This window comes from Schistocerca serialis, chromosome 1, assembly GCF_023864345.2.
Source record: "Schistocerca serialis cubense isolate TAMUIC-IGC-003099 chromosome 1, iqSchSeri2.2, whole genome shotgun sequence".
NCBI lineage: Eukaryota > Metazoa > Arthropoda > Insecta > Orthoptera > Acrididae > Schistocerca > Schistocerca serialis.
In genome coordinates, this window is record NC_064638.1 from 458,629,245 (window position 1) to 458,701,333 (window position 72,089).

Here is a 72,089-nt window from a genome sequence, read left to right on the forward strand (position 1 = left end):
CGTGAATCTTTGTAGATAACCTTTCTTAGATACCGCAATTGCAATTTTTCCCTTTCTTCTTAAACCTCAGTGAGTGGGAGACGTATATGTAAATCTGATATCCTTGGATAAAGAAAAATCTCAACAAATGAGAGGAATCACATCTAAAACTTTATAAGTCAGAAATCACTCTAAAGAAGATAAATTTCCTGTTTTCTGGAACTATCAATTATCCACATTTGACTCTAGTTAACAAAGGTACAGAACATCAATTTTTATCCACGTCGTCGAGAGGAAGGAACTAAATAAGTCTAAATCTTATTACGTTTGGCACATGTATAGAAATAATGAGTGGCACCAGAAAGAATCAATGTCTTTTTCTTTTCTACGCTAAATATTAATCTACAATTAATATCGTGTATAGGAAGCTTATTTTCACTTTTATGATCATATTTCTACAAAATGTTTTCTTCCAATAATCTGTTTTCAATTTATATTTAGAAGAAGAAAATTTTTACAATTTTATGTCTCAGTTAAGTGCATGCATTACATAATAACACCTGTAATGATTACTCTAGGGAACAAAAACAAATGTTTGGTTGGTAAGAGCTCCTAATTTGCACTGAGGTTCTCATTCAAAATTTATTATCCATTTATTTATTCCAATTTTGAAGACCTTTCACTCGATATTGTAAAGAGGTCTTTTATATTACAGTTTTCGTTCATCATCTTCTTTGGAGATTTTGTTTTGCTTTTATCTGCAATATTTGACACTAAATAATAACTTATTTAGAATAACAATAATTTGAGGTTGAAATATAAATACACTTTTTTGTTTTAAGAATAATGTAAAAAGATGGTACAACAGAGGGCAGAGTGTTAGTGTCATCACCGATTGTGACTGCTGGTGAATAGCTCGGAATGGTTTCCTCGAGCTATTACCGACAGACACGTACGTACTGATTCCAAATGCAATAATTGCTTGGATTTCTTTGTTAAAAAAAGATACTTGCAGCTATACAGGAAAAAATCGCAGTTCACTTGTACCTAGATCGAGAGTACACTGAATGAGATGACCGTAAAAGACTTTTTCGGAGAATTTCAAATCAATATCGAGAGGGATGTCTCTTTTTAGACGTAGTGTAAAGTAGCCACACTCGAATACGAGGGCTATTCAGTAAGTAAGATGTCATCGATCGCGAAACGAAAACCATATTGAGAATCAAAAATGTTTTATTTGTAACATTTAGCTAGTTCTCTGCATAGTCGCCGCTCTGACAGAGACATTTATCATTACATTGTACCAGCACTTGCCAGGAATGCCCTCTAATTCTGTGTTAGTTTGTTTTTTATGTCTTCCTTCCTTCGTCCGCCAAGGTAACCGAATTCATTCAGTTCGCCTGCTTCGGGGCCCTCAATTTTGATGTAATGTTTATGGCTAATCTCATTTCTGCTAGTCCTAATTACTTTTATCTTTCTTCCGTTTATCCTCAGTACAAATTCTTTACTCATTAAACGATTTTTTCTATTTAAGAGATCCTGTATTACTTCTTAATTTTTACTGAGGAATGTCATCAGTGAATCTGACATATGATATCACTTAAGCTTAATTTTAATTCCACTAATGAATGTTAGTTTTATTTCCGCAACTGCTTCTCCGATGTATAGATTGTACAGTAGGGCGGAAAACAGTGTCCCTGTCTTTGACTCCCTTCTTAATCCAAGCATTTCGTTCTTAGTCTTCCATTCTTATTTTTCTGTCTCTGTTCTTGTACATATTGTATATTACCGTCATTTCCCTATAGTTTCTGCCTATTATCCTGAGAATTTAGAGCTGGCGCCATTTTCCGTTGTGGAAAGCTATTAGTGGGTTGAGATATCCTATAACGTGTCTTGATTTCTCTTAATCCTTGCTTTCATTATCACGCACTATGATAGAACTGCGTCTCTCATACCTTTATCTTTCATAAAGCTAAATATTTTCATGTAACTGATCACTAGGAAACGAATTTTTATGGACGCCATTTCCGGAAAAAGCATAATTCAATGGTGGCTCTGAGCACTATGGGACTCAACTGCTGTGGTCATCAGTCCCCTAGAACTTAGAACTACTTAAACCTAACTAACCTAAGGACATCACACACATCCATGCCCGAGGCAGGATTCGAACCTGCGACCGTCGCAGTCGCACGGTTCCGGACTGCGCGCCTAGAACCGCGAGACCACCGCGGCCGGCTAATTCAATGGTGTACGGAAGTCTATTTCATATAAAAATACATATATTTGTAATATTTTATGGAAATAAATATTTTAAATACGTCTGTTAAAAACCTAGAATTTGTCATTTTTCTTTGTTATAAATATTTAACTTAGTAAAAAATCTCGTGCATTGTCATATCATGAGAACGCAATTTTAATGAACTTCATTCGTAAACGTATTGCGTAGCATGTGAGCTCCACTACACATGCTTCCTCGCAATCTGAAAGGGGAATACCTTATTTATAATGTGAATGGCTGACGCAATGTACACAACAGTCTTCAGTCGTTGCCCTCGTCTTATTTAAATCACAGCCTTTATCCAGTACGGTATCTTAAATGAAGTGATTGACGATATAATGCTGAAAGTAAAGTCAAGTGTTCACTCTCGTTTGCAACAACATGTTACTGAAAATAAAAGATAAAATGGGCAAACATTGAAGAACCACCAGCGGTAGTAAGGTGAGAAATGTTTTGGTAGATATGATAGAGAATGATAGTTTCCAAGCGGGGTTTTCTATTAGCATGTAAGGCAATATCAGCATCAATTCATATAACAATGGTTCGCATATCCAATGAATCTCTGCAGTTGTTATACCAAATCGCGGTGAAATTTGATAGCGCTTTACTCTTACGGCCGGGTGCTGTTCCATACACGAAGAAGGCAGTTTTTCAAACGATATAGGCGACTTGTATGGTACATGATTTACACAAAGTATCCTAAAGTGGACAAATTGATCTCAAATGGCAAAAAGGTGTTTATGAAAGCACCAGCAACAACTGATTTGTTCAGAGCAAAAATTTTGATCTGACACTTCCGCCTAGACCGTACTTACTCGTTGGGGGATGGTTGGAAGAAAGGGTGTATTATGCCAACAATTTGAAAAATTCTAATTCTGTGATTGATGAACCAAGGATAACGCTTCTTTAATTGAAATTTTTCATAACTTAATAAATTACCGTACCTTAAAAAATGACTTTTCTTACACATCTGCAAACCTGAAGGTTTTGTTTCATTCTAGGAACAACCAGCTTGTTAACGGAGACAGTTAATGAACTGCACGACACTGTCAATTAGGTTCGAAAGGAGAAGCTATTAAACAGAATTTTAAAAATGTATTCTAAGAAAATGCAACGGCCTTGCCGCAGTGGCTACATCGGTTCCCGTGAGATCACCGAAGTTAAGCGCTGTCGGGCGTGGTCGGCACTTGGATGGGTGACCATTTTTCGGGGTGCACTCAGCCTCGACTTGCCAACTGTGGAGCTACTCGACCGATTAGTAGCGGCTTCGGTCAAGAATACCATCATAACGACCGGGGGAGCGGTGTGCTGACCCCATGTCCCTCCTATCCATATCCTCCTCGGAGGATGACACGGCGGTCGGATGGTCCCGATGGGCCACTTGTGGCCTGTAGACGGAGTGGTTCTAAGAAAATGGTGACGTTCGTGGTATGTGTAAAATTGTTAAGCTTTTGCAATTGGCAGCATACGTTGGCGAAGTTGAAAATGTGTGAAAAGCTACATTCTTTCGATGAAATGTACAAGACTATCATCAAGTGACGTTGAAAAACTCTTCTCCCGGTATTATGTACTGTTTCGAGACAATTGGTATTGGCACGTGATAGTTTGGTGCAACACCTGAGGATATGCAGCAGGGGGTTACACGAGCAAAGTTACGATACAGAGAGCTATTATCCATACTATCGGCGGTGTGAAACACAATTATATTAACTGGGTTGTCATGATGCTCTCTGATCTGATGTGTTATTGAAACAGGCATATGTGAGAAACATAGATCTTGTGGAGAGCATTTCACCTGTAGATAAACAGCAAAAGTAGACAACAGCCGTTGGTATTGCTACTGCATTCCTCAGGAAAGTGATGCAAAGACCGGGTTACAATCCCGCTTAACGCGTGCGATTTTGCAGCACACCCCACCATTTCCCGCTCTCCCTCGCCGAGAGAAATGCAATTTCATCCGCGGGGCGTGGTGCCGCTGTATTTCAAGTGGGACACGCCCGCCCGTGTCGCCCTTCCCTCCCTCCTGCTCACTCTTCCCCACTCTCCTCATGCGGAAATAAAAGCACCCGTCAAGTGGTGGGTCGCCGCTGATTTATCACCGCATCGCGGGGGGAGCGACTGGCGGCGCACTCGAGTTTAGGAACTGTTGGAGGCCCCTCTGGAAGAATTCCAAGGCCACGGCGGCGCGGCGCCCCGGCATTCGCGCCTGCCGTGCCGGCAACCTGCAGCTCACGGCGCCAGCCGCGGCGGCGCGCCGACAATCTTCTTACGCAGCGCCCTGCCCTTACACTCGACGGCGCACAAATTTCGGCAAGTAGGCGAGCGAGTTTTAGCCGCCGCTCCGGTCGGAACCCCCGGCCGAAATATTCCCGGGCGGGGGCTCCTTCTGCGCGCCGGCGCCCCCTCTGCGCCGTCCAGATAGACGCACTAATTGTGTAGGGGAGACAAGAAGTAATGCACGCCGGCACTGCTTCTGGCAGAAGCCGTGAAATGTGTGAGAGAGACGCCTGCAGCACCGGCGGCAGGGGGCGGCGGCCAGCAATAATTTCAACTCTTCGCGCTACAATGAAGTCACTTAATTTTTCCTCGTCAGTTAATTTCCAGCTCTGGCGCCTTCATTTCCACGCTGCCCCGCCCTCCCCAAACTCTTCCTCCCCTCTCTTTTCTCTCCTGCTCCTGTCAGAACGCCTTCTCTCACCACCCACCCCCCTTTGCCCGGACCGGAATAAAAATGCAATAATGAGGGAGTGATGGAGTGTGAAAGAAGAGTTGTCGAAGCATCGGAGATAATGAATGGCCGCCCCGAGCTGTGTTGCTCGGCCCCTGGGCTTGCAGATGGCTGCCAATTGCGATGATGAATGGCGACGCCGTGAAGGACGGCGGCTGCAGACGAAGTCAGATCCAGAAGGAGCTACTGTTTGTCTGCTCACAAAGCTTCTGAATGACTACGTCGTGTACTTGTACGGCGCTAAGTATTTGCCTTTACTTTGGGAAATACACACATGCTAAGGAGTACCTCTTAATTAAAGAGAATTTCTTTAATGCTGCATTTCCTCTCCGGTTCCCAGAGAGGTATGCAGCCATTGTGACCTTAGTTACTTTCAAATATTTCTGGAAAAGTTTTTTTCTCGACAGACTTCAATTCCGCTTTAGGGAGAGGACTTTGCAATATGATCGTTGTTTGTAGCTGTTTTACATTTTAAGATATTTAAACAAATTCTGTTTGTATTCTTTTTCTTAGAGAAGTACGAATTACATTCGAGAACCGCTTAAAAGTATAAGTGTAACTAATCATCGTGTTGCTTTGAAGCTCTATCAGAAACTTTGTTTGTATAGTAATTCAGGTCCATCTATCGTGCAACTAATATTATAAATGCGACAGTAACGCTTTCACGACTAAACCGCTGAACCGATTTTGCTAAAATTTAGTATGGAGATAGACTGAATGTTGAGGGACAATATAAGATACTTTAGAAAATGTGTATTACAAGATATTTATTGATTTGAGGAATGCAACTAAAAGTGTGGAACATTAATTACCCTTCGACAAAACTATTTACTTTTTGAATTTTGAACTTTCTCATATTTCTGAAAATTCTTTTGTTGTTCGATATGTTCTTCAGAATACGATTCAACGTAATGAATGCTTCTCCAATCTTCTACGTGTTTAATCCATACTTCCATACTAATATCAATCACAAACGTGTCACATTTTAAGCGCTGAGGGTCACGGGCGTTTTGTAACTTCTAAGACGCACCTGGATTTGCAGTAAGAGGTCGTGCTTATGTGGTTAGAGTTTTAGACTGCCGACCGAAATATCCCGCGTTCGATTCCCAGTTGAATCGGATTTTTCCCCGCTCACGACTGTATGTAAGTGTTTTTCTATGTCCATCCTTTTGAGTGGAGGTCTTGGGGACCACGGCCTTTCACTACTGTAAGAAAATGAAGTTCCTACAGCCGTCCTTATGAAATTATTTGTTGCGTAGCTACCAGTTTCGGCGCTTCAGTGCTCCATCTTCAGGTCTTAGCTGATGCTTGAAGATGGCGCATTGAAGCGCCGAAACTGGTAGCTACACAATAAATAAGATCATGAGGACGGCTCTAGGGGTTTCATTTTCTTACAGCATGTATGTGTTGTCCTCGTGATCATTTTATCATCATCGACGTCAAATAAAAAGACGTGTACGAAACTTCTGAACAAGGCGGCCTGGATCTCCAAGCCAATGAGGCCTTATCATCATTTCATTTTACTGCTATGCGAGCGCAGCCGCGAGTAACAGCTACAATACAATGCTTATATAATCGTCAACGTGCTTAATGCGTACCAACCCATACTTCCACACTAATATTATAAATGCGAAAGTAGCTCTGTGTGTTACGGTTTCACAACTAAATCATTGAACAGATATGATATAGCTTGAACCCTGAGGAAGAAAACAGAGACTTTACGAAGTGTGTAGTACGAGATATTTATTGATTTGAAGAATATTACGCTAATTAACAAAAAAATATTTACTCTTAGAGAAAGCTATTTACTCTTTCACTTTTCAACTTTATCACACTCGTGAAAAGGCTTTTATTGGTTGACATGTTGTACGTAATGCACTTCAACGTAATCAACAGAATGTTTACTCAGTTCACTACATGTTAAATGCATACCGCCATTCCAGTACCAGTATTGTTAAATGCGAAGATAATTGTGTCTGTTACGTTTTCACGACTCCGCCGATGAACAGATTCCAATGAAATTTGATATGGAGGTAGCTTGAACCCTGAGGATGGTCATGGGCTACTTTTTAAAGTTGTATATTTTTAACATTACTAACATTTTGAAACGTGGTACGTGTGACAAGGATTCAGACAACGCTGGCGCGATGATCTGCGACTCTCAGTGTTTGTAAATTATTCCGTGACAGTGCACATCCAATGGTACTGTGCGCAGTTTACGAAATTGAGTTTCTACACCACGTGGCATATCTGGAAAGTTTTTGTCGAGATACAACAATAAAATCTGACGGTAAGCCCGAGAACCATCTTTAAAACCATTACGATAAACCTCGAAAACGTAAGTCTGATTCAGCGCATCCAGGGTTGTAATAGTGCTCGAGCTGCGAACGTCATTCGAATCCAAGAACCCTCGGAGCTATCTCAGATCCACCGGAACTTGGATGCAGAACATCATGCGGCCTTAAGAGCTACAGAGCCAGGAGAACAGTCACGCGTCTCTTACAGCTTCCAAGAACGTCTGAAGATTCACAACGAAGGCGTTATTTAGGGCTGTACGACAAACACGGAGAAGTCACACCTTCACATGGGGAACGTGGGCGGTTGTTGGTGAAGCTGCATTTGCTTATGCTCTATTAGTTGACTATTTTAATCATAAATCAGTCACCTTAAGGTTATGAATCAAACGTTTAGGGACTGCAATGCACTGAGATCGAAAGGAGAAATGACTGGTATACGTTGCACTGGTGGCAAAATTTCACATTCAGCACTAGGCGAGCCAGAGAAACCTCTAAAAACTCTATTTCTATACGAATGGAATGAATCGAGGCACCTTTTAAATGTAATAAGAAAATTTAATGCATGCTTTCAGATTCAGTATGTAACTACATACCGCCTCTGCATACATTTTAATAGACCTCTACACATACAGAGAGACATTTATAAATTGATAGCTTCGTACTCTTCATCAGTCATCATAACAAAGCTACTGCTATGTGAGCACAGTCGCGGGTAAGAGCAAGTTCTTTATAAGTGCCCGAACATTTATCAGCACCTTTCTGCGATCATCAGTGCGTAATTATGCTCAGTTCTGTCAAATGTAGAAAGGAATAATCAGGTATTAATTATGCTAAAGATATTAGACCTGAAAACAATTTGTATGTTATGGTTGTTATTTTCTTTATAAATAGCTTCTGCAGGATCTTGTGCAGGTTATTCTGTACCGGCAGCTCATCATCTGTAACTACGTAGCATTACTGTGAGTTTGGTTGGCGAGCTAACAAATCACTTTACATATGAATATAATTTCGGTTATGTGAAAATATTTCACAGATTAGGACGAATTCCTTCGACTGTTACAGAAAGTAACCGTAAAACACTTTTACGGAAGCAAAAAGGTGCCAAACTTGTTCAGGCATTTATAAACAGAAGCAGGCACGATGTTCTCACCTCTTTGTCACAAGGACTAACTGAATGGTTCTTGGATCGACATAAAAAATATTGTGTTTTTAAGTAGAAATGCCCTTACTTTGTGAAGTCCTCATTTATGTCAGTAAATGTTGTCCAACATTTTGCAGCGAGGCGATTCTTTCTTTCAGGAGCGATTCTGAAGGGTCTGCAAAGTTCGCAAATAAGGCTATCATATCCTCATCTCTAGATTTTATACGTTTCCTAGGCGCAAGATTTGGGCATATTTTGAAGCCAGTTTGGGCATATTTGGAAACCAGTTTGTATTCCAATCCTTCGGTGCTCATTCTTACAAGAATATACGTTTGCAAGCACATTGTTTATTATAAAAGATGCATTTTTAGTTTGCTGTCACGGCCTATTCTGAAGTATTTTTCGTCATGTGATACAGACCTCTTGCGTATTGTTCATCAGTTTTTAGTCTAGCCTTTTAAGATAATCAATTAGAAAATTCCCTTTTCATCCCAACACATTTGAGGCAGATGAATTTCTCCTTCATATTTCTTGGTTTTGGGGTACTGAAAGCATCTAACGACCTGGAGTAATGTTGTGGATCAATTTCTCTTCCGCAACAGCGTATCGACACACGAACTCAGCTAGATTCATTTTAAGATGAACCGCACAGTGATAAGAAACTAGTTTTCACACTTTTTTATCAGTAGGCAATAAAGAGAGCTTTCTGACTGTTAATTCTTTGCCAAATACATGACGTATTTCACTCTTTCTTGTGATATACCTGTGGCATCAAATATTTCACTAGTGTCAGTACCGATCGCAATCGATTTAGGAGTCCATTCCTAGCACGTACCAGAAGTAGATTGCTCCCAAGAGAAGAACGGCAACGTTTGAGTACAGCCACAAATCTTTTAACTTTTGAGAAGGAAACCAGTAACAACTTCGGTGAATTTCCCTTCTCAATAAACCACCCACAGCAAATTATTTTTGTTTGCAGCTACTCATTCCTGTTTATTCATTTGAAAGAAAATCTGATATACATTTCAAGTAGACAAATGACCTACTTTACCGCACAATGTAAAAATACTAAAATGTTATTTATGGGGTAGGCGAACAATTTGTAACGTTTCCGACACGTTGCTGTTGCTATGAAAATTACAGAAATGTGTATTCTCAGTTTGCTTGACAGTCCACGATGAAATTAGAGGATGTAGCCGTTTTATTCACCATCAGGACCATGGAAAATATTAAACACCGACCTTCTCATGTTCATTAATTGGAAATAAGGTAATAGTTCATGAGTAGAGTTATGTCAATGTGAAAGGTTATCAATAATAAGATTCGCTGATTACATTGAAATCCTCACTGAGAGTGAGGAAGAATTAGAGAGATCGTTGTAGGAAATTACTGAGCACAGCATATGAACTGAGAGTAAAGAAAAGAAAGATGAAAGTAATGAACAGTAGGAGAAATGGGACTGATGATAAACTTAACGTCAAAATTGGCGATCACGTAGGATAGGAAATGAAGGAATTCTGCCACAATGCAGGCAAACTACCGGTGGACGGGCGAGACAAGGAGGATACGAAAAGCAGACTACCACTGTAAAAATGGTCATTTCTCTCTAAAAGAAGTCTACTAAGAGGGGTAGTCACATGAAAACTGAACACCCGATATAAAGGGACCGCGGAATGGTTCCATTGAAAAGCAGTCACTACACGCGCTAAGACAGTGAAAGATCCGGGTTGTAGGGAGGATACTGCAGTTTTTCGCAACCAAATTGCTGAAACTTACAATTCGTAACGATGGCAGTATGGGGGGCGGGTGATGTTACACAACAGGATGATTCAGTCCAACAATATTCCTTAGCATTTTGACTTTATGGCCAGTCGCAATTTATGCAGAGCGTCATAACGCTGCGCAGTGATTCTGATTCCATGCTCGACGAACTCAACGAGCAAGGGCCCTAGCAGCCGAAGCAGAACGTCATCATAACCTTACATGGTGACACAGAGCAAACGTCGAAGCCAACAGCGGAGACATCCCACATTTCCCACGCCGAAGAAATCCAAAGCTGTTCATATAAGTTCTGGTAAGATGCACGATCACGCCCGCTCCCACACTGCCAATCGCAAGAAGGTTACGCTGTAGCGATCGAGTTGGGAAACAGTGCAACATCCTCCGCTAGACCCCTATTTCTCGCTGTGCGATTTCCACACCTCTGGCGGCTCGAAGAAAGACATGCATGGGCGTCAGTTTCAGTCAGACAAGTAAGTGCAAGAATAGATGCGGTTGTGGATCCCTCAGCGGCTGACTGCGTTCTACGAGACGGGGACAGAACGTCTCTTTTCCCAGTGGGGTAAACGTTTTAACGCGTGTAGTCATTACTTTTGAATGAAACATTCCATTGTCCCGTTGTGGCGGGCGTTCAGTTTTTCTTTGATTCCCCCCTTATTATACATATAGGCATTAATTTGAGGAAGAAATCTCCGAGAACGCGTATGTGGAGCGGAGCATTGTTACCATGTGAAACATGGACCGTAGGAAAAATAGAAAAGAAGAGAGTCAACTTATTTGATTTGTGGCTTTACAGAAGGATGCTAAAATTGAATGGGCTGAAACGATGAGAAAGAGGTTCTCTTTATAAACGACAGGGAAAGGATAACGTGGAAACACTGACTAGAGATAAAACAGGACATGTGTTGAGACGTCAAGAAATAACTGGATGGCGATTGAAATATGCATCCGACAAATAATCTAGGACGTTAGCTGTAAACGCTGCTCTGAGGAGGCGGCGTTGGCGCACGAAGCGAAATCGTGATTGATCACAATGAATTAGTCACTGCACTGATTTAAAGAAAAAAAGAAACGATGCATCAAGATACAAAGTTTCGTCAGAGGAGGAGGTAACATGAGCTGTAAACATGTTCTGCGTTTGTTGAGTACAAATTCAAATTGAATGGAGACCCACACGATAACAGCATTAAACACAATGCAGATTGATAAAAATATGTAGTGTTGTAAAAAGATGTTATTTGCAAAACTTGTCAATTCACTCAGATACGGTGTCTATCGACAGCAATAACGTTGCCCTAGTGTAAGTAGATGTAGACAGATATAGCCTCAGATAACAATTTAGTAGTGATGATGAGAAGGCTGATGTTTAAGAGACTAATCGGGAAAACTCATTACGCAAAGAAGTTGGTTACGCAAGTACTAAGAAAGGAGGAGATTGAAGTACTCTGAGGCTTTAAATGCTGGGATAAGGAATAGCCTAATAGGTAACTGAGTGAAGAGGAATGAACATCTCTAAAATGAGCGATCACAGAAGGTGGGAAGAAAGATGTTAACTGAGGAGAAAGCATGGGTAACAAAAGAAATACTTCAGTTGATTGCCTGAAGAAGGAAGTACAAAAGCGTTCAGGGAAATTCAGGAATACAGTAATACAAGTCACTTAGAAATGAAATAAATCGAAAGTGCAGGGAAGCTAAGGTGAAATGGGTGCATGAAAATGTAAAGAAATCGAAAAAGCAATGATTGCCTGAAGGACACAAAACAGTAAAAACAACCTTCGGTGATTGAAAGCAAGGGTGGTAACATTAAGAGCGCACCGGACATTCCACTGTTAAATGCAGAGGAGAGAGCAGATAGGTGGAAACAGTACACTGAAGACCTCTATGAGAGGGAAAACTTGTCTGATGCCGTGATGCAAGAAACAGGTGTCGATATATGTCGATATAGAAGAGATATGGGATCCAGTATTATCATTTATAAGAGCATTGCAAGACTTAAAATCGTATTAGGCAGTTGTTGTTGTGGTCTTCAGTCCTGAGACTGGTTTGATGCAGCTCTCCATGCTACTCTATCCTGTGCAAGCTTCTTCATCTCCCAATACGTACTGCAGCCTTCATCCTTCTGAATGTGTTTAGTGTATTCATCTCTTGGTCTCCCTCTTCGATTTTTACCCTCCACGCTACCCTCCAATACTAAATTGGTGATCCCTTCATGCCTCAAAACATGTCCTACCAACCGATCCCTTCTTCTTGTCAAGTTGGGCCACAAACTCCTCTTCTCCCCAATCCTACTCAATACTTCCTCATTAGTTACGTGTTCTACCCATCTAATCTTCAGCATTCTTCTGTAGCACCACGTGTCATAGGCTTATATTCTCTTCTTGTCCAAACTATTTATCGTCCATGTTTCACTTCCATACATGGCTACACTCCATACAAATACTTTCAGAAACGACTTCCTGACATTTAAATCTGTACTCCATGTTAACAAATATCGCTTCTTCAGAAACGCTTTCCTTACCATTGCCAGTCTACATTTTATATCCTCTCTACTTCGACCACCATCAGTTACTTTTCTCCCCAAATAGCAAAGCTCCTTTACTACTTTAAGTGTCTCATTTCCTAATCTAATTCCCTCAGCATCACCCCACTTAATTCGACTACATTCCATTATCCTCGTTTTGCTTTTGTTGATGTTCATCTTATATCCTCCCTTCAAGACACTGCTCTTCCAAGTCCTTTGCTGTCTCTAACAGAATTACAATGTCATCGGCGAACCTTAAAGTTTTTATTTCTTCTCCATAGATTTTAATACCTACTCCGAATTTTTCTTTTGTTTCCTTCACTGCTTGCTCAATATACAGATTGAATAACATCGGGGAGAGATTACAACCCTGTCTCACTCCCTTCCCAACCACTGCTACCCTTTCATGTCCCTCGACTCTTATAACTGCCATCTGGTTTCTGTACAAATTGTAAGTAGCCTTTCGCTCCCTGTATTTTACCCCTGCCACCTTCAGAATTTGAAAGAGATTATTCCAGTCAACATTGTCAAAAGCTTTCTCCAAGTCTACAAATGCTAGAAACGTAGGTTTGCCTTTTCTTAATCTAGCTTCTAAGATAAGTCGTAGGATCAGTATTGCCTCACGTGTTCCCATATTTCTACGGAATCCAAAATGATCTTCCCCGAGGTCGGCTTATACCAGTTTTTCCATGCGTCTGTACAGAATTCGTGTTAGTATTTTGCAGCCGTGACTTATTAAACTGACAGTTCGGTAATTTTCACATCAGTCAACGCCTGCTTTCTTTGGGATTGGAATTATTATATTCTTCTTGAAGTCTGCGGGTATTTCGCCTGTCTCATAAATTTTGCTCACCAGATGGTAGAGTTTTGTCAGGACTGGCTCTCCCAAGGCTGTCAGTAGTTCTAACGGTATGTTGTCGACTCACGGGGCGTTGTTTCGACTTAGGTCTTTCAGTGCTCTATCAAATTCTTCCCGCAGTATCATATCTCCCATTTCATCTTCATCTACATCCTCTTCCATTTCCATAATATTGTCCTCAAAAACATCGCCCTTGTATAGTCCCTCTATATACTCCCTCCACCTTTCTGCTTTCCCTTCTTTGCTTAGAACTGGGTTTCCATCTGAGCCCTTGATATTCGTACAAGTGGTTCTCTTTTCTCCAAAGGTCTCTTTAATTTTCTTGTAGGCAGTATCTATCTTACCCCTAGTGAGATAGGCCTCTACATCCTTACATTTGTCCTCTAGCCATGCCTGCTTAGCCATTTTGCACTTCCTGTCGATCTCATTTTTGAGACGTTTGTATTCCTTTTTGCCTGCTTCATTTATTGCATTTTTATATTTTCCCCTTTCATCAATTAATTTCAGTATTTCTTCTGTCACCCAAGGATTTCTACTAGCCCTCGTCTTTTTACCTACTTGATCCTCTGCTGCCTTCACCACTTCATCCCTCAAAGCTATCCATTCTTCTTCTACTGTATTTATTTCCCCCATTCTTGTCAATTGTTCCTTTATGCTCTTCCTGAAACTCTGTGCAACCTCTGGTTCTTTCAGTTTATCCAGGTCCCATCTCCTCAAATTCCCAACTGTTTGCAGTTTCTTCAGTTTTAATCTACAGTTCATAAGCAATAGATTGTGGTCAGAGTCCACATCTGCCCCTGGAAATATCTTACAATTTAAAACCTTGTTCCTAAATCTCTGTCTTAGGCAGTAGGGATAGATAATATTCCATCAGAATTTCTAAAGTCGTTGGGAAAAGTGGCCACAAAACGACCATTCTCTTTGGTGTGTAGAATGTTTGAGACTAGCAATATTGCATCTAACTCAAGAGCCTTCAACTGCGAGAATTATTGCGCAATCATCTGACAAAAATAATATACACAAGAATGGAAAAGAAAATTAAGAATGTGTTAGGTCAGTTTTACTTTACGAAAGTTAAAGGCACTAGGGAGGGAGTTCTGACATTGCGGCTGATAATGGAAGCAAGACTAAAGAAGAATCAAGACACGTCCATAGGACTTTTTTATGTGGACAAAGCTTTCGACAGTGTCAAATGGTGCAAAATGTTCGAAATTATGAGGAAAATCGGGGTGATGTTTAGAGAAAAACCGGTAATATACAATACCTACAAGTGCCAAGAGGGAACAGTAAGAGTGGAAGACCAAGAACGAAGTGCTACGGTTGTAGTCTCTCGTCCCTACTGCTTAATCTATAAATCGAAGAAGCAATGGCAGAAATAAAAGAAAGGTGCAGGAGTGCGATTAAAATTTAAGGTGACAGGATATCACCGATAATATTAGCTGATGACATTGCTGTACTCAGTGAAAGTGAAGAAGAATTACAGGATCTGCTTAATGGAATGAACAATTTAATGAGTACAGAATATGGATTGAGAGTAAATTGAAGAAAGACGAAAGTAATGAGAAGTAGCAAAAGTGATGGTAATGAAACATGGACTGCGGGAAAACCGGAAAAGGATAAATTATCGAAATATTTGAGATGTGGTGCTAAGGAAGACTGTTGAAAATTATGTGGACTGATGTGGTAAGGAATGAGGAGTGGTAAGGAAAGAGGAAAGTGAAAAAAAATTGGCAAAGAAAAAGTGCAAGACGGTAGGACATCTGTTAAGACATCAGGGAATAACTTGATTGGTACTAGAGGAAGCTGTGGAGGAAGACAGAGATTTGCAATACATCCAGTAAATAACTGGGATGTTGGTACTCTGAAACGAAGAGGTTGCCACAGGAGAGGAATTCGTGCTGGGCCGCACGAAGCCAATCAGAAGATTGATGACTAAAGAATAAAAAAAAGTAAAAAGACAATGGAACCTAAAGGCTACTGTAGCTCAGTACCTGTAACTGGCGCTAGATCAAGCGAAATGCTAAACAAAAGATCTGAAGTCATCCTAGGCAACTGAAAATTAACGCATAGATCTACTGCCAAAGGTATCTTGGTTGATTCACTTTCTCCAAGTGGTGATTGCGAGTACGTACGGGGTTTAGGGCAGGTGCCCCACTGAGGAAAGGCAGGGCAACAGCTGCTCCGGCAGCGCACGTCTGTCTGCAGAAAGAACAGCAGGTAAACAACAGCTGGGGAACAGCAACAAAGCGGGCACCGCGCTGGCGGGCAGGACCAAACCTCCACGCAGGAGCACCCAAACAGCCGCCCGCCTCAATAATTCAGCGACAGACTGCGACAAAACCTTGTTAGTAGGCTCTCGCCGGTCAATTTTTCACTAGCGTCTTTTATCTAGCTCCGCCCGGACTCGGTCACCGGGCGCACCTTATAAATAAAGCCCCTCCGCGAGGCGCACTGGAAAACTAATAGAGGCTCTGCGCTTTGAGCACTCCTTTCCGTGAGGTCCTCTCTCTCTCTCTCTCTCTCTCTCTCTCTCTCTCTCTCTCTCTCTTTGTTCCCATTCTGTTAATTCGGAGAGAAAGAGAGAGAGAGAGAAACAGTCCGACAAAGTTGTCGGCAAATAAAAGCCTCCGCGGTCTGCGAGAGCGGAAAATATCGCGTGTCGTTGAGAGTGCTCGCTATTTCTCTGTGGCGCACGGCTGCGCGACTGGCGGGCGTTACCGCATGAATTATTGACCTGCAGCCCTCCGGAAGGATAGGCGAGGAGAGCAGGTAACCCTTGCTGGAACCCTCCCTCGCCGCGGAAGGAAGTGAGAGCACCAAATCGTTGTTCGCCGATAAATCCTACGAAACGATAACATGTCGGAGCGCGGCAGGCGTTCATTAATCACGGGAGGGAATATCCGCGGGTGTATTTGCCTCTAGACTAGCTAACTCCGTGAACCCGGTGTCTCCGGCATAATTTAGAAACTGCGAATGTCTTCTCGATCCTAATCCGTACATCCCACGGCCTGCATCAAATTACGATTATTTTCAACTTCCTCAGAAACATTTTTTTATTGTCCATATATTACTCACGCATATTGTGGGAAGTGATATGAAGCTTTAATAGCCAAAATCTACGCCTCTTTTCTCCTTTCTCGAAGTTTATATTGGCTGTATTTATTAAGTAGTGTAATACATGTGACATACAACACGTACATTGAATCTATAGCCAGACAACGTATAAAAACTTTTTAGTCGCATGTGCTATAGCTTCCAAATAAAATCAGTATATACAATTCTACAAACGAAGAAAACCATAGATTCAAGAAGCCTTTCGTGGCGGTGACTTCCAAGAAAGATTCTCCGCTTCAGTGGTGAATTGTAACTGAATGACCCATAAGTATTGTGACCGCTGTATCCCTCCTTAAGTAAATAAGAATGTCGCTAATAACTTCAGCCTGTCTTGGAAAGAAAGGGACGTTGAGCAAGAGGTCACTACTGCTCATGCTGAAAGTAATACCTTTGCTTCCTCCTGCAAAACACATTGTCGAAAAAAAGTGTAAACCTATGAAAATTTCACGTAGCGCAGATCTGCATCAGATTACTAAAGAAACCCCAGCGCAAACTGCAAATTCATAAAAAAATCTCGCCTGCTCCAAGCTCCTGTAACAACCTGAGGGCGGGCTTTCTCATATTAAAGAATCTTTTTTCTTTTGTGACCGGCGGGGGGGGGGGGGGGGGGGGGGGAATCATTAGTCTTTTCCTTTCATGTCACTAACAACGAATTCCTCTCATGAGTCCTCTCCACCTAATTATATTCCCGTCACTGTCTTCCCCTACAGCTTTTATCCTCTACAGCTCCCTCAAATGTCACGGAAGTTATTTCTTGATGTGTTAACACATGTCCTATCATCCTCTCTCTCCCTCTTGTCAATGTTTCCACGTGCTCCTGTCTTCGACGATTCTGTGGAAAAGCTTCTCATTTATTATCTTATAAGTCGATGTTACTTTCAATATCCTTCCATAGCACCACATCTCAAACATTTCGATTCTCTTGTTTCTGCTTCCCACATAGTCAGTGACTTACTTCCGTAAAATGTGGCGCTTCATACGTACAATCTCAGAGGTTTCCTTCTCAGATTAAGCTCAATGTTTGTTGCCAATAGACTTCTTTTGGTCATGGATTCCTTCTTTGCCTGTAATCATCTGCTTTCTGTGTCTTCCTTTAGTTTCACGTTTTGTCTGCTTACTACCTATCCTCTGTGTATTCGTTATACTATCCATTCCATTCGGAAGTTTTTGTCATCATTCCGCATTTTCACTGAACATAACAATGTCATCATCAAAGCAAATTATTTATATCCTTCCAACCTGAATTCTTCGATTTATAGATGGGACAGTAGGGCCGAAGTACTACACCCCTTTCTAACACAACTTTCCCATTCTATCAATTAGTTCTTCGTCTTCGATTCTCATTCTTTTCCTCTAGGTTTTTGTGGATATTGTACATTACTTTTCTTTCTCTACAGCTTACACCTATTTTTCTGAGAATTTAGAACACCTTGCACCGAATTACATAGCTGAAATATAGATCAAGATCGTGTCTCCATTTTTCTTACATCTTTGTTCGATTTCCAGGCACAACGTGAGGACTGCTTATCTAGTTCCTTTACGTTTCCGAAAGCCTAACTAATAACATTACAGATTTGCAATTACTTTTTCCATTCATCTGTAATTTTTTTTTTTTTTTTTGTCATCAGTCTACTGACTGGTTTGATGCGGCCCGCCACGAATTCCTTTCCTGTGCTAACCTCTTCATCTCAAAGTAGCACTTGCAACCTACGTCCTCAATTATTTGCTTGACGTATTCCAATCTCTGTCTTCCTCTACAGTTTTTGCCCTCTACAGCTCCCTCTAGTACCATGGAAGTCATTCCCTCATGTCTTAGCAGATGTCCTATCATCCTGTCCCTTCTCCTTATCAGTGTTTTCCACATATTCCTTTCCTCTCCGATTCTGCGTAGAACCTCCTCATTCCTTACCTTATCAGTCCATCTAATTTTCAACATTCGTCTATAGCACCACATCTCAAATTCTTCGATTATCTTCTGCTCCGGTTTTCCCACAGTCCATGTTTCACTACCATACAATGCTGTACTCCAGACTTACATCCTCAGAAATTTCTTCCTCAAATTAAGGCCGGTATTTGATATTAGTAGACTTCTCTTGGCCAGAAATGCCTCTTTTGCCATAGCGAGTCTGCTTTTGATGTCCTCCTTGCTCCGTCCGTCATTGGTTATTTTACTGCCTAGGTAGCAGAATTCCTTAACTTCATTGACTTCGTGACCATCAATCCTGATGTTAAGTTTCTCGCTGTACTCATTTCTACTACTTCTCATTACCTTCGTCTTTCTCCGATTTACTCTCAACCCATACTGTGAACTCATTAGATTGTTCACTCCGTTCAGCAGATCATTTAATTCTTCTTCACTTTTACTCAGGATAGCAATGTCATCAGCGAATCGTATCATTGATATCCTTTCACCTTGTATTTTAATTCCGCTCTTGAACCTTTCTTTTACTTCCATCATTCCTTCCTCGATGTACAGATTGAAGAGTAGGGGCGAAAGGCTACAGCCTTGTCTTACACCCTTCTTAATACGAGCACTTCGTTTTTGATCGTCCACTCTTATTATTCCCTCTTGGTCATTGTACATATTGTATATGACCCGTCTCTCCCTATAGCTTACCCCTACTTTTTTCAGAATCTCGAACAGCTTGTACCATTTTATATTGTCGAACGCTTTTTCCAGGTCGACAAATCCTATGAAAGTGTCTTGATTTTTCTCTAGCCTTGCTTCCATTATTAGCCGTAACGTCAGAATTGCCTCTCTCGTCCCTTTACTTTTCCTAAGGCCAAACTGATCGTCACCTAGCGCATTCTCAATTTTCTTTTCCATTCTTCTGTATATTATTCTTGTAAGCAGCTTCGATGCATGAGCTGTTCAGCTGATTGTGCGATAATTCTCGCACTTGTCGGCTCTTGCCGTCTTCGGAATCGTGTGGATGATGCTTTTCCGAAAGTCTATATCGCCAGACTCATATACTCTACACACCAACGTGAATAGTCGTTTTGTTGCCACTTCCCCCAATGATTTTAGAAATTCTGATGGAATGTTATCTATCCCTTCTGCCTTATTTGACCGTAAGTCCTCCAAAGCTCTTTTAAATTCCGATTCTAATACTGGATCCCCTATCTCTTCTAAATCAACTTTTGGTTCTTCTTCTATCACATCAGACAAATCTTCACCCTTATAGAGGCTTTCAATGTATTCTTTCCACCTATCTGCTCTCTCCTCTGCATTTAACAGTGGAATTCCCGTTGCACTCTTAATGTTACCACCGTTGCTTTTAATGTCACCAAAGGTTGTTTTGACTTTCCTGTATGCTGAGTCTGTCCTTCCGACAATCATATCTTTTTCGATGTCTTCACATTTTTCCTGCAGCCATTTCGTCTTAGCTTCCCTGCACTTCCTATTTATTTCATTCCTCAGCGACTTGTATTTGTGTATTCCTGATTTTCCCGGAACATGTTTGTACTTCCTCCTTTCATCAATCAACTGAAGTATTTCTTCTATTACCCATGGTTTCATCTACATCTACATCTACATTTATACTCCGCAAGCCGCCCAACGATGTGTGGCGGAGAGCACTTTACGTGCCACTGTCATTACCTCCCTTTCCTGTTCCAGTCGCGTATGGTTCGCGGGAAGAACGACTGTCTGAAAGCCTCCGTGCGCGCTCTAATCTCTCTAATTTTACATTCGTGATCTCCTCGGGAGGTATAAGTAGGGGGAAGCAATATATTCGATACCTCATCCAGAAACGCACCCTCTCGAAACCTGGCGAGCAATCTACACCGCGATGCAGAGCGCCTCTCTTGCAGAGTCTGCCACTTGAGTTTATTAAACATCTCCGTAACGCTATCACGGTTACCAAATAACCCTGTGACGAAACGCGCCGCTCTTCTTTGGATCTTCTCTATCTCCTCCGTCAAACCGATCTGGTACGGATCCCACACTGATGAGCAATACTCAAGTATAGGTCGAACGAGTGTTTTGTAAGCCACCTCCTTTGTTGATGGACTACATTTTCTAAGCACTCTCCCAATGAATCTCAACCTGGTACCCGCCTTACCAACAATTAATTTTATATGATCATTCCACTTCAAATCGTTCCGCACGCATACTCCCAGATATTTTACAGAAGTAACTGCTACCAGTGTTTGTTCCGCTATCATATAATCATACAATAAAGGATCCTTCTTTCTATGTATTCGCAATACATTACATTTGTCTATGTTAAGGGACAGTTGCCACTCCCTGCACCAAGTGCCTATCCGCTGCAGATCTTCCTGCATTTCGCAACAATTTTCTAATGCTGCAACTTCTCTGTATACTACAGCATCACCCGCGAAAAGCCGCATGGAACTTCCGACACTATCTACTAGGTCATTTATATATATTGTGAAAAGCAATGGTCCCATAACACTCCCCTGTGGCACGCCAGAGGTTACTTTAACGTCTGTAGACGTCTCTCCATTGATAACAACATGCTTTGTTCTGTTTGCTAAAAACTCTTCAATCCAGCCACACAGCTGGTCTGATATTCCGTAGGCTCTTACTTTGTTTATCAGGCGACAGTGCGGAACTGTATCGAACGCCTTCCGGAAGTCAAGAAAAATAGCATCTACCTGGGAGCCTGTATCTAATATTTTCTGGGTCTCATGAACAAATAAAGCGAGTTGGGTCTCACACGATCACTGTTTCCGGAATCCATGTTGATTCCTACATAGTAGATTCTGGGTTTCCAAAAACGACATGATACTCGAGCAAAAAACATGTTCTAAAATTCTACAACAGATCGACGTCAGAGATATAGGTCTATAGTTTTGCGCATCTGCTCGACGACCCTTCTTGAAGACTGGGACTACCTGTGCTTTTTTCCAATCATTTGGAACCCTCCGTTCCTCTAGAGACTTGCGGTACACGGCTGTTAGAAGGGGGGCAAGTTCTTTCGCGTACTCTGTGTAGAATCGAATTGGTATCCCGTCAGGTCCAGTGGACTTTCCTCTATTGAGTGATTCCAGTTGCTTTTCTATTCCTTGGACACTTATTTCGATGTCAGCCATTTTTTCGTTTGTGCGAGGATTTAGAGAAGGAACTGCAGTGCGGTCTTCCTCTGTGAAACAGCTTTGGAAAAAGGTGTTTAGTATTTCAGCTTTACGCGTGTCATCCTCTGTTTCAATGCCATCATCATCCCGGAGTGTCTGGATATGCTGTTTCGAGCCACTTACTGATTTAACGTAAGACCAGAACTTCCTAGGATTTTCTGTCAAGTCGGTACATAGAATTTTACTTTCGAATTCACTGAACGCTTCACGCATAGCCCTCCTTACGCTAACTTTGACATCGTTTAGTTTCTGTTTGTCTGAGAGGTTTTGGCTGCGTTTGAACTTGGAGTGAAGCTCTCTTTGCTTTCGCAGTAGTTTCCTAACTTTGTTGTTGTACCACGGTGGGTTTTTCCCGTCCCTCACAGTTTTACTCGGCACGTACCTGTCTAAAACGCATTTTACGATTGCCTTGAACTTTTTCCATAAACACTCAACATTGTCAGTGTCGGAACAGAAATTTTCGTTTTGATCTGTTAGGTAGTCTGAAATCTGCCTTCTATTACTCTTGCTAAACAGATAAACCTTCCTCCCTTCTTTTATATTCCTATTAACTTCCATATTCAGGGATGCTGCAACGGCCTTATGATCACTGATTCCCTGTTCTGCACTTAAAGAGTCGAAAAGTTCGGGTCTGTTTGTTATCAGTAGGTCCAAGATGCTATCTCCACGAGTCGGTTCTCTGTTTAATTGCTCGAGGTAATTTTCGGATAGTGCACTCAGTATAATGTCACTCGATGCTCTATCCCTACCACCCGTCCTAAACATCCGAGTGTCCCAGTGTATATCTGGTAAATTGAAATCTCCACCTAAGACTATAACATGCTGAGAAAATTTATGTGAAATGTATTCCAAATTTTCTCTCAGTTGTTCTGCCACGAATGCTGCTGAGTCGGGAGGTCGGTAAAAGGAGCCAATTATTAACCTAGCTCGGTTGTTGAGTGTAACCTCCACCCATAATAATTCACAGGAACTATCCACTTCTACTTCACTACAGGATAAACTACTACTAACAGCGACGAACACTCCACCACCGGTTGCATGCAATCTATCCTTTCTAAACACCGTCTGTACCTTTGTAAAAATTTCGGCAGAATTTCTCTCTGGCTTAAGCCAGCTTTCTGTACCTATAACGATTTCAGCTTCGATGCTTTCTATCAGCGCTTGAAGTTCTGGTACTTTACCAACGCAGCTTCGACAGTTGACAATTACAATACCGATTGCTGCTTGGTCCCCGCATGTCCTGACTTTGCCCCGCACCCGTTGAGGCTGTTGCCCTTTCTGTACTTGCCCAAGGCCATCTAACCTAAAAGACCGCCCAGCCCACGCCACACAACCCCTGCTACCCGTGTAGCCGCTTGTTGCGTGTAGTGGACTCCTGACCTATCCAGCGGAACCCGAAACCCCACCACCCTATGGCGCAAGTCGAGGAATCTGCAGCCCACACGGTTGCAGAACCGTCTCAGCCTCTGATTCAGACCCTCCACTCGGCTCTGTACCAAAGGCCCGCAGTCAGTCCTGTCGACGATGCTGCAGATGGTGAGCTCTGCTTTCATCCCGCTAGCGAGACTGGCAGTCTTCACCAAATCAGATAGCCGCCGGAAGCCAGAGAGGATTTCCTCCGATCCATAGCGACACACATCATTGGTGCCGACATGAACGACCACCTGCAGATGGGTGCACACTGTACCCTTCATGGCATCCGGAAGGACCCTTTCCAAATCTGGAATGACTCCCACCGGTATGCACACGGATTGCACATTGGTTTTCTTCCCCTCTCTTGTCGCCATTTCCCTAAGGGGCCCCATTACGCGCCTTCTTTGCAGCTACCTTCTTTGTACCTATGATTTCCTTCCCAACTTCTGTGATGGCCCTTTTTAGAGATGTCCATTACTCTTCAACTGTACTGCCTACTGCGCTATTCCTTATTGCTGTATCTATAGCGTTAGAGAACTTCAAACGTATCTCATCATTCCTTAGTACTTCCGTATCCAACTTCTTTGCGTATTGATTCTTCCTGACTAATGTCTTTAACTTCAGCCCACTCTTCATCACTACTATGTTGTGATCTGAGTCTATATCTGCTCCTGGGTACGCCTTACAATCCAGTATCTGATTTCGGAATCTCTGTCTGACCATGATGTAATCTAATTGAAATCTTCCCGTATCTCCCGGCCTTTTCCAAGTATACCTCTCCCTCTTGTGATTCTTGAACAAGGTATTCGCTATTACTAGCTGAAACTTATTACAGAACTCAATTAGTCTTTCTCCTCTTTCATTCCCTGTCCCAAGCCCATATTCTCCTGTAACCTTTTCTTCTACTCCTTCCCCTACAACTGCATTCCAGTCGCCCATGACTATTAGATTTTCGTCCCCCTTTTCATACTGCACTACTCTTTCAATATCCTCATACACTTTCTCTATCTGTTCATCTTCAGCTTGCGACGTCGGCATGTATACCTGAACTATCGTTGTCGGTGTTGGTCTGCTGTCGATTCTGATTAGAACAACCCGGTCACTGAACTGTTCACAGTAACACACCCTTTGCCCTACCTTCCTACTCATAACGAATCCTACACCTGTTATACCATTTTCTGCTGCTATTGATATTACCCGATACTCATCTGACCAGAAATCCTTGTCTTCCTTACACTTCACTTCCCTGACTCCTACTATAACTAGATTGAGACTTTGCATTTCTCTTTTCAGATTCTCTAGTTTCCCTACCACGTTCAAGCTTCTGACATTCCACGCCCCAACTCGTAGAACGTTATCCTTTCGTTGATTATTCAATCATTTTCTCATGGTAACCTCCCCCTTGGCAGTCCCCTCCCGGAGATCCGAATGGGGGACTATTCCGGAATCTTTTGCCAATGGAGAGATTATCATGACACTTCTTCAATTACAGGCCACATTTCCTGTGGATACACGTTACGTGTCTTTAATGCAGTGGTTTCCATTGCCTTCTGCATCCTCATGTCGTTGATCATTGATGATTCTTCCGCCTTTAGGGGCAATTTCCCACCCCTGGGGCAAGAGAGTGCCCTGATCCTTTATCCGCTCCTCCGCCCTCTTTGACAAGGCCGTTGGCAGAATGAGGCTGACTTCTTATGCCGGAAGTCTTCGGCCGCCAATGCTGATTATTTATCAAAATTTAGGCAGTGGCGGGGATCGATCCCGGGACCGAAGACGTTCTGATTATGAATCAAAGACGCTACCCCTAGCAGCTGTAGTGCGTAAACTACTAGGCTGATTGCACGATAGTTCTAGGAACTCTCTGCCCTTGCTACTTTCAGGACTTTTGTTGATGGTAACTTTCCGTAAGTCTTATGGTAGGTATCGAGTCTCATAGGTTCTAGAAACCAACTTGGATATTTGGTTGGTTGCCATTTCCTCGAAAAATATTAGATACATACATCAAAAGAAATTTTTCGTCACCTCGGTTCCGAGAGTTCCAGAACCTGTACAGAAAATTAGAACAGGAATCAACATAAACAGCATTTCCGCCCTTTTTATTGCTCTTGAAAACCACACATCGAATCTGTACCACCATATAGCGAGACCTTCAGAGGTGATGATCCAGATTGCTGTACACACCGGCATACTATCCACAAGTTCATCAAGGCACTGTTGGTCCAGATTGTCCCACTCCTCAACGACGATTCGGCGTAGATCCCCCAGAGTAGTTGGTGAGTCACGTCGTTCATGAACAGTCCTTTCAATCCTCAGGCATGTTCGATAGGGTTCATGTCTGGAAAACATGCTGGCACTTTAGAATGTTGTTGTTGTGGTCTTCAGTCCTGAGACTGGTTTGATGCAGCTCTCCATGCTACTCTATCCTGTGCAAGCTTTTTCATCTCCCAGTACCTACTGCAACCTACATCCTTCTGAATCTGCTTAGTGTATTCATCTCTTGGTCTCCCTCTACGATTTTTACCCTCCACGCTGCCCTCCAATACTAAATTGGTGATCCCTTGATGCCTCAGAACATGTCCTACCAACCGATCCCTTCTTCTGGTCAAGTTGTGCCACAAACTTCTCTTCTCCCCAATCCTATTCAATACTTCCTCATTATTTATGTGATCTACCCATCTAATCTTCAGCATTCTTCTGTAGCACCACATTTCGAAAGCTTCTATTCTCTTCTTGTCCAAACTATTTATCGTCCATGTTTCACTTCCATACATGGCTACACTCCATACGAATACTTTCAGAAATGACTTCCTGACATTTAAATCAATACTGGATGTTAACAAATTTCTCTTCTTCAGAAACGCTTTCCTTGCCATTGCCAGCCTACATTTTATATCCTCTCTACTTCGACCATCATCAGTTATTTTGCTCCCCAAATAGCAAAACTCCTTTACTACTTTAAGTGTCTCATTTCCTAATCTAATTCCCTCGGCATCACCCGAATTAATTAGACTACATTCCATTATCCTTGTTTTGCTTTTGTTGATGTTCATCTTATATCCTCCTTTCAAGACACTGTCCATTCCATTCAACTGCTCTTTCAAGTCCTTTGCTGTCTCTAACAGAATTACAATGTCATCGGCGAACCTCAAAGTTTTTATTTCTTCTCCATGAATTTTAATACCTACTCCGAATTTTTCTTTTGTTTCCTTTACTGCTTGCTCAATATACAGGTTGAACAACATCGGGGAGAGGCTACAACCCTGTCTTACTCCCTTCCCAACCACTGCTTCCCTTTCATGTCCCTCGACTCTTATAACTGCTATCTGGTTTCTGTACAAATTGTAAATAGCCTTTCGCTCCCTGTATTTTACCCCTGCCACCTTTAGAATTTGAAAGAGAGTATTCCAGTCAACATTGTCAAACGCTTTCTCTAAGTCTACAAATGCTAGAAACGTAGGTTTGCCTTTCCTTAATCTTTCTTCTAAGATAAGTCGTAAGGTCAGTATTGCCTCACGTGTTCCAGTGTTTCTACGGAATCCAAACTGATCTTCCCCGAGGTCGGCTTCTACTAGTTTTTGCATTCGTCTGTAAAGAATTCGTGTTAGTATTTTGCAGCTGTGACTTATTAAACTGATAGTTCGATAATTTTCACATCTGTCAACACTAGCTTTCTTTGGGATTGGAATTATTATATTCTTCTTGAAGTCTGAGGGTATTTCGCCTGTTTCATACATCTTGCTCACCAGTTGGTAGAGTTTTGTCAGGACTGGCTCTCCCAAGGCCGTCAGTAGTTCCAATGGAATGTTGTCTACTCCGGGGGCCTTGTTTCGACTCAGGTCTTTCAGTGCTCTGTCAAACTCTTCACGCAGTATCATATCTCCCATTTCATCTTCATCTACATCCTCTTCCATTTCCATAATATTGTCCTCAAGTACATCGCCCTTGTATAGACCCTCTATATACTCCTTCCACCTTTCTGCTTTCCCTTCTTTTCTTAGAACTGGGTTTCCATCTGAGCTCTTGATATTCATGCAAGTGGTTCTCTTTTCTCCAAAGGTCTCTTTAATTTTCCTGTAGGCAGTATCTATCTTACCCCTAGTGAGATAGGCCTCTACATCCTTACATTTGTCCTCTAGCCATCCCTGCTTAGCCATTTTGCACTTCCTGTCGATCTCATTTTTGAGACGTTTGTATTCCTTTTTGCTTGCTTCGTTTTTCCGCGTTTTTGTATTTTCTCCTTTCATCAATTAAATTCAATATTTCTTCTGTTACCCAAGGATTTCTACTAGCCCTCGTCTTTTTACCTACTTGATCCTCTGCTGCCTTCGCTACTTCGTCCCTCAAAGCTACCCATTCTTCTTCTACTGTATTTCTTTCCCCCATTCCTGTCAATTGTTCCCTTATGCTCTCCCTGAAACTCTGTACAACCTCTGGTTCTTTCAGATTATCCAGGTCCCATCTCCTTAAATGCCCACCTTTTTGCAGTTTCTTCAGTTTTAATCTACAGGTCATAACCATTAGATTGTGGTCAGAGTCCACATCCGCCCCTGGAAATGTCTTACAATTTAAAACCTGGTTCCTGAATCTCTGTCTTACCATTATATAATCTATCTGATACCTTTTAGTATCTCCAGGGTTCTTCCATGTATACAACTTTCTTTCATGATTCTTAAACCAAGTGTTAGTTATGATTATGTTGTGCTCTGTGCAAAATTCGACCAGGCGGCTTCCTCTTTCATTTCTGTCCCCCAATCCATATTCACCTACTATGTTTCCTTCTCTCCCTTTTCCTACACTCGAATTCCAGTCACCCATGACTATGAAATTTTCCTCTCCCTTCACTACCTGAATAATTTCTTTTATTTCATCATACATTTCTTCAATTTCTTCGTCATCTGCAGAGCTAGTTGGCATATAAACTTGTACTACTGTAGTAGGTGTGGGCTTCGTATATATCTTGGCCACAATAATGCGTTCACTATGCTGTTTGTAGTAGCTTACCCGCATTCCTATTTTCCTATTCATTATTAAACCTACTCCTGCATTACCCCTATTTGATTTTGTGTCTATAACCCTGTAGTCACCTGACCAGAAGTTTTGTTCCTCCTGGCACCGAACTTTACTAATTCCCACCATATCTAACTTCAACCTATCCACTTCCCTTTTTAAATTTTCTAACCTACCTGCCCGATTAAGGGATCTGACATTCCACGCTCCGATCCGTAGAACGCCAGTTTTCTTTCTCCTGATAACGACATCCTCTTGAGTAGTCCCCGCCCGGAGATCCGAATGGGGGACTATTTTACCTCCGGAATATTTTACCCAAGAGGATGCCATCATCATTTAACCATACAGTAAAGTTGCATGCCCTCGGGAAAAATTACGGCTGTAGTTTCCCCTTGCTTTCAGCCGTTCGCAGTACCAGCACAGCAAGGCTGTTTTGGTTATCGTTACAAGGCCAGATCAGTCAATCATCCAGACTGTTGCCCTTGCAACTACTGAAAAGGCTGCTGCCCCTCTTCAGGAACCACACGTTTGTCTGGCCTCTCAACAGATACCCCTCCGTTGTGGTTGCACCTACGGTACGGCTATCTGTATCACTGAGGCACGCAAGCCTCCCTACCAACGGCAAGGTCCATGGTTCATGGACTTTAGAATGGAGATGTCGTTATCCTGAAGGAAGTCATTCCTAAGATGTGCACGATGGGGTCGCGAATTGTCGTCCATGAAGACGAATGCGCCGCCAATATGCTTCCGATATCGTTCCACTATCGGTCGGAGAATGGCATTCACGTATCGTACGGCCGTTAAGGCGCCTTCCATGGCCACCAGCGCCGTACGTCGGCCCCACATAATTCCACCCCAAAACAACAGGAGACCTCCACCCCGCTGCACTCGCTGGACGGAGAGTCCAAGGCGTTCAGCCTGACCGGGTTGAATACAAACATGTCTTCGACGATAGACTGGTTGAAGGCATATGCGACTCTGATTTGTGAAGAGAACGTGATGCCAAGCCTGAGCAGTCCATTCGGCATGTTGTTATGCCCATGTGCTCCGCGCTGAATGATATCGTGGTTGCAAAGATGGGCCTTGCCATGACGTCGAGAGTGAAGTTGCGCATCAGCAGCGTACTGCGCACAGTTTGGGTCGTAACATGACATCCTGTGGCTGCACGAAAAGCATTATTCAACATGGTGGCGTTGCTGTCAGGTTTCCTCCGAGCCAAAATCCGTAGGTAGCGGTCATCCACTGCAGTAGTAGCCCTTGGGCGGCCTGAGCGAGGCATGTCATCGACAGTTCATGTCTCTCTGTGCCTCCTCCATGTCCGAACAACATCGCTTTCGTTCACTCCGAGACGCCAGGATACTTCCCTTGTTGAGAACACTCCCTGGCAAAAATAATAATACAGAGGCGATCGAACCGTGGTATGGACCGTGTAGGCATGGTTGAACTACAGACAGTACGAGCCGTGTACCTCCTTCTTGGTGGAATGACTGGAACTAATCGGCTGTCGGACCCTCTCCGTCTAACAGGAGCTGGTCATGCATGGTTGTTTACATCTTTGGTCGGGTTTAGCGATATTTCTGAACAGTCAAAGTGACTGTGTCTGTCATACAATGTCGACGGTCAACGTCTATCTTCAAGAGCTCTAGAAACATGGGTGATGCAAAAAAATTTTTTGATGTGTGTATTTAGAAAGAATGTTACCCGAGCCCTCCGCCTTACTTAATAGCATGTCTTACAAAGGTCTGCTACGCTCTAGCTAATAATGGATCCTGTATGTCTTCCATATCGACATTTCTTCTTCTATCACGTCAGCAGACAGTTCCTCACCCTTCCAGAAGCCTTCCCACGTACACGTTTTGTCCTGTGTGTCTAATATTGAGATTTCTCTTGCGTCTTTAATTTTGAAGATTTTACTTTCACGAATCTTTCAATAAGTAATTCAACACATTTTTCTCTTAAAGCAGGTTGGCTTTACTCAGAATTCCAGAGCACCATGTTATTCTCCACTCTGTTGACTACAAAATCTTTTTTTTTCCTTCTCCGGTCAATGTGATGACCTTACGCCACCTTACTTGAATGGCCTTTATGCACGCATGGCCTCTACCGATCAATCGTCGGAGTCAGTTTCTTGCTGCATCGATAACGTCCCCATAATCCACGTCGTGCTTTCCGCAGAGTGCATCCAGCATTCGGCTAAGTAAATGGAAGGTAGTAGATACGGCCCATAGGGCGGAACGGAAAGAACAGTCCACTTTCGCCATGGCTTTCCAGCATTTATTATTTGTTTCTTTCTTAATAACTTATATTGCTGTATTCTTGTCATTTCCTGCTACAGTTTTTCCTTAGTATTTTCGTAGGTTAACTGAAGTATTCGTTAACTGAAGTATTCCTTGTTTACCTGAAGTTTATTCCCAGTTATCTTTCTTCCACCTATATTTGTTTCGTATATTGAATTATACTTTCCTCGTACACATTCTCCGTTTCTTCATCTTCTGCTGGTGGCAGCGGCTAGTACATTTTTGTTGGTGTTGGTTTCATGTCGATTCTATCAGAATAAGCCTATCACTAAACTATTCATAATGATTCACTCTCTGCCCCACCTTCCCACTTTGCTGCAGTATTAAGTACCGACAAAAAGATAACTTTACAAAAATGGCATGAAGGGCCTATATAGCTTCTACGTCATTGTAACGACTTATATGAGTGATTTTAACTCCTGAAAGCATCAGTGTAAGTGGGTTTCTTCATCTCTTGCTCCATGTGGTTGTGATTATTCCCAATTTAATACAGAAGTAACATTCCATTATTCATTGAAAGAAATTTTAGAGTGAAGGCGACTGAATTTACCTTAGTGGCTCTTATGACAAACATCTACATCTACGTGATTACTCTGCTATTCACAATAAAGTGCCTGGCAGAGGGTTCAGTGAACCACCTTCAAGCTGTCTCTCTACCGTTCCACTCTCGAACGGCACGCGGGAAAAACGAGCACTTAAATTTTTCTGTGCGAGCCCAGATTTCTCCTATTTTATCGTGATGATTATTTCTCCCTATGTAGGTAGGTGCCAACAGACTGTTTTCGCAATCGGAGGAGAAAACTGGTGATTGAAATTTCATGAGAAGATCTCGTCGCAACGAAAAACGCCTTTGTTTTAATGATTGCCACTCCAATTCACGTATTATGTCGGTGACACTATCTCCCCTATTTCGCGATAATACAAAACGAGCTGCCCTTGTTTGTACTTTCTCGATGTCATCCGTCAGGCCCAACTGATGCGGAACCCACACCGCACAGCAGTACTCCAGAATAGGGCGGACAAGCGTGGTGTAAGCAGTCTCTTTAGTAGACCTGTTTCACCATCTAAGTGTTCTGCCAATGAATCGCAGTCTTTGGTTTGCTCTACCCACAACATTATCTATGTGATCGTTCCAATTTAGGTTATTTGTAATTGTAATCCCTAAGGAGTTAGCTGAATTTACAGCCTTCAGATTTGTGTGACTTATCGCGTAAACGAAATTTAGCTGATTTCTTTTAGTGCTCATGTGAATAACTTCATACTTTTCTTTATTCGGTGTCAAATGCCGTTTTCCGCACCATACACATATCCTATCTAAATCATTTTGCAAGTCGTTTTGATCATCTGATGACTTTACAAGACGGTAAATGACAGCGTCATCTGCAAACAATCTAAGACGGCTACTCAGATTGTCTTCAATGTCGTAAATATAGATCAGGAACAATAGAGGGCCTATAACACTTCCTTTGGGAACGCCGGATATTACTTCTGTTTTACTCGATGACTTTCCATCTATTGCTACGAACTGTGACCTTTCTGATAGGAAATCACGAATTCAGTCGCAGAAGTGACGCGATACTCCGTAGGCACGCTGTTTGATTAGAAGATGCTTTTGAGGAACGGTGTCGAAAGCCTTCTGTAAATCTAAAAATATGGAATCAATTTGACATCCCCTGTCTATAGCACTTATTACTTCATGAGTATAATGAGCTAGTTGTGTTTCACAAGAACGATATTTTCTGAATCCGTGCTGACTATGTGCCAATAAATGGTTTTCTTGGAGGTACTTCGTAATGTTCGAATACAGTATATGTTCCAAACCCCTACTACAAATCGACGTTAGTGATATAGGCCTGTAATTCAGCAGATTACTCCTACTTCCCTTTTAGGGTATTGATGTGACTTGAGCAATTTTCCAGTCTTTGGGTACGGATCTTTGTGTGAGCGAGTGGTTGTATATAATTGCTAAATATGGAGCTATTTTATCAGCATACTCTGAGATGAACCTGACTGGTATACAATCTGGACGGAGGTCTTGTCTTTGTTAAGTGATTTAAGCTGCTTTGTTGCACCGAAGGATATCTACTTCTGTTTCTCATCTTGGCAGTTGTTCCTGACTGGAATTCAGGAATATTTACTTCGTCTTCTTTAGCGAAGGAGTTTCGGAAAACCATGTTTAATAACTCTGCTTTTGTGGCACTGTCATCAGTGACTTCACCGTTGTTATCGCGCAGTGAAGGTATTGATTGCTTCTTGCCACTGGTGTGCTTTATGTATGACCAGAATCTCTTCGGGTTTTCTGCCAGATTTGGAGACAGAATTTCATTGTGGAAATTATTAAAAACATCTCGCATTGAAATACGCGCTGTATTTGGAACCTCTGTAAAACTTTGCCAATCTTGGGGATTTTGCGTTCTTTTACATTTGGCATGCTTTTTTCGTTGCTTTTGCAACAACGATATGACCCGTTTTGTGTTCCATGGGGGATCAGTACCATCACTTATTAATTTATGTAGTATATATCTCTCAATTGCTGTCGATATTATCTCTTTCAAAACATTGCACAACTTTTCTACACTTACATGATCAGATCGGAAGGAGTGAAGACTGTCTCTTAAAAAGGCGTTAAGAGTGTTTTTATCACCTTTTTTTAAATATATATATTTTGCATTTCTTTTTGATGGTTGTAGGTGTTACGGTATTCAGCCTAGCAGCAACTGCCTTGTAGTCACTAATCCCTGTATTCGTCAAAATACTCACTATTTTTCCAGGATTATTTGTTGCTAAAAGGTCAAGTATGCTTTCGCAACCATTTACGCTTCGAATGGGCTCATGAACTAATTGTTCAAAATAATTTTCTGAGAAAGCATTCAGTACATCTTCGGATGACGTTTTATACCTGCAGCCGGCTTTAAAGTATAATTTTTCGTGCATATCGAGGGTAGATTGAAATCACCACCGACTATAATTGTATGAGCAGGGTGCTTATTTGAAATGTGACTCAAGTTTTCTTTGAACTGTTCAGCAACTATCCAATTAATAGTTTAGTCCGATTGTCAGGTATAACCTCCACCCATACTATTTCACAAGAACTATCTACTTCAATTTCGCTACAAGGCAAGCTACCTCTGACAGCAATAAATACTCCACCACCAACTGTATTTAATCTATCCTTTCTGAACACTGTTATATCGTTTGAAAAAATTTCGGCCGCAAACTCGTGGCCTCATCTCGCAAGTGATGAGGTAGGAGGAGGGGGAGAAGTAACGCCTTGCAAAAAGACTGGCTGCATTTTGCTCAGGATGGTAGCACCCTCTGGGGGCCCCTGCCTAGGACTACAGTCGAAGCTCCAAATCCAGAAACGTCTGTGTGGTAGCCACTGGTACTCTGGTCAGCGTCTGTTGGCTGTGTGAAGTCGGCTGTGATTGAATCTTCTGGAACTCAAAACTGCAGTCGAAATTACATAAGATCCTTCTTGATTTAACCACCAAAACCTCAACACAAACCAATAATCATGACAGAACAATGAGAACGAATACACTAAACTGGACCCCAGTCAGTAAAAATGGGTAATAGACGTGATCATCGGATTCCAGAGGATCAGGTATGTCATGAATAGAAGAATCGAAGCTTCTTCAAAACCCTCGAGACAAAGAGAATATTTCACATGGAAACGCTCAACATAAACACACTATTGAAGCCAGGTAAACTGAAACAATTAAGAAAAACACCATGGATAAATTGAACATCAAAATTATGCCAATACAAGAAACACGATTCGCAGATGAGAACCACTTTGATTCGGAAAATTATAGAAAAATTATAGAATATATAAGGGGAAACCAGCCATAACCATTCCAGGAAGTAGTCTCAAACTCTTCGGAACAGGAGTTGTAGTACATAAAACGATACTGGACTCTGTAATAGATTTCACCTCAAAATCAAAGAAAATTTTCGACACTCACGATACGACCTGGAAACTAAGCCTATACACTAATTAGTGCACATGCCCCCACAAATAATTATAACAAGAAGAACCCAGAGATGATAGAGGAATTCTGGGAAGATCTGGAAGAAAATACCATCAAAATCCGCAAGAACCACGTAAAAGTGTTACTAGGGGATTTCAGTGCCCAGTCAGGCAAGGAAAGAAAATTCCGAGACACGACAGGGAAACACACGGCTCACAAGTGAACAAACAAAAATGGAGAGAACTTAATAAATTTTTGCAGGAATTTTGAGCAGAAAATCATGTCAACGTAATTCCAGAAACCATACAGAAAACTAGTAACTTGTAAATTCACCAACAATGCTCTAAGAAAATTCCAGATAGTCCACGTAGCAATATCCATGAAAAACGGTAGAGAAATAATGGACGTAAGAACTAGGAACGGAGTTTTTGAGTCGGATCATCACCTTCTCCATATCAAAGCAAAATTTATTCCCAACAGACAAATCAAGAGAACCAACAGACCTTTCAGAACAGATCCAAAGTACCTGCAACTAAACAAGAAAGAAATAATAGAAGAAATTACGAAAATCAACAGCACCAACTGGACAGAACTGTCAGAAAAATGAGAGAACTGATAAAATTGGGGCAACCACCGAGAAAAAGGAAACATCGATGGTGGAACATGAAATGCTACAGAGCCATATTACACAGTCGTAGAACTCAAGAAAAATGGGAAGAATTCAACAGGATACAGAAAAACACTTCAAAAATAATCTGCCGAGAAAAAAGAGGTTACGAAAACGGTAGGTGGAAGGAGACAGAAGAGGACTTCACCAGAAACAACACACGGTATTTTTACAGAATATTCCGAGAAAATATGACAGGATATCAAACTCGAAGCTTATGCTTCAAAGGACAAGATGGTACACTGGAGACAAATCCGAAGAAAAATTGTAAAATATTGGCTCGATACTTTGACACATTACTCAACTGTGGTGAACCAAAACAGAGATTACAGTTTACAAAACCATAACCTAATCAGGACTCCGAATCCCCAGCACACGAAGAAATAGTGAAAATAATAAAATCATTGAAAAATAACAAAGCACCAGGAGAAGATGGACTGATTGCAGAAATATGGAAATTAGACCATGAAAATATTACACCCAAAATACACAGAATAATCAAAAACACCTGAGATACAGAAAAGGTGCCAGAAGAATGGAAGTCAGCCCTAACACACCCCCTCCACAAGAAAGGAGACAAAACAGACCCTATTAACTATAGAGAAATTTCGTTACTTCCTGTGACATACAAAATACTATCCAAAGCTCTGTTACATCGCCTTTAACCTCAGATAGATCCACATATCGGAGACTACCAAGCAGGGTTCAGGAAGGGAAGATCGTGCAGTGAACAGATCTGGTCTCTGAGAACAATACTAACAACGAGAAAGTGCAGAAACACCACAATAACATTTGTTGATTTCAAGAAGCCCTACGATTCCATAAACAGAGAAACACTTTTTAGTACACTGGAAGAAGTAAAGGTAGACAACAAGATCAGAAAACTAATCCAGGAAACATTAACAAGTACAAAATCCAAAGGGGAGAGATCTCGGAACCGTTCGAAATCAAGACAGGAGTGAGACAAGGAGATGGCCTGTCACCCATTTTATTTAACACAGTTTTAGAGAAAATAATCAGGACATGGGACAAAGGAGTAAATGGTGTAAAGACGGGGAGACACAAAAATAAAACCGTCAACATAAAATGTCTGGCCTTTGCCTATGATATAGCCATCGTAACAAATAACTGAAAATAATCCGAAGAAGCCCTAGAGACACTACATGAAATCGGAGTTAAAACAGGACTACAAATTTTGTATGAAAAAAACCCAGTACACGGACACAAAATTCAGAGACAGAAACCCATTAGTAACAAAGTATGGAAAGATAGCACAAGTAAGAAGGTTCAAATACCTGGTAGAGATTATAAAGAAAACAGGACGAAACTCGACAGCCAATGAAGAAAGGGCTGTAAAACTACAAAAAGCAGACAGACTTACATGGAACCCTTACAACAAAAGAAGTATTTCCGTTAATACCAAATTAAGACATTATAAAACAGTAGTCTTACCAGTAGCCATGTATGCCTCATAAACGACAGTAATCAGGGGAAGAACGAAAATCAAGGAAATGGAAAAGCAAGAGAGGAAAATTTTGAGAAGGACCTACGGGTCAGTTCAGACACAGGAGATTTGGATAAAAATACCGACAAAAGAACTGTACAAAAAGACAGAGACAATTATAGACAACAACAGAAAAAGAAGGGCTAAACTCTATGGGCACATTTATCGGATGAACGAAAATAGGCTAATCAAGAAGATTTTTAACATAGTGATGAGTAATATGATGAAAACTAACTGGGCAAAGGAAACCATGGAAGACGTCAAGAAACAAAATAACAAACAGAGAAAAACACAGAGAAAAAATCAGTAAACAGAAATTCGGGACATTCAGTAAACAAAGCGTGATCAACTACCACGAACTGTCTATGGTGGATACGGTCTATGATGCTACCCTCTTCTATCGGCAAACGGTGCACGAAATAATGTCAGTCTATGCGCCTCCAGATTATACCTAACTTATCTTAATTTAGAACAGCAATCAGTACGCCAGTATGTCAGATAAATGTAGGAAGCAATATGTTTCTCTACACATAGTGCAACGTTCCATCTCGAAATTTTAGGACTATGCGATCGTGTGATGAAAAACTTCTTTTGTGTAGCATTTCCATCTTGAAACTGTTAAGAGTTTCTGTGACTCAGATTTTTCTGCATATTCCCAATTTTTCTATACAGAAATCGTACTGAAAACTTGTGAGTATTTTGTAAGGGAACTCTTTCGTGGTTGGCGATTAACGAGTCTCGCATTAGAACCGGACCAGTTAATGATAAGCACGTGTCGGCTTCAAAATCCTCCAGCAGGGTTGCTAAAAGTTTTAATATTATGCGACAGACGGGTAACCGTGTGACGACGGCGTCGTAAAAGTGATGCTGTGCCATCAGACGCTCGTTGCGGGGCGGCACGGCCCGCCAGTTGGGCACTAATTACGCCGGATATTAATATATTAATCCACGGCGCTGTGTCCTGCGCAGTAATCAATTAGCGCCGGGCAGCACACGTGCTGGCGCTGCGTAAACAGACGCCATCGCCGTCGCGCAAATTGACGCAGTTACGCCTCAAACTTGCTTAAGTCTAATAAACCTGCAGCGTCGTGGCGTAATGCAGCTTGCGCCAGATTGAATCAGATGACCGGAACGCCGTTAATACTCCCCGGCGCAGCCCGAAATGAGCGCTGAGTAGTTTCCTGATTGCAGCGAGGCTCGCCTCGCCGGAGGTCCGATACTCGACACCGCCTCACCGCTTACGTCGCAAGAGCGAACGAAGTCGTCCTGAAACCCGCTTGGTCGCGTGAATAGTATATCGAACGTAACTGTTGTTGTGTATACGCTACGGACAATGAAGTAATAAAGGGAAAAGAATTTTTTGGATAAAATAATTTCGGGTATTGGGCTGCGCCGTTGTAAATTGCTAAAAGAAGTAAATTCCGGCGTTTAGGCCGACTTGCTGCTGCTCTCTTCACTGCGGTCCATTGCTGTGTACTATTCAATGTCTTCCTTTATTTAGCACCATTATAGGTTCAACCGTGGTGTAGGGTTAGCGTCTTTGATTAGTAATTAAAACATCCTCGATCCCGGCTTCAGAACCGGAAACCGCTTAAGTTATCGTTAATAATCAGTATTAGCGTCCGAAGACTAACGGTATATGGAGTCACCCTCATTTTGGCTACGGGTTTATCAAAGAGGGTACTGGAACGGACAGAAATTCAGGGCACTCTCTTGTCCTTGGGGTGGGAAACTGCCCCTAAAGGCGGAATAATGAGATATGATCAAAGGCGTGTGGATGCAGCAGGCAATGAAAACCACTGTATTCAAGACACATAACATGTATCTACAGGACACGTGACCTGTAACTGAATAAGTGTCACGATGATCTCTACATTGCCAAAAAATATCGGAATAGTTCCCCATTCAGATCTCCAGAAGGGGACTGCCACGGGGGAGGTGAACAAGAGGAAAAGATTGAATAACCAAGACTGAATAACGTTCTACGAGTTGGAGCGTGGAATTTCAGAAGCTTGGACGTGGCAGTGTAGTTAGAAAATCTGGAAAGGGAAATGAAAAGGCTCAATCTGGACATAGCAGCGGTCGGTGAATTGAAATGGAAAGAACACAAGGATTTCTCGTCAGTAGGGTTTACAGAAGAAAATGGTATATAATGGGAGTATACGGGCATTCGTTATGAATAACGAAGGTTGGGCAGAGAGTGTGTTACTGTAAACAGATCCGTGAAAGGGTTGTTCTTATCAGAATCAACAGCAGACCAACACCGAAAACGATAGTCCAGGTATACATGCCGACGTCGCAAGCCGAAGTTGATGAGATAGAGAACGTATATGAGGACCTTGGAAGAATAATACAATACCTAAAGAGAGATGAAAATCTGAAAGTCGCAGGAGATTACAATCCAGTTGTAGGGGCAGGGGTAAAATTAAAGGTTACAGGACAGTATGGGATTGGGACAAGGAATAAGAAAGGAGAAAGACTACTTCAGTTCTGTAATAAACTGCAGCTCGTAATAGCGAGTAGTCTGTTCAAGAATCACAAGAGGAGGCGGTATACCAGGAAAAGACCGGGTGATACGGGAATATTTCAATTAGATTGCATATGGTCAGATAGAGATTCCGAAATCAGATATTGGATTTTAAGGAGTACCCAGGTGCAGATATAGACTCAGATCACAACGTATAAGTGATGAAGAGTAGGCTGAAGTTTAAGAAATAAGCCAACATGAATCAATACGCAAAGAAGTGCGATAAAAAGTACTGAGAAGTGCCGAGATACGCTTGAAGTTCTGTAAGCAGTACAGCAATAAGGCATAGTTCAGTAGGCAGTATAGTTGAAGAGCAATGGGCGTCTCTAAAAAGAACAATCACTGAAGTTGGAAAGAAAATTATAGGTTCAAAGAAAGTAACTCCGAAGAAACAGTGAAAACATAAGAAATACTTCAGTTGACCGATGAAAGAAGGAAGAACAAAAATGTTCATTGAAGTTCGGGAATACAGAAATACAAGTCGCTATGGAATGAAATATATAGGAAGTGCTAGAGACGAAATGGCTGCATGCAAAATGTGAATAAATCGAATAAGAAATGATTTTCGGAAGGACTGGTTCAGCAAAGAGGAAAGTCAAAACTACCTTCAGTGAAATTAAAAGCCAGGCTGGTAACATAAAGAACGCAAAGCGAATTTCACCATTAAATGCAGAGGAGAGAGCGGTTAGGTGGAAAGAGTACATTGTGGGGCACCATGGGGGGGGGGGGGGGATGATTTGTCTGATGTGATAGAAGAAAGAAATGTGATTCGATTTAGAAGAGATAGGGGATCCAGTTTTAGAATGAGAATTTAGAGAACTTTGGAGGACTTTTGATCAAATAAGGCAGAAGGGATAGATAACATTCCATCAGAATTTCTAAAATCATTTGGGGACGTGGCAACACAACGACTTTTCACGTTGGTGTGTAGAATGTGTGAGACTGGTGACATACCATCTGACCTTCGAAAAAAGCATTAGCTGACAAGTGTGAAAATTTTCGTACAATCAGCCTAACTGCCCATGCATCCAACTTGCTGACGAGAATACTATACAAGGAAAAGAAAATTAAAGATGTGTTAGATGACCACGAGTTTGGCTTTAGGGAAGGTAAAAGGTAAGTGCACCAGAGAGGCAATTCTTACGTTGCGATTGATAACGGAAGCAAGACTAAAGAAAAATCAGGACATGTTCATAGGATTTGTCGACCTGGAAAAAGCGTTCCACATTGTAAAATGGTGAAAATTGTTCGAAATTCTGAGAAAAATTGGTGTAAGCTATAGGGAGAGATGGGTAACATACGATATATGCAAGAGCCATAAGTGAATAATGACAGTGGAAGACCAAGAACGAAGTGCTCGGATTAAAAAGGATGTAAAAGAGAGATGCAGTCTTTCGACCAGACTGTTTAAGCTGTACATCGAAGAAGCAATGGCGGAGATAAAAGAAAGGTTCAGTAGTTGCATTAAAATTCAAGATGAAGGATATCGATGATACGATTCGTTGATCACTTAGCTATCCTAAGTGAAAGTGACCTGCTAAAGGTAATGAACAGTCTAATGAGTATAGAATATGGATTGAGACTTGAGAGCAAATCTAAGAGAGACAGTGAGGAACTTACATCTGGACTGATGGTTGAGAAGTAGATGAATTCTACTACCTAGGCAGCAAAATGACGAATGACAAACGCTGTAAGCAGGACATCAAATGTAGAATAGCACTGGCAAAAAAGGAATTTCCTGGCCAAGAGAAGTTTACTAGTATCAAACATGAACCTTAATTTGAGGAAGAAATTTCTGAGTACGGTATTGTATGGTAGTGAAACGTGTATTGTTGGAAAACCGGAACAAAAGAAAATCGAAACATTTGAGATGTGGCATTACAGACGAATGTTGAAAATTAGATGGACTGATAAGATAAGGGACGAGTAGGTTCTGCGCTGAATCAGAGAAGAAAGGAATATGTGGAAAACACTGAGAACGAGAAGGGGCAGAGTGATAGGACATCTCTTAAGAAATCAGGGAATGACTTCCATGGTACTAGATGGAGCTGTAGAGGGCAAAAGTGTAGAAGAAGGCAGACACCAGAATACGTCCCGTAAGTAATTGAGAACCTATATTGCAAGCGCTACTCTGCGATGAAGAGGTTGGCACAGAAGAGGAATTCGTGACAGGCCGCATCAGACTAGTCAGAAGACCGACGACCCTAAAGATGTCAAAAATCTGAGGGAGGATGAAAAAAACTTCCAGTTGAAATTGATATGGCTATTTTACCATTTTTTCTATTACCTATTATCCGTTAAACAAACCGAAAATTCAATTAGCCGCAGCAGCTTTGCTAAAACGTTTCGTTTTTAAATAAACCTTTTTTGAAAAGAGTAATTTTTATTCGTAACATTTGCATTGATTTGAATTGTTGCATTATTTTACACAGAAGTGCCAAAGAAACTGGTACATGCATACGTATTCTGTTACGGCGTAAAGTCAAGCGCCAGCACGCCGGTCGGGAACGACAGAGAAGAGATGGCTGTGAGAAAACGTCAGCCTGTCGCACGATGACCGACTCGTCTCCAGGACGACAACGCGGTAGCAGCGGACCCTATGTGAAGAGGACATAAGCGCCACGACCGACTGGCGACGGCCGATTTGAATGGCAGCTTCAAGATAGAGATTTCTACAGCGGCATCAACTCTATTCACATCGCTTAAACACTCCATGTAGCACATACTTGAAATTGTTTATACTGAAGCAGTTTGTTTATTTCGTGTTGTGGAGTCAAGTCAAGCGCCGGCACGCCAGTCGGGAACGGGAGAGAAGAGGGGGCTGTGACAAGACGTCAGCCAATTGCTCACTGATCGACCCATTCCCAGGACGACAACGCGACTGGCGTGGCAAAGTTCTACGAGAAGCTTCAAGACCAGCAACCTGAATACAAGCGGCAAAGCTCATTACTTTGCCCGTACATTCTATGTAGCTCATACTTGGAATTTCTATACTGAAGAGACTTCTTATTTTGTCTGTCGATCTTTGCTTGCTACACATCTCTGTAAATACAAAGTTAAGTATTGTAATCACTTCCTTTTTTAATAAAATTCATTAATACAATTTGTTTGAATTGTTGTCTAGCGATCCGAGAAAGCAGGTTTCTTAGACAGTCTATATTCGACGACTACGCAGGATTCAACATTTAGCGACGAGTAAGTGGGTGTGTTTACTTGCTTCAACAGTATCTCTTCTAGTGCTTTCGCTTTTCAGTGTTTTCATGTGGGTGTTCTGGAAATTTTCTTTTCTTGTTTGCTTATTTTCATTGCTTGCCTTGTCTGTTTATTGCATTTTTCTCTTTTGATATGAGCAACCCACTTTTCCCACCCCCTGCTCTGGCGCCTCAACTGCAAGCGATAGTTGCAACGCAGCTAAAACACATGTTTCAGTTTCAGACCCAACAAACAGCCACGCTGCTCAACATGGTACAGCAATTTCTGGCGAATCAAACGAATACAGTGCAACAAGCAACACCGGTGCCGTACCGCCTTTTCACCAGTTCAACAAAAAGGACGAGGAGGCACTCGAGTGGTTGCAGCAGTTTGAGGCCCACATAATTGCTCACAATGTACCGGGTACTGTGAAACTACAATATTTTTAGTCAACACTAGGAAGTGTAGTGTTCTGCCTCATTCAGAAATTGCCGGCCGAAGTGGCCGTGCGGTTAAAGGCGCTGCAGTCTGGAACCGCAAGACCGCTACGGTCGCAGGTTCGAATCCTGCCTCGGGCATGGATGTTTGTGATGTCCTTAGGTTAGTTAGGTTTGACTAGTTCTAAGTTCTAGGGGACTAATGACCTCAGCAGTTGAGTCCCATAGTGCTCAGAGCCATTTGAATCATTCAGAAATTGTTCCCTAACGCTAATCCGAGTGAATTTTCCTATGCACAGGTTGTAGATTCCCTAACTAACTATTATGACTAACAAATGAATGTGGTGGCAGCTAGGCACCCAATTCTTTAATTGCTAGAAACCCTCAGAACAAACTTATCGCGAGTGGGTCACAGGTTTTAAGGGTATAATGAGGACATGAAAATTCAGATGTGCTTGTGGTGCTTTATATTCAGACGTTACGTTGCGTGATGCAATCGTGTACAATGTAACTGACGTCAGACTTAGAGAACAGATTTTAAAACAGTCAGATCCATCATTTCAACACGTAGTGCAAATACTAGATCAGAACGACTCAGGTGCCGTATCGGCCGATAAACTTGAGCAGCCACCAATTTGTCGGGTCACGACCGGCCCAGTAGGCAGCGACAGAATGAAGTCATGCCCTCGGTGCTATTCACGGCACAAACGCCAAGACCGTCCACCCCACAAGCACAGCTTGTGGCAAGAAAGGTCACGTACAGTCCGTTTGTTTTCAATGGAACGAATATAAGAATTGTGCCCAGTCACAAAAAGCTAGTAACAAGGCCCATGTCATTAATGTAGTGTATTCGAAGCCTGCTCCGGGCATTAGCAACACAGTCTCTTTCGTGCCACGCCAGTCCAACAAACTTTTCGTTCATACGCATACTAGTGGAAAACGCGTGAAATTTCAGTTGAACACGGGTGCCTCTCTTACACTGCTGAATCGTAACACATATGAAATGTTAGGCTCCCCACGCCTGTCTAACACTAGCACGCACCTGACGGCTTATAACGGACAAGACATTCCCGTTCTCGGAAAATGTACTTCGCCTGCTACGCATCGCTAGCATACGCGAACTGTGACTCACTGTGCTACCATCACGCGACTGTGAAAACATATTTGACCTTGATTCGTTTGATTTGTTTGGCTTTAAAATTCAAAACAATGTACTATTAGTGACTGCAGCCGCGCGGGATTAGCCGGGCGCTCTAAGGCGCTGCAGTCATGGACTGTGCGGCTGGTCCCGGCGGAGGTTCGAGTCCTCCCTCGGGCATGAGTGTGCATGTTTGTCCTTAGGATAATTTAGGTTAAGTAGTGTGTAAACTTAGGGACTGATGACCTTAGCAGTTAAGTCCCATAAAATTTCACACATATCTGAACATTTTAGTGACTGCATTCAATGCCAAAGACAGTGTAGCTAGATTGCTGAAAGAATTTCCTGAACTCTTCTCTGAAGTTTTAGACAAGGCTAACAATTTCGTTGGACACAGTACTATGAAAGACAACGCTCCGCCGAAACTTGGCCCCGCCAGAACTGTTCGCTTCGCATTACGGGACGAAGTCACTACTGAACTTAAAAAATTTTAAGGCAGTGGAGCTATTGCACCCATACAAGATAGATAGTGGGCAAGTCCACTGGTTTTGCTCCGCAAAACTTCAGGTCGCCTCTGTGTTGACTAAGTCTACAGTCAACCCACAAACTGTGATTATGCCCGAGGCAGGATTCGAACCTGCGACCGTAGCGGTCTTGCGGTTCCAGACTGCAGCGCCTTTAACCGCACGGCCACTTCGGCCGGCACGACGGTCACAGAGGCTTTTAGTGTGGGAGAGAGGCTGCACAACGGGACGCCAGGCCCTTCAGAGGACGACCCAGCCCATGTCCGTCGGTGACCGCCCGTAGCGGACAGCGTAAAAGGGGGAACAACCCCGTGTTCGGCTTAAAAGCAAATTCCACTACATTGTGTGGGAACGGTCAGCCTACGCATTCTTTACACATAGCATGCAGTTTCAGAGATTTTCACAGGGAGACAGCAAACGCCAAACGCCAAAGCTATAGGTTTCCGGATTGGTCGCCTTAAACGAAACGTCATTCTCCCGTTTTAGAAGAGGAATGCTGATTGGCAGACGATATTTCTGACGCCTTGAGCGGAAGGAATAATGGAAGAGACCGAAAGATATACCCCTTCACGTCTGGCGTGGAGAGACGCCGTTCCGTTGTCGCTCTTGAGCGAGAACACGTAACGAGAGCGTGCGCGCTCGTACGTGGACTCGAAAGAGCGAGGAACAAGTCTCTCCTCAGTACTTCACTGGGAGAGCACCTCTGTCGAGAGCAAATCAAAGGGCGACTGCGATTAAGCGTTGTTCACTGTGTTGACCGACACACTTATTGTGCGGTGTGAACGGACAGAGTTGTAGTTACACTCCTGCAAGCGAGTTTTGAGTGGCATCGCGGTGGACTGGTTATCTGACCGGTGTACCACGCCAATAGTTAGACTAGGGGTGAATAGGAATCCTTGACTTCATCAAGGCATAGGGAGAGTTTGATTGGCGAAGGTCAATCCAGATAGAACGAGAGTTATCTTCTTTGTCAGCAGCGAGCGGTGCAGACAGCAGTCATCGCAGCTTACTTTATTGTGCGCTACACCTATTGCGAGCCCCATATTTCCTCCACAATGGTACACTTCACTGCACTTCATACGCCACAGCCTCGACCGTACCTAACAACATTCTAAAGGATAATTATTCAAGTTGAGTAGGCGCGCCTCTCAGCCATTCTGCCAAGGCAACAAGCATCTTAAACTTCGTCTAGAAATTTCATTAGCGAATCCTATCCTTGAAAGGTAACTTCACATTCCGAAAAGACCCAGGATATAACTTGTTCAATTCATAACTAAAAGTGTCATTGCGACTTCTCAGAAATTTTGCAAAATAAATAATAACTTTCGTTAGTTTCATGTTTTTCTTACACTAACTAGCACTACTCCAGTGTCCAAGTATCCCACTAGTTACGTAAGAAATTTTGTGAATTTTTATGTCATTTCCTTACAGCGGACGACTCCAGAAGATATTTATTGCTGAAAGTTTTACAGGCATTTCTCCTTAGAACGTTAGGAGCGTCTGTCTGACTTCTGTAGTAGTGTGGGGTGGAAATTGCATCTTGCAGGAGCCACGGGGTAAAGAGTACATCTCAGATTAATCCGTTGCGCAGAATAACAGATCAACCCCACACCTCAGAATATCTTCAAAGACCGCTAGATGAATAATGTCAAAACGCATGTGTTCTGAATATTCATTTAGACTTGTTTAACTATTTACGTTTGCCTTTTGATAATGCTTCCGCACCAACTTTTTTCCAACGATGTTTGGAACAGCTGACTACTCAAGTACCAAACGGTTCAAACTATTTGGACGACATTGTCGTAGCAGGTCGTACATCTGAAAAATACATTGCAAATTTGCGTGCTTCGTTTCGTGTGTAACCTGATGCAAGACTGAAGTGTAGGCTGGACAAGTGTGATTTTTTTAAAACCTAAGTTACAGGATCTTGGTCATGTCATAAACAGTCAAGGTGTACACCCTCCTCAGTCACATTTGTTAGCCATACGTGATCTGCCAGTTCCTCACCATGTCACATAATTGCTGTCAGTTTTTGGGGAAAACGAACTATTATATTTGGTTCATACCGAATGCAGCACAAATAGCAGCTACATTGCATCGCTTGCGTCGTAAGAACGTTCCCTTTGTAAGACAGATGAATGCCAAGAAGCTTTCCGAAAACTTAAAGTTGCATTGCACAGTTATCGGTGCTTGGTTGACTTTGATCCTGACAAACCAGTTGTTATGCAAGTAGGCGCTTCCTCTTACAGAGGCGGTGCAGTGCTTTCGCACAGAATTGGTGATAAAAACAGTAGTACTGCTTTCACATCAAAAATATTGTCCAAAGCTCGGTGTAACTATTCACAAGTAGAGAGAGAGGCATTGGTATTCTGTATGGTGTCGCCAAATTCCACCACTATTTGTATGGCAGGAAATTCTACTTAGTAACGGATTACAAGCCATTGCAGTCTTTGTTTCATTCGATGAAGCCGGTTCCTGTTCGAACTGCCCAAAAATTGCAACGATGGGACTCATTGTTGTCTGACTACCAGTACGAGATTGTGTATCGTCCGACAGTTCAACATGGTAATGTGGACGTATTTTTACATCTTCCGATTGGTCCTGATACAAACTTTGATGCTTCTGCTGCATCTCGTTGTCACATCGATGCCTGTGATTCTGAATTGCTTCTGTCATTTCCTCTGAACTGTAGGAAAATTGCACAGACCACGGAAGCTGATTCCTATTTGAAAAACTCGGCAACGTCACGTAGCAAAATTCAGGCGTTGTCCTCTATTTTTTGCTTCAAAGGTTCCCTCAGTTCACGTCAAATCAATCTCAAACATTCTGCGAACGCAATGGCATACAGCATCCAAGTAGTGCAGCGTTCCATCCACAGTCAAACGGCGAAGCGGAACGTTTTGTGATAACGTTCAAGCAGCAAATTGTCAAACTTCGCACCGCACACACCATGGATTGCAACTGTTTCCCGCCTCCTATCGTTCTCATCCACGAGATGGACCATCGCCGGCGGAATTGCTTCACGGCCGCCGCCATCGGACACTACTCCATCTGCTGTACCCTCCTCCGCACCCGGCGCCGAAGGAAGGCCGTAAGTGTGGCTTAGCGCCGCATGATGTGTTTTACAGGGTTTTTAGCGTCAGCAAACTGTGGGCGCTAGGCGAAATCCTTCGTCGACGCATGCATGCATCTCTTTTTAGGCCCAGGAGGAATGCAGCGCCGACATCACAATCAAAATCGCCGCTGTCATGTTCACGGTGATCCTTCTGTATTTCTTCCCCCATATTCTCGGATCCCGAGGACGGCGCGGCCACAGCAGCCGCCAGAGGGTGTCATCACAACACCGCGGGACGGCTCCATGGAGACGGGGCCTTCGCCTCCTCCGCCTCCTCCGTCTTCTCCCGTCCTTCCGACGGAGCTGGATCTGCCCACGCCACAGTAGCCTACACCCTTCTACATCTGGTTATGAGCCTCCGGAGGTGGACGCATACCTTTCTGGTCGTTTTCCGGGGATTTTTCCGGCAGAGCGAAGGCCGGATGGCGGGGTACGACTGGAGGACTGGCGTCCCCTGCAGCCACAACGTCCAGTCGAGCGCAGCGTCCACACTCCTGTTGTCGAGCAACCTACACGACGACGGTCCGTCGCTTTGGTGGGTGGTGGGCGGAGGAGGAGGGAGTAATGTTACGGCGCAAAGTCAAGTGCCAGCATACCAGTCGGGAACGACAGAGCAGAGAGGGCTGTGACAAGTCGTCAGCCAATCACACGCTGACCGACCCATCTCCAGGACGACAACGCGACAGCAGCGGCCTCCTAAGCGAAGAGGACATAAGAGCTGGGCCCAACTGGACGCGGCCAGTTCTACGACAAGCGTCAAAGGTCATTACTTTGCTGGTACTATTTATGTAGCTCAAACGTGGAATTGCTATATTGAAGAGATTTCTTACTTTGTCTGTCGCCCTTTGCTTGCGACACATCTATGTAAATACACCGTTACGTATTCTAATCATTTCGTTTTTTAATAAAATTCATTAATACAATTTGTTTGAATTGTTGTCTATCGATCCGAGAAAGCAGGCTTCTTAGACACCCCATATTCGACGACTAGGCAGGATTAAACGTTTTGTATATCGCCCTTTGCTTGCGAAATTTCTGTGTATTTGCAAAGTTAATTATTGTAAATTTCCTTTTTGTAATAAAACTCATTAATACGACTTGCTTTATTTGACTGTCTAGCGAACCGGGCACCCTGGATTCCTAGACACCCCGTAATTGACGACCTACATGGAGACATAATCTATTCCAATATAGAGATATGTAAACAGGCGCCGCGCGGGATTAGCCGAGCGGTCTGATGCGCTGCAGTCATGGACTGTGCGGCTGGTCCCGGCGGAGGTTCGAGACCTCCCTCGGGCATAGGTGTGTGTGTTTGTCCTTAGGATAATTTAGGTTAAGTAGTGTGTAAGCTTAGGGACTGATGACCTCAGCAGTTTAAGTCACACATTTGAACATTTTGTAAACAGGCAGAATACGGCTCTGCGGTCGGCAACGCTTCTATAAGACAATAAGCGTCTGGTGCAATTGTTAGATCGGTTACTGCTGCTACAATGTCAGGTTACCAAGATTTTTTAGTGAGTTTGAACGTGATTTATAGTCTGCGCACGAGCTATGGGGGACAGCATCTCTGAGTCAGCAACGAGTGGGGATTTAGCCCGCACAACCAATTCACGAGTGTACCGTAAATATCAGGAATCCTGTAATACCTCAAATCTCCGACATCGCTGCGACGGGAAAAAGATCCTGAAAGAACGGGACCAACTACGACTGAAGAGAACCGTTCAACCTGACAGAAGTACAACCCTTCCGCAAATTGCTGCAGATTTTAACGCTGCGCCATCAAGAAGTGTCAGCGTGTGAACCAGTCAACGAAACATCTTCGATATGGGCTTTCGGAGCCGAAGGCACATTTGTGTGCCCTTGCTGACTGAACGACACAAAGCTTTACGCCTCGCATGGGCCCGTCAACAATGACATTGGACTGTTGATAACTGGACACATGCTGCCTAGTCAGACGAATCTCGTTTCAAGTTGTATCGAGCGGATGGACGTGTACGGGTTGGTGACAACCTCATCAATCGATGGAGCTTGTTCAAGTTGGTGGAGGCTCTGTAATGGTGTGGGGCGTGTGCAGTTGGAGTGAAACTGGGTCCCTGATACGTCTAGATAAGACTCTGACAAGTGACACATACGTAAGCATCCTGTCTGAACACCTGTTTCCATACATGTCCATTGTACATTCCGAGGGACGTGGATAATTCCAGCAGTACAATGCGACACCACATACATCCAGAATTGTTACGAAGTGGATCCAGGAACACTCTTCTGAGTTTAAACACTTCCGTTGGCCACCATTCTCCCCAGACATGAACCTTATTGAGAATATTTGGGATGCCTTGCAACGTGCTGTTCAGAAGAGATCTCCATCCCCTCGTACTCTTACGGAATAATGGACAGCCCTGCAGGATTCATAGCGTCATTTCCCTCCAGCACTACTTCAGACATTAATCAGGTCCATGCCACGTCGTGTTGCAGCATTTCCGCGTGCTCGCGGGGGCCATACACGATATTCTGCAGATGTAGCAGTTTCTTTGACTATTCTGTGTAGAAAGTGGGAAAAGCAATCAGTGCTAGTTTAATAACAATGCCGACAGTAAAGCGCAACAACCAAATGGTATAAAAATTGGTACAGCATTAGTCAGACAATAATGTCCTTAATTAATTTGCGTAGTCTGCAATTTGCTTAACTGGTCGCAGGTGAAGGAACTGTAATGCAGAGAAAACTACATACCCGTATTCCTTCATTTATTAATCCATTTTTGCGAATTTTGGGCTTAGCCATCATCAGAATCCTGGTTGAGATAAAAATTCTGCTTTCCTTCAGCAAACTACAGACTACCAAATTATTCACTATGGTCGCCTCCCTCCTTGATGCCTTGAGAAAAAAATAACACTCATCTGTTTATAATGACCATCCGGCGCGTGTCGTGGCTTATGGTACACCAGTACGAACATTGTGCAAGACTTGGTCCCACCTGGTCTATGTTTTAGTTTTTTGCTGTCGACGCTGAACATCCATTATACTGCGGAACGGCACTAGGTCTAATCTAGAATTATCTTTACGGTGACTTCGCATTGAAGTACAGCACTTCATTTATTTTTAAAGATTAAATATTTCTCTGCCATATCGTCATACAGTAAAATAGGAAGGAATTTGTGGTAAAAGTCCAATAATAAATTAAAAATTTGACAGTTCATCGATAGTTCACAATAAAGACAGGAAGTACCGGGTCTGCTGCGTCTGTCTACACGATATGCGTTTATCCGCTTGTAGCCCGTGAAAATAAACAAATATACACGAAAAACAAGTCTTCAACCTCGGTTTTCACCCTCTAACACTGACTAAAGAGTAATACTCAAAAAGTGGTCAGTTCCCTGATTATAACATGACTTCTGAGCAAAGTTTACAAAAATTAGGAGATTACTGGTGATTTTTTTTTTGGCAAAGTTAAACCATTCACCACTTTTAGAGGAAAGCATGCCGTTAAACTCGATCAAATCGCGCTGCTGGTTGGCGAACACTCTCCTTTCGCCGGGTCGTAGGTAATCTGCAGCCGCCCCCTGTTCACGTTGTTAGGGCGTTTAATTATTCCAGTAGCCACCTGATAACCAAAAATGACAGTATATAAAGCTATTCGCCATTATACAGCAGTGAATAGCCCTGAAGAAGACTGCAACAATTCGGTCAGAGCGTCTTCAATTGAGTTGGTTTAGTACTTTACAATGACGCTGCCTAATACCCAAAATTATTTTGTCCACAATGAAACCAGCAGTGGAAGGCTACTAACTTACATAAGTGAAATGTCGTTCAAGAGCGGACATTAACGTCTGTGTTCATTTTGGGGGAAGTTACCAACAATGCCCTAGCAAACGCTGCGAAGATGGCGAAAGCAACAATGTCCACGCAGTTTCTTAACTATCCGAGTCGCCTGGGTCAATGTGTAATGAATACGCTTTTCCGACAACAAAACAAGTACTAACTTCAAAAAACGGAAACGCGGCTGTAATTATAAACGACAACGCACGAGAATCACATGTTTCTATTGCGTAAATTGATTTTTCAGTTGATTATAGTTTACTGCGACTAAGGTGTAAGGTGACAGCTTGAATGAATATCAAATTAGCACCTTACATGGGATTTTATACGTCGTAACAAGTAGATGAATATATTACCTGACGTACTTCGACGATATTGAGGAGATTTTCCTATCAAAATGTACAGTATGTAATGCAAATGACTGACATTCTATCGACAGCATTAACACACCGAACCCAAGTTATTGCATGTCAATGGGAAAAAGGTGAAAGAAGCTGCTGGAAGAAACGTTTTAGTTCGGGGGCAAACGCGAGTTGCGCTGTCACGGCATAATGTTCCCTAAGTGTTAGCGGATTTCGTGACTGTGTGTTTTCGCGCAGTAGTGCTGAGACGATTTTATCACTGAAAAAAAAGACACCGTGATTACAACGAAATTAAATTTTCTGTAATTATATTAACTTTGCAGTTTAAGCGAACAAGGACTCGCAACCTTTTTTTCTCTCTCTTCCTGGTCAGCGATGGTCTGCTACGGACATAAAAATATTACACGGTTTATGTTAGATAGATATTTTGTTGTTTGTGCTCATTCTGCATAATAATAACTATTTAATTTCATTGTGTTTGTTATTACGACTAATCATACCTTTTTTCCTCAGCTTTTTTCATGAATTTGATAATTAAATGTGGCTTACTTTGTGTGGGGATGTCTGTTAGTGAATGACTGCCTATTAACGGCACCAGTAAGTACAATACGTTCTGTCTGCTTTCAGAATAGAACCTGCATCTAAAGTTTCACTTTTCACAAAACGAAGTCCGATGGGTTTTAGGCGCAAATTACATCCCAAAATTATATTCGCCAACAGACAAGAGGAGACTAGCTAAAAAAAAAAAAAAAAAAAAAAAATGAATCATGATGGAGGTAATTAAATTCCAATTTCTATATTTAAAATATATTTTTACATGATTTTGCAAATACGTAATTTTTAATGATTTATTTGAAGATTCAAGTAGCCAAAGCCAGAATAAGATAAAATTAAATAATTTCAAAACCCAATAAATAATAAAAAAGCCACCATTAAAATGGCGACTATGACAGGACATATCCATGAATGTACATATGTATGTGTATGTGTTATTGTAGTTTTGGTATCTAAAACAAACCATATATTTCTGTTACATGAAAAATTTTTCTAACGAGATATGAGACAATTTCAACAAGCTGGGTAATACGAGATGTGGAGTACGATCCTTAAAAGAAAAAAACCATGACTAGATACATTGCTGAAGTGCAGAGTAAGAAAGGAAGTAAGGACATTATTGTTTTCATTCGCCCTGGTGTGTAAAAGTCAGTTAGGGAGTGTTAAATTTAAAAAAAAAAAGTTGCTCACAATAGATTGCAAATTTGTTTTTGTGAATTTTACAAAACGAAATTTTGACAAGATGGGCGCTTTCTAGAACGACTGAGAATCGTCGCTAGATTGTTTTATTGTAAATCGCTGTACATTAACAGTAATTCTTATTAAATAACATTTGCCGTGTATAACTTGATGAGAATTAACGGTCAATTTTATTAAATTCAGTGAGGTGTTTTTTTTTTTTTAAATTCATGGACAAAGTTGATAGAAACATTAGAATGGCTACACCGCCCGGAGTAGAGTCAGAAGTAGACAATGACGAACAAAATATGGCGAGTCACGAAACTCAAAATAGTGAATTATCGGCGGGTAAAAATGTACCTCCGGCCGAACATACTGAAGAACCCACCTAGAGTGAATCAGTACCTACTAATTTCGCGGAACTGTTCACATTTTTCAAAGAACAGATGCAAGGTTTACATCGCACTGTTCATGAACAAAATGCACGCTTTATATAAGTTAAGAAAAATGTAACAGAGTGTTTAGATGTAAAACTACAAAATGTGACTGACAATTTAAATACAAACCTACAAAATGTAACTGACAGTTTAGAGGCAAAACTTCAAAATCAGGCAGACAGTTTAAATAGAATACTTCAAACTGCGTTCACTGAAATTCAAAGTAATATAACAACATTAATAAACGAAAATTTGAAATCCATAGCCCATCAGATACAAGAAAATGTTTCCAAACAAATTGCCAATTTCAATCATGTTAACGGAACGAACTGCCTGTAACCGTAAAGAAGCGATACACGAAGCTTTGCAGCAAACATGTTAGTGAAAACACCAAACAGGTTTCTGAATGGAAACAGACACTTACACAAGTAGCAGACACGTTAAAGAAGAAGCTTACAGCGATAAAAAACGCGCAGGTGAGTCTGATTGACGTGTCAATAAGTTGCCAGAGACGCAGACTGTGACATTTCGAGCAGTAACACCAATCAGCTGTTCGGCAACAATACCCAGTCCTCAACCCTTCACATAGCTTGTGAACAGAGGGCGGCCAGTTCTCTTTCTAACATACTTGTGGAAAAGACTTTGCTAAAATACAGACAATTCCAAAGTTTTGCATCGGATCGCAAAATACCACACCCTGTTATTTTTATCAGAAGCTTATGTTGTATACTACCAAAATCATGGAATGATAAACAGAAAATACAGTTTGTCCCTACCCATATTCAAGGTAATGGAGCCAAATGGGCTAGTGAAGTAATAGATTATTGCCATAGTTATGAGGAATTCGAAAAAGCTTTTCTTAATAAGTATTGGTCACAAAAACACAAGAACGTTCAAGGCGTGAAGTGTATAATCCCGAGATGTACAATAGTAAAACAAGTACATCGCGTAAATATTTTGAAAAGTATATAAATAAGACGAAATATTGGGATGAACCAGTGCCCAAACAAGAAGTCATATGGCTTTTAAAATGAAAGTTAGCAGTCTCAATAGAAGAAAAACTACTTCATGTACCAGATTCAGACACAGAACTTCTCATGTCAACGCTTGATTCTATTGACCTGTTGCATTAAGAAGGAAACTGAATGGGGGCAGTAATGCTCAAGTATCAAACAACAACACTAATAACTACCAGTATTACCAATATCACAATAAAAACGGTAATGGTAACAAAATTTGGAATAGTTCGCCTCAATGTTACAATGGTAATAATAAACTAGGACAAAGGGATGGAAGAAATTCTCCTCCTTTTAACACGATGCGTAGGCAAGATAACAGATATCATCTAGGTTACAGTTATTATAGTAGTAATAACAATAATCAGTCCAACCGCTGGCAACCAATACCACAGCAGTCAAACAGTAATTGGCATCCTAATACGGGACTAATACATAATCAGCTGGCACTTATTCACTACCTAACAGGCAGCTGAACACAATAGTTCTGGACGAAACTGAATGCAACAGCCACTAGTAAGAATTATAGAAGTAGTGGGCAACACTAGGCCCAGCACTCCAGAGGCGTTAAACTAAATGCGACCTCATACAGCCCTCATATAGGGGTCGCGGAAGAAGCGGGAGGCAAATGTCGTGACAGCGTGTATTTAATAAGATATAATCAGGGCAAAAATTTGAGTGATGAACCATGCGAAGAAAACTTTTTGTGTAAACTAACCGAAAAACCGTACTTCACGCAGTAGTAGGTGGAATACCAACCATAGTCACTGTCGACTCGGGTGCGGCTACAAATTGTATGGCTTTATAATTCTATAATAAGATTTGTAAACTTCAGGCACCACATACACTGTCAGTACACAATTGTAGGATCATCGGTGCGTTTGGAGATAAGTCAAAGGTAGTATATATGCAGACTCATGTATTAGTTGAGGCAGGTAATGAAGCTATGGAGAGTACATTCCTGGTCTGTGAAGGTTTATCAGTGAGCTGCATATGGGGAGTAGATTTCTTATAAGAAAGAGATGCAGTAATAAGACAAATGTGTATTAAAAGTGAATGGGAATGGGATAGCCATATCACTCATTAAAAGCAAGCCAGTTCACAGTAAGTTATGTCAAGGAGCCCTAATCAAATACATAAAACCAGAGGTAATTTTATGGGACATGCAGTTTCCTATGCTGCCAGATCAAACACAGTCCAGTCAACAGCAATTTCATGTACAGTCTTGCTGACAAGAAATACAAAGCAAAGTTTATGAATCAGTTTATCTAAACACTGTACAGCAAAACGAACTGACTGACCTTTTAAACAAATATATACCTATTTCTGAAGAAAAGCTCAGTATAATTAAGGGATATGCGTATACAATGCAAGTAAAGCTTCACAAAACATTTTGCCACTCTAACTGTTCTGTCCCGTGAGCCAACAGAGGAGCTGAATTGAATGAAATCCGTCGCATGTTACAACAAGATGCAAAGAAATATTTTACTGAGTGAACACTTCCTAGGGTGGATGGACCTATGTAAATATTATGAGAATTTGTAAATGTGTTAGTATGTAAGACATTTCACAGTGTTCATAGTAGTCTTAAGACAAATTTTTTTTGTTCATGTGCATAAGTAGATCTTAAGTAAACCTTTTGCTGAACAACAATCTTTCACACTAGCAGCACAAGTTCAGTAATAACCTTTTAAGTAAAGTCATTTCATTGATATTACGACGTGAAAAGTAATAAGAAACTTATTTTGACGTAATCTTAGTAACATTTTTATGGTTGCAATTATTCCATTTCTTTTTTTATGCAATTCTACGTAAAGAAAGTAAGGCAAAAGCCATGCATATGATAAAGTTTTTCCATCGGTAGATTTTAAGTTTTGTACAAATGCAATGATTTGTTGTATGAAATAATTTTCTGTTTGTACCTAGCACGCAGTTTGCAAACATAAACAGCAAGCTACTGTGGATCATTTTTTTAAAGTGAAGTGATAAAACTATTAAGATTTTAGTCGGATAGTAGTGAAATGGCAACATTGTGCCATAATCAGATTCGTATTCTGCACTAATTCTTGCGACTAGTTTCAACGGTACACTTCAGTTTGTGTGCTGTAAAAACAGTCAGTGATGTCCTAAGCTCCACTAGTAATGACTAAACTCGCATTACACACTGTAAAAACACTGTAAAGCTAGGCTTCACTACCGCAAACAGCCACACAACGAAATTAATGTCGCAAAGATTTGTAAGAGGAAAAAGTTAGAAATTTATAGAACATAAGCACTATGTAAATCATACAGATAGTACCCACAATAGAGTTCATAAGCTGTGGTATTTTTCTTTCAGCCCATTTGTAAGTAACATGTCAACGTACCGACAGAGGCTGAGTCATAAGTTGTCAATGGCAAACAGAACTTTCAGTGGTGAAGTGGTGCATGTAAACTTGCATTTCACGGGAGGACTCTTTATACTAGAGCAATGAGAAATATGTGTTATCAAGAGACGTTATACGCATGATAATACAATTTCACCTGGTGAAATAAATACAAACACTTCGCACTAATGTCGAATATGGACGGCACTTGTAGTGACAAGTGAACATAATTAGTGTACTCACCCAGACGACAGCACTGAAGGAATGTGATGATCCGCTGAAGTGTAACACAGAAGTGCTGTTACTTGGAACTCAAATAGTGTGTATCGCGCATAAACCGTGGAACAGACTGTAGCGCTGGAACTTTATGAATGTGACGTCATGTATGACTTATTACACGCCGACGCGAAGCTAAGCGCTTAAGAAACGGAAACATTGATAAACACTTCGCAAACATATGTAATGTACGGTATTCTTAGCACACCAATTAATGTGCGAAAACCGAAACTAACATAAACGTGTTTGTGATGTCAGCTTACAGTAAAGTGCATGAACAAAATCCATACATTAGTCGTTTCGTATCACAACGCAATCACGTATACTATGTAACCCACTGCTTTCACCGAACAAACTAATGTAAATTAGCGTTGCAAGTGATTACAACTATCTATTGATAAATTCATTTTGCGGGGTGTGTATTAAAAATTGTGTTACTCGCCCCAATCTACGAATGTTTCATGTAACCCCGTATCCTGAGCTGGATCCTGTCGAGCACAAACCGTTCAGAACTCAGAAATCTTCTTGCTCCATCGCAAATCCTCGTGGCTCACACGTATGCAGATTTTGTTAAAATCGCGAGCACACCACCGTGACCGCTCTCCATCACAGCAACGGCGAATGCTGCAGCACGACTGATTTCGCCTACAATGTGTCGCCTTTACAACCATCGATAAGAATGAATAATCTTCACCTGAGTAATTATTGTAAACTTTTTCAAAAACCACACGTATTTCTGCAACAAAAACTAATACAATGATTCCTAACTGTTTAATATGAACATTTCAAAACTCAAACTCAAATCACAAGGACAAATAACTGTCAAATACGTTAAATTACCCCCTTGGTGTTTTCTCCTAATGATGTAATTTCTTCATTCTGATTAATGTATTAAATGATATAATTTTGTCAATGTGTGATGTTTTTAAAATTTTATGAGAAAACATAGCATGTGAAGAAAGGAACTGGATGTCTATGCCTTTCCTGTCGTTTCGCCAGGTTCCGGCAGGATCGCACCAGACTGGGAAGGCAAATTACACTTCGGGTAAAGCTAATATAGGCTCCCGCTCAAAAGATTAAATGATGAAAAAAAGGACAATCTGAAAACTAAACCTTAATGAAGCGATCTAAATTTTTAAAACTTTTTGCAAAGACTTGACAATCTTTAAAAAATTTAGAGGGTGGTATAATGTTCCCCCAAGTGTTAGCGGATTTCGTGACTGTATGTTTTCGCGCAGTAGCGCTGAGATGAATTTATCGCTGAAAGAAAGGCACTGTGATTACAACGAAATTAATGTTTCTGTAATTATATTATCTATGTAATTTAAGCGAACAGGCACTCGCAACCTTTTGTTCTCTCTCTTCCTGGTCAGACATCGTCTGGTATAGTCATAAAAAATATTACGTGTTTTATGTTACATAGAGATTTTGTTGTTTGTGCTCATTTTGCATAATATTAACTATTTAATTTCATTGTGTTCGTTATTACGACTAATCGTACCTTTTTTCCTCAGATTTCTTTATGAATTTGATAATTAAATGTGGCTTACTTAGTGTGCGGATGTATGTTAGTGAATGATCACGTATTAATGGCACCAGTAAGTGCTATACATTTGGTTTGCTTTCAGAATAGAACCTTCATCTGAAGTTTCACTTTTCACAAAACGGAGTCTCATATCTTTTAGGTGTAAATCAAGTCCCAAAATTATATTTGCCAACAGACAAGCCCGCTAGAGGAGCCTACCTAAAAAAAAATAATCATGATGGTGGTAATTAAATTCCAATTGCAATATTTAAAAAAATATTTACATGATTTTTGAAATACGTTACTTTTCTCGATTTAATTGAAGATTCAGTTAGCCAAAGACAGAATAACATATATTTAAACAATTTCAAAACAGAATAAATAATAATATAAAAAAGCCACCATTAAAGCGACCCAAGTACAACAGGAAGCTTCTTAAAGGGGTTGGTGACCCATGGCGAGAGGGACAACAAACGCACTGGGTGATACATCAAGAGGAGCGGGTAGCAGTGCAGTGCAGCTTCTGACTGAGAAAAAAATGGTTCAAATGGCTCTGACCACTATGGGACTTAACTCCTGAGGTCATCTGTCCCCTAGAACTTAGAGCTACCTAAACCTAACTAACCTAAGGACAGCACACACCACATCCATGCCCGTGGCTGGATTCGAACCTGCGACCGAAGCGGTCACGCGGTTCCAGATTGTAGCGCCTAGAACCGCTCGGCCACTCCGGCCGGTTCTGACAGAGAAATTCTTTAGAAAACTGCATTGGGGAATTTCCAGATGGATACAAATAGACCAGCGATGTTGTTGATCACGTGAAATGCCCGTGGTGCACTCATGATGTATGCGTTTTTTTTAGGCGTCAGGAGCGGGCATAAAATATCCGACTGCTTGAAATAAACTCAGAAGGAGTAGAAGTGGTGATATTCCGATGCAGTTTACAGGTAGGCATTTTACGATTGATGGGGTGGTTCCCACAGGATGAAAAGAACGCTCCCATTGGTCTGAAAAGCTGTGACGTGAAGCACGAAAGGACACAGGTGGGGGACAGTATTCTACGAAAGACACAATACCGAAAACTTCGGGGACTCTCCTTTGAACCAGCGTCAAGTGTAGAACAGGGCCATCACGTTCTATATGACGCCAAAAGAGGAATTTTGTGTGAACACAGCGTTGACTTTGGCTGATATTCAGCCAGAAATTAGCTGAAGAGTCGTTGATCTCCGATAGCGGAAAAGCGAAACAGCCATGTAGTTAATTGTTCTTGCAAGAACTGAGAGGGCATTGAGGTAAACAAGCTGCACCATCTATGCATGTGGATATCGCCATATTTTCCAGACTAGGAATGAGTGCATGTTTTCTCGCCTAACAAGAAACATAGGACAGTTCCAGCTGATAAAATCAGCACAGATTTTGATTAGCTTTTTATTGATTTTCAGAAGGCTAGAGCAGCCATGAAGCCAACAGCACACCCCAGCTATAAGGTAAATACCTCTGGCAGAGGCCTAAATTTATTGGTTCAACAGCTTTTATCCACTGTGAGTTCGAGTAACCTTGAGTAATCTTTTGCTAATCTTGCCACAAAAAGCTAACCATCCTCCACAGACTTGATTCTCACCCTAAATAGTACCGAACTTAGAACCGGAATCGAATGATTCATCGTAAAATTGGCCAACTTCAAGAAAAATCTTGTAGAGAATTTTCTACTTAAATTTGAAATTGTTGTGTTCAGAGTTATGTCTGCTAAACAGGACGTAATGCGTTATCTTGACAACTGTCATGCCATTGTCATGTCACAATCTATGTTAATTCGTGTACTTCTTTGACAATAATTCTGAAATTAAGCAAACTGTGTACATCTAAACACCGATGTGCTCTGTCATAGAATAGAGGTCGACTCCTACCCCATTAATTTATTCTAGTGACGCTAACGCACTCACAGGGTGTTTTTGCTGATATCTGACAAACCTGAAAAGGAGTGAAGTAGCAGAAAGTTGTAGCAGCAAAAAAGAGTAACGCAAAAAATAATATGCATATCAAATTTGAAAAAGCTACGGTCTCCATTCTGCAAAGTAGTCTAATAGATAACAAGACCTACTGCACACATGATGAGTGCAGTGAACACATGAAACTCGTAAAACGATCTAAGGAAACGTTGAAAAGAACTGGAACCAAGACAATCACAAAAGGTTATAGATGCATGCGGAAATATGATGTGATAACAGTCAACGAAAGAGAGAAACTTATGAGACCAATCGAAACGAATACCAATAATGCACTTCATTATGTAAAAAATGATGAATTATTTTATATTCTTGATGCAACACATTTAGAAGAATTAGAATGGCATCTGAACCAAGGAAAAAGGAATGTAACATCATGAAGGAAAGTATTACGATTTATTTACGTTTTTGTGTGCATTGCCAAAAGAATTCAAGGATCAGTAAGCAAACCTATTCTGTATCCAGCTTTTATCTGCCGTGTGCAGGTTACTCTGACTGATATGCAATCGCAAAGCTACAGTGATTTTCGATTTATAATGGTTTATCAACATAGTCTGACCAAATTTTAGATTTATAATGGTTTATCAACATCGTGTGACAAAATTCATGATTTTAAAATCAGTAAAATGTGAGAGTGCAGTACAATGTAAGAGTGCAGAAGAGGTAGCCATTAACTTGCTAGAAATTTATACAACTTTCGGAGTTCCTGTAATGTTGCATTCCAATAACGGATGCTGGCGGAAACACGAGATTCGGCAAAAGGGAAAGAAATTAGAGCAAGGGAAACAGCTTCGGATGACAGTACATCATTCTCACAGGGTCATCGGAGATGTTATTACAAAAATAAGTGCAAAAGTTTTATGTAATTCTAAGTGTCAAGCGGGTTTGTGTTACAAACGGTCGTTCTTTATATTACCAACACTACCCTATATCAGTTGACCATTAGCGTTATTGTCCAGCCAGTGTGTTAAGAAATTTGAATCTCACATGAAATATACAAAACCTGTCTAAGTCATTTGGTCAACTACATAAATACTCGGCCATTAACATTGTTCCATAGACGCTTTGAAGAGTAATGGAATACCGTCTACGAAATCACGTTATTTACTTCTTCACTTCACTGTCCGTAACATATTCGACTATACCTTATCCGCTTTCACACGGGATAGACAAAAAGTGAAGGTAAAGTTTTCTGTGTTGTTAGGTCGCGTTATGTTCCTCTGCAGTTTCTTCTTACACAGTTGAGTTCCTATCCCTCTTCTTAGATACTCTTCAGATCTTCAGGGAAATTAGAAAGGTCGACTGTACAAGAAGAGGATATAGAGGAGCGTTACGCATTCTGACAACCTGGAAGAGTTTATCTTCTATGACAACGGACGTGAAACCCTACAAATTTAGATGGACATTTCTAGTCAGAGCATGAAATGTAATTAGCCACTGTGTACACCATACAGAGACACATCTATGCCTTTTCTCAAAATATTATCGCAGGCAATTTTATCGCTTCCGACACCTTACAAGCCTTTCTGCAGACATTTTCTTGAGTGATCTCGACAGTTTAGTTCATCTCAAACGTTACAGGAAATGTCGATTCGGAAAAGAGCGGGACCTCACCATTGTGAGTCGTGGTGTAATTAAAGTGAAGTGTATATAGAATACAAATTTTTTTATATACATTGCGCAGTTTTGATATACAGCAAGACGTGAGAGGAATACTTCCTACATTGGGACCGAGTGAGACGGCGTGCGCATTATTTTAGCACCGTGGGCACGCAGTCTATTAGATACCCATTTAGCTATCCGTATTTAACTTTTCTGTTGTTTCCCTGAATCGATCGAGATAAACGAGGTGACTGTTCCATTAAAAAGGGCGCGTTCGCATAAATTTCCCACACTTTTCCAATCACAGTTTGTGGTCCTTCACTGGTGACCACTCCCTTGGGGAAACATTAAGCTGTAATCAACATTTATTCAGCGTATTCAATTGACAACGCGCGATGGAACTCCTACTAGTGTGGTTAGTGCAAGACAACACCGAGGAATCGATACACAAAGATCAACATGGACGTTATAGGGACACTTGAATGGACTACATTGATTAGCAAATAACGAAGGAACCTCGTTGTTGAAGTAGTTTAATTAATGCACTAAAATTACAGGTCGTAAACGTAATCCCAAATAATGCCACTATATAAACGATTTGGGAGACAATTTGAGCAGCCGTCTTATGTTATTTACAAATGACGCTGTCGCTTTTCACCTAGAAAAGTCTTCAGAAGATCAAAACAAATTGCAAAACGATTTACGAAACATATCTGTATGGTTTGAAAATTGGCAATTGATCCTAAATAACGAAAAGTATGAGGTCATCCGAATGAGTGCTGAAAGGAATCCGTTGAACTTCGGTTACACGATAAATCATTAAAATCTAAAGCCCGTAAATTCAGTTACAGAATTACAATTAAGAACAACGTAAACTGGAAGGAACACACAGAAAATGTTGTGGGCAAGGCTAACCAAAGACTGCGTTTCATTGGCATGACTTAGAAAATGTAACAGATCTACTACGGAGACTGTCCGTCCTCTTTTAGAATACTGCAGCGCTCTGTGGGATCCTTAGCAGATAGAATTGACGGAGTACATCTAAAAATTACAAAGAAGGGCAGCACCTTTTGTATTATCGCGAAATATGGGAAGGAGTGAAACTGAAACGATATATGATTTGGGATGGACATCATTGAAACAAAGCCGTTGTTCGTTGAGGAGCAATCTCCTCATGAATTACCAATCACCAACTTTCTCCTCCGAATGCGAAAATATTTTGTTGACACCAACCTACATAGGGAGGGAGGATCACCATGATGAAATAAGGGAAATCAGAGCTCGTACGGAAAGATACAGATGTTCGTTCTTTCCGCGTGCTATACGAGTTTGGAATAATTGAGAATTGTGAAGGTGTTTCGATGAACCCTCTGACAGACAAATGTGATTTACAGAATATCCTTGTAGATGTGGATGAAAGACCGCAAACCTTCGCACGCTTTGATCGTAAATATATCTCTGAGTGCAGTTTCCAGAACTCCTAAAGATAGACGTTGACTGTGATTATAGTATCACAGACACAGCCCCTTCGACTGTTCAGAGATGTCACTAAACCCGCCCAAAGATGTAAACTACCACGCATGAGAAGCTCCTAGTAGACGGAGGGGGTCCGACAGCCGATCAGTTCCAGTCATTCCACCAAGAAGGAGGTACACGGCCCATGTTATCTGTATTTCAACCGTGCCTAGACGGTCAGTACCCCAGTTCGATAGCGTCCGTATTGTTACTTTGCGCCGGCCGAAGTGGCCGTGCGGTTAAAGGCGCTGCAGTCTGGAACCGCAAGACCGCTACGGTCGCAGGTTCGAATCCTGCCTCGGGCATGGATGTTTGTGATGTTCTTAGGTTAGTTAGGTTTAACTAGTTCTAAGTTCTAGGGGACTAATGACTCAGCAGTTGAGTCCCATAGTGCTCAGAGCCATTTTTTTTTACTTTGTGGCAGGAAGGCCTCTCAACAAGGTAAGTGTCCAGGCGATGTTGTTCGGACATGGAGGAGATACAGAGAGACAGGAACTGTCGATAACACGCCTCGCTCAGGCCGCCCAAGGGCTACTGCTGCAGTGGATGACCGCTACCTATAGATTATGGCTCGGAGGAAACCTGACAGCAACGCCACCATGTTGAATAATGCTTGTCGTGTAGCCACAGGACGTCGTGTTACGACTCAAAATGTGCGCAATAGGCTGCTTGATTCCCAACTTCACTCCCGACGTCCATGGTGAGGACCACGTTTGCACACACGACACCATGCAGCGCGGTACAGATGGTCGCTACAACATGCCGAATGGACCGCTCAGGATTGGCTCCACGTTCTCTACACCGATGAATGTCGCATATGCCTTCAATCAAACAATCGTCGGAGACGTGTTTGGAGGCAACCTGGTCAGGCTGAACGCCTTAGACGCACTGTCCAGCGAGTGCAGAAAGATGGACGTTCCCTGCTGTTTTGGGGTGGCATTATGTCTGGCCGACGTACACCGCTGGTAGTCATGGAGGGCGCCATAACGGCTGTACGATACGTGAATGCTATTGTACGACCGATAGTCCAACCAAATCGGCTGCATATTGGCGATGCATGCGTCTTCATGGACGACAATTCGCGCCCCCGTTGTGCACATCTTGTGAATGACTTCCTTCAGCATAACGACATCGCACGACTAGATTGGTCAGCATTTTCCCCAGACATGAACCCTATGGAACATGCCTGGGATCGATTGAAAAGGGCTGGTTATGGACGATGCGACCCACCAACCACTCTGAGGGATCTACGCAGAATCGCCGTTGAAGATTGGGACAATCTGGACTAACAGTGCCTTGATGAACTTGTGGATAGTATTCCACGACGAATACACACATGCATCAATGCAACAGGACGTGCTGCTGGGTATTAGAGGTACCGGTGTGTACAGCAATCTGGACCACCACCTCTGAAGGTCTCGCTGTATGGTGGTACAACATGCAATGTGTGGTTTTCATGAGCAATAAAAAAGGGCGGATATGATGTTTATGTTGATCTCTTTTTCAATTTTCTGTATAGGTACCGAAACTGTCGGAACCAATGTGATGCAAAACTTTTTTTGATGTGTGTATATTTCTAGATTTTCAGTAGACTTTTGAGACCATTCCATACAAGGGAGTTCTCTTTAAATGAAGTACCTCCGTTATTCTTCTGGAATCGTGATTTCCTGTTAGAAATGTCACAGTTGTAGTAACTTAAGGAAGATCATCGAGTAAACCATAAGTAATATCCATGAAACGTATTCGCAGTTGCGAATACAGACTATCATCAGCTGTATAATGGAATGACGACAGTGAAAATTGGTTCCAGACTGGGACTCGAACCTGGGTTTCCCTCTTTGCCCGGACCGTTGGCATAACTGCTTTGGGTATCACGACTCAGTGGTAGCTGACGTTCCTGAGTGAAGTGTTATAGGGTCCTTGGGTTCCTAATCTACAGAAACCATTTTGCGGATAATCTGAACAGCCCTGTCAGAGAGTTTTCAGTTGATCTTGCCGAGTACCGTCATCTGATAATCTGTACTAACTACTAAATGATTTAGACGTTACACCTGTACAATGCGAGAAGGAGTAATTGGCTATAAATAATGAAAAGTGTAAAATCATTCACATAAGTACTGAAAGGAATCCGCTAAATTTCGGTTACTTGATAAAACAAATCTAAAGGCTGTAAATTCAGCTAAATACTTGGGAATTACAATTACGAACAACTTAAATTTTAAGATTCCATAGATAATGTTATGGGAAAAGCTAACCAAAGACAGTGATGTCTTGGCAGGGCTCTCAGAAGATGCAACAGACTACTAAAGAGCAATCAGAGCTCGCACGGAAGGATTTAAGCGTTCCTTAATCCCGCTCGGTGTTCTAAAGTGGAGCGGTACCGAAATAGCTTGAAGGTCGTTCGATGAACCTTCTGTCAGCTTCTTAACCGAGAATTGCAGAGCTGTTTTGTAGATGTAGATTATGGCATTTACAGTTGGTTATTCACACAAATTATTTCAACCGTTTATATTCTCACATTTCGTTTCGCGTGTTAGCACGTTCTCTAACAGCTGTATACATTCCAAATGATGAGATACGGTAGTCTTCTGCACCCAGTGGGATACCGCAGTGTACAGAACACGACCATCCCTTGTCTCATATCAACCAATTGTGAAGCAGCGGTCAAATTCTGAAGTGTGCCCTTTTTGCGACGTCTCCATGACTTTCTGAAGAAGATAACGCAAGGGCGTCTTGCCCGTGCTATTTTGACCCACTTCGATACACAGTGTGTCCGACGCCTTGACCAGCAAGCTCTGCAGATCTCTCAATCAGTGAAAAAATCTGATCGTGGACTGCCTAGGGCCTGACACACTACCCCTCGTCGTCTGCTACGACTGAATAATTCTAGCACCGAGATAAAGGAACATGCTTAATGCCGATCTCTGCCCAGTCGGGTTGGAGCTATTGATGCTGCCAGAAATGGTAGCTCTGATTGCTAAATTTCGCACCCTGTGTAACCCCAAATCACCTAAAATTTCTCATTCGAAAACACACATTTAATGACAAACATCATTTGAGTTGCAGTCAAGTCTTCAAAGAAAGCACTTGACAATTCGCGACATCAAGAAACATCAGTATGCCAACATCAATAATTTTTTAGAGATGCACCTGGGGCATGAAGACGGCGTGCTGAATTGCCGAAACTGGTAGCGAAAATAAAATGAAATAACTCCCAAATTTGCAATGCTGTTTATTGAATGTCTTTATTAAATATTTTACCGGCCGCTACTCCACGTCCACAATGGATTAATATAGACTAAATATCAGTAACGTTCCTCAAAAAATTAAAATAAATAACAAGTCTAAAGCAGACAATCTAGGAGAACAGTTATCGAAAAACTTAAAGGAGGACAGCACAGAGACCAGAACATATAAAATGGAGAAAGCCATTCAGATAACAAGAAACACACATTCTAAAAATCTTTATCCTGTAACATAAAGCTGAAACACTATGAAACAGTGGTCAGATCGCATATATTCTATACAGTGGAAACTCTTCATCTGACTGCGAGGGGAGAGCTTGAAAATTATAAAAACTGAAAGGAAACTCCTACGAAAAATACTAAGACCCAGAAGAAGCAGTAAGAAGAATAGAGATTAAGATCTAACACAGCACAATATATAAAAATTAAGAGATCTAATGAGAAAAAGGAGATTAAAATTCTTTGGACACATATTCAAGATGAATGGTGACGGAATAACTAAACAAATCTTTGAGATACTAAACAGTTATAAACCCAAAACGACGTGGCTAAGAGTAGCAGAAAGAGCTATGGAAAATGTGGGAGCCGACGGAGGAGATTAATGTTTAACGTCCAGTCGACAACGAAGTCGTTAGAGACGGAGCACAAGCTGGATTAGGAAGGCTGGAGAAGGAAAGCAGCCGTGTCATTTCAAAGGAACCATCCCGACGTCTGCCATGAGCGACTTAGGAAAACCACGGAAAACCTAAATGAGGGTGGCTGGGCCCAGGTTTCAACCGTCGTCCTCGTGTGAGACGTAATAAGAAACAGAATATTTTTTAAAGAAGCGATGGAAAAGGCAGGCTTTCGGGACAGAAAAATATCAAGAACTGGAAGAAAGTGGACGTAAGAACAAAAGAAACAACGTTCTCGAAAAATAATAGAAGTGTGGGACCAAATGAAACTACAGGTGAAAGAGAAGAAGAAGAAACAGTGTTGATTTATAGTACCCACCCAAAACGTTATTCGAAATTTTTTTTAAAAAAAAGAGAAAGATAAAACTCAGTATTCGTTGCCAGATTGAACAAAGAAATCAGGAAGAAGCAACGGAACTGAAGAAGTAAAATAGGTCTTCATGGTCGTATTTTGTATAGTATGGCTCAGCTCATATTTTAACGTCTGATGGGAATTTCGCTTTAACAGACAAATCTGTGCCACCCACATAACGTCGATTTGCGCAGCATTGTTATCGTTAAGGCGAATTGTGATGGCGGCGTGACCTTTCTAGTGACCTTTATCCAGCTAGCTCCCGACGCAACTTAACATTTTGCGAATGAGACGAATCACAAAGACGTGGTGGCGTCGTTTCTGGCGAGCAGAAAATAATCAATTACTATATTTAGTTCAAACAATGGAAATTGTAATTTGTGAAAGTTCTACACGATGAAAGTTTTCCAAATTATACTCGTAACTCACAAGTTTGTTCTTAGATGGAGCTTGGTAAGCACCGTATCACTGTGACGTAATTTTTTTCCTATCCCCGCGAAATAGGTACAAATGAATAAACCTAAGTGACGCAACTTATAAACTGTAATCTAGAAAGGTGAACCAAGGATGTAGTTTACCATCTACCCCATTTAATATCTACATCGCCGATGCTATTTGCAATTGGAGGTTTCAAATACAGATGTACGGCTCAAAGATCAAGTAGTGCAAAAGAACATTTTATGGTGACGAATCACGCTAATTTTAGGAAAGAAAATGCTGTTCGTGGCCAGCCTTGAATGAAACGTGTGGAACTACTAGTTTGGAGTCGTAGAGAAAGAGTATGTATTATATTTTTATTAGCTCTAGTTTCAGAGATACACAATAAGAAATAATAACACAGCGAAATGCAATGCCTAACAGCATTATACGAAATTATTACAAAGGTGTATGGACATTAATTTGGAAATGAAACTGTGATTTAAATAAACTACATTTAACAGCTGTGCACAACAGTTTTAAAGTCTCCCCAAATTTTTTCTCATTGACCCGGAGCACTAAGCTGCAGTTGTGACCCAAGGTAGTCTTACAAATTTCAGGACCAACGAAGATTGCTTCCTTCCGTCTCGCTTCCACCAGCCGTCGAAATTTCTCTCTCATCCTTATTCATTCTGTTTACGGAGGTCATCATGGGACCGAGTTTGCTGTGAAAAGGAGGCAGAATGATTTTATTTCTATTTACCAGCTGACTTTGCTGGTCGCAAAGCAAAGTGTATTGGATCGAATGTTTCCTCCGTTTCGGCTTCAACACTTTCCTGCAGATTATAATGCCCTGCTGGATTGTGTCAACCTTTTTTCTTTTGAGAGATTTTTGTGAAAACCAGATACCACGCAAAAGAGCACAGTTAACTGCGTAATTAGTTGGCTCCTTCCAAATCACAGGGATGTGAAATGTTACTGGACGTCCAGTTGTATCGTTATATCGACGTAAACTGGTGAAACAGGAATTGCAGCCGGCCGAAGTGGCAGTGCAGTTCTAGGCGCTACAGTCTGGAGCCGCGTGACCACTATGGTCGCAGGTTCGAATCCTGCCTCGGGCATGGATGTGTGTGATGTCCTTAGGTTAGTTAGGTTTAAGTAGTTCTAAGTTCTAGGGGACTGATGACCACAGCAGTTAAGACCCATAGTGCTCAGAGTCATTTGAACGATTTTTTAGCCAGGAATTGCAAAAAACATGAGGTGCCAAGGTTTGTTTGGATCACCTAACTTCACACGAGAATAATGGTGGTAGGCTGTCTTCAACAGTGAAGTAGTATGGCGTTTATGGGTGGAAAACACCGATATAGCAGAATGGGTCGGAATGGTCTTACGCGTTTACCTGATGTTAGATCTTGCTTTAGCCGTCTGCTCGCGAACTCACACTGGCACAACGAACGGACTTTTTTACTTCTACTACAGACAATCGGTGTCCCATGCTTACGTATTTTAAAAACAAAATTATTTACTATATCTCGGAAGCAGCAGAAGCATTTTAAATGTCATATTCGTTATTTACGGCGGTCCAAAATAAGAAATCGTTGTTTTCATCTCAGTCACAGTTTCATTGTTGACCTATCCCTTTCGTTGTTGACCTATCCCTATCAGGATACGACAGGTTTCCGTCTCTACCACAAGAAGATGGACTTCTGCTGGTACGAAATACTGACACACGTTTCTTTAAAAATCACGGACAAAATGAAACATGACACAAAAATTACTATCACTCGGCGACCACCTATCGAACACTATGAATGCACTGTGTACTACTGAACGCTGTAATCGTACACAACCCGATGACAAGATATGACATACATTAGACAGGTAAAATGGGTGGCAGGCAATCGTCGATTCGTCTCCTTCCGATGCATTCTCCCCTGTCTACGTTAGAGGGGACTTCCAGATCTATAGATCGTCCATATCTACCCTAACTGTCCTAAAGGTCCCTTTTTTCACAAATTATTCCTTAATGTCACTGAGCTGTACACTCCGTTCGAACAAAGTTGATTTTTTTCCGCAAACATAATCAGTGTTTCGAATCCAAAAATGGTTCAAATGGCTCTGAGCACTATGGGACTTAACATCAATCAGTACCCCAGACTTAGAACTACTTAAACCTAACTAACCTAAGGACATCACACACAGCCATGCCCGAGGCAGGATTCGAACCTGCAACCGTAGCAGCAGAGCGGTTCCAGACTGAAGCGCCTAGGACCTCTCGGCCACCGCGGCCGGCGTTTCGAATCCCTTAGATTCGTTTGTTATTAGAGACCTTGAGATCGAAACTGTTGCCACACCTCCATCATAGATTGTGTAGGAGCAGCAGATTCATTGACACGCCTTATCAGATTCACGATCTTGCCGACTGTCTTACCTGGTCTGTGCTGATAAACAGGAAAACGGCCAAGGCTGGTGAGAAAGTGAACCTTTCTTGTCTGCATATGTTTCAGTCACAGGGCAGTGACAACGTATGTAAATGTAGGAGAAGGTCTAATGCCGCTGCGAGCTGTTACGGGATTTCTCAGTGTGACTGCAGCATGGGAACGTCGTAGGAACGGCAGATGCCAGAATGAGGTTAATCGGACAAATTGTTAGGGAATGAAGTCCATACACAAAACAGTAGTTTCGTCGATAAATGTTGCTTGTCAGTCTGGAACCCCTACCTCATACGACTGGTAGAGGGAATGGACAAGATCTACATCTATCTACATTTATACTCCGCAAGCCAGCCAACGGTGTGTGGCGGAGGGCATTTTACGTGCCACTGCCATTACCTCCCTTTCCTGTTCCAGTCGCATATGGTTCGTGGGAAGAACGACTGCCGGAAAGCCTCCGTGCGCGCTCGAATCTCTCTAATTTTACATTCGTGATCTCCTCGGGAGGTATAAGTAGGGGGAAGCAATATATTCGATACCTCATCCAGAAACTCACCCTCTCGAAACCTGGACAGCAAGCTACACCGCGATGCATAGCGCCTCTCTTGCAGAGTCTGCCACTTGAGTTTGCTAAACATCTCCGTAACGCTATGACGCTTACCAAATAACCCTGTGACGAAACGCGCCGCTCTTCTTTGGATCTTCTCTGTTTCCTCCGTCAACCCGATCTGGTACGGATCCCACACTGATGAGCAATACTCAAGTATAGGTCAAATGAGTGTTTTGTAAGCCACCTCCTTTGTTCATGGACTACATTTTCCAAGGACTCTCCCAATGAATCTCAACCTGGCACCCGCCTTACCAAAAATTAATTTTATATGATCATTCCACTTCAACTCGTTCTGTACGCACACTCCCAGATATTTTACAGAAGTAACTGCTACCAGTGTTTATTCCGCTATCATATAATCATACAATAAAGGATCCTTAGAAGAGCGATGCCGTCGAAGGTCGTTTAGTAAGAGCGGAAGCGTCACGGAGATGCTCACCCAACTACAGTGGCAGACGCCACAAGCGAAGCGTTTGTGCATCACGATCTGCTTTCCTGTGGAAATTTCCAGAGCGTGAGTTCCTGTAAAAGTAAACCAAAAAGCTGCCTGAAGTGCATATTTTGCGAAATACCGTGGAGGTAAATTTTGAGAGTCCAGCTGATAGTACTGCCTCTC